Source organism: Amblyomma mixtum, chromosome 9 (genome assembly GCF_055824585.1).
Source record: "Amblyomma mixtum isolate Tamu chromosome 9, ASM5582458v1, whole genome shotgun sequence".
Taxonomy (NCBI): Eukaryota; Metazoa; Arthropoda; class Arachnida; order Ixodida; family Ixodidae; genus Amblyomma; species Amblyomma mixtum.
The window spans coordinates 51409278-51481366 of record NC_143020.1 but is presented as its reverse complement, the minus strand read 5'-3'; the positions used below and the strand labels follow the sequence as shown (position 1 = coordinate 51481366).

Here is a 72089-nt window from a genome sequence, read left to right as displayed (position 1 = left end):
AAATCAGAACTACTAAATATTCCGACTGGCCTCAGAAATTTCAGCCTCTTTCAATATCACTAAAATTTATGTTTCTGCAAGCGGAAATGACCAAGGTACTGTTTTAACAGCTTGTACAGAAGAGCGATTTTATATTTCAGATTAAAATGCTATTCACATCGAAGGCGTGCAAGGAAGTGCCACTCATGCTTTTCAAAACATGTTTGCTTTTACCATACACAATGTTTCGGAAGGCACTGCACGCATACCTCACCTGGGAATGTCCAAAAATTAAGAAGCGGAAAGCAGCATGACCCATTCTTCATCAGAACTCGCTTGTCTATTTTAGCTCGCGCTGAGGAATTTTGGTTCAGGCAGTGGGCGAGAACAAATGCGTTGTGTGACGGACGAGTTTTACTCAGTGGCATTGCATAAAACAAGATCTTAATTTACTCATTGTTTTGCATTGTTGGGTACCGACAGTTAATCGTTTGCAACATCGTTTGGTCAGGCATGGCGTATGTAATATCTCTCATGTACGCACCTCGGGTTGCACTCAAATGAAAAAGTAAATGAACGACGGTGGCCTTCCTACATAAAGCTAATACGCCTGTTCTCTTTTTCCCCATACTGTGCCTACAAAACACGCTTAAGTGGCGACGCAAGGTTCTTCTCGGCATTGTTTACGAGCTCCATGAGCGCTATGCGGCCAAAGAGCGCCAAAGCGCAAGGTGTTCTCGCCTTCTCAAGGTGTGGTGAACGACCCATTTCCTTAGCATTTCACCCTAAAGACGCCGAACACCTGGCACGGGAAAGCTTGTACCCATTGTATCCCTGGTTGGTAGCCGGCGGAACTGGGCATCCAACCCCGAACTTCTCACATGTGAGGCGGATGCCTAATACACTAGGCCACCGGTGTGGTGACCACCTTAGTTGTAAAACACTTCGCCTTACTTGCACTTCTAGTTACTTCCGCTAGAGTGTAAAATATAGCTTCAAGGTTTCTATAAAAAGTATAATAGTACTTGTCTTGTCTGATGATCAGTGCCGGACATGCCATACAGCGTAGGTCAGCAGTCACTGCTCTCCTAACGGAGAGCAAATTTTCACGTGGTGTCAAGATGGATTTCTTTTTTTAGAGATTTCATGAGCTTCTTTTCGGGGCCTCTCTGTTCGAACAGCCCTCAATCTTATAATGTGAATCAGTTGTGCCGAAAACAGTCAAACGATGGGTCACGATCTTTTTTTGTTAATTTAGAAGCCGCAGAAAAAAAGTCAATACTCTTGGCATTGAGTAGAATAGACTAAACTTTTTGAATTACGTTTCTTGACAATGTTATCATCTGCTCTTTTGTTAGCAATGTATATAGAGCAGAAGCGAAAAAAGCAAATTTCCTGCATAGAGTTCGTTCTCGGCGTAGAATGCTTCTGCAACAATTGAAACATGGTAAAGAGCAGTCTGAAAATTTGTGACAAAATATTGTATTCAGTAAAATTGCTAGGAACGTGTTTCATATTTTAATCATCATAACGTTGCCTGAATTTAAAAGTGAGAATACCAATCAACTTTTTAGCACATTTATTCACGGTTGTGCGAACTCGGCTTTCTGCGCACAGCATATGATAGAGGTAAGCAAAATGGCAAAATCTTTATTATATTGCTCAGCAAGAACAAGCCACATGATAAAACGAGCCTATAGCTCATAGCAGAAAAGCTCACTGCTTGTAGATATGTCAGGAGTAGAATGCTGAGAATGAGCTTGTGCGCAATTGGCAACTGTTTACACGAAGAACTTCGAGTTCTGCTCAGTAAGTGTCTACAATGGTGCAAGTTTGCGTTTTGTCTGAAGTTGGTCAAAAAATTCTTTTGGTTCAAAGAGGTGCTTGCGAAAAAAGTTTAGAAATCGGAGCAGAGAGAAGCCTTCCGAGGCATAGCGACGGCAGTGATGGGGGATGTAGAACCGAAAATGAATTGTTAGCTTTGAAGTTGACAAGAAAACAATTTGTTTAAATTTTAACCGTTACAGCTGGACACGTGATCACCTCAGACGATGTCTAGGTGATCTTTCGAATAGCCCTATAAGAGCTTACCAATGAAAAGTCACAAAAATTTAAATTCTGGTGTTGGTCCAAATAGAAGCTGCGCAGGCATAGACACCGTGCGAAACCACACTAAGAAGGAATCACCACCACTTGGGAGCGTATTTTTTCATCAACTGTGCTAGAGGTTTGGAGCAGATAACTACTGTCTCGGTGCGTCAGGGGAGGTGAAACAACCGGCACGTGTCTGTTAGGGGATCGTTGTCCCTGCAAAACACTATATTGGTTCTGTTTGCAGCCCGTTAAATGCCACGTGGAGCTCATAGGGAAGAAAAGCAAATTTTAAAGGGAAAATATTATTGTAACGCTGGTCTGATAGAGGACATGTATGGTTCGTATAAAAATAATTTTGCTCTCTTTACGCAAAAAATATTCGCCTCGTTCCAGTAAGCTGCTCTATTTTACTAGTACAAAAGCGGGATGGAAAATTACTGCCTAGACGTGTCTGGTACTCCCGCTAAAAAAACACTACGAAATTCCAACAAAGAAGTAATGGTTGATTTGCGGACTTTGGCCAATTGCAAATTGCGTTTTCCAGCACTGTTTGGCGAAGCTGCCGAAGAGTGCAAAATCTGTGCTAAATTTGCCATTTCCTCTTCTTTGAAGCTGCGCTTGCCACAAGAACGTCGTCACGGCGATGTGAACCGTGAATAAAGCGTTTTTGGATCCTTCGTCCACCTGTGACATTAGGCGTTCGGGCAAATAAAGCGTGAACCGTCACAAATATTAAGTACAACAAGGGAGTTCTAAAGGTATTAGGTCATATTTAGGAGGAGGTAATAATTATTTAAGTGGTAATTGAATCAGATTACGAAGCCTGTGGAGTTATGATGACAGGTGCTAGTATTTGTCCTGCAGTGGACGAAGTTGCAATAAAGAGAGTCTTAAGATTATGATGACGAAAGCTGTATTGGCAATGAGTGCTTGATTGAAGTTGAATTTATAGTTCTAGGAAGGGCCGTTTGCATCAGAACCTCTAAAGTTATCCTGGAGATAGCCTCGGGCATGCGCCTGAAGAGTGGCAGATAATTATGTCCTTTCAGCGGTGTTCGTACGTCACAGCTAGAAAGAATACGGCCTGGAAAAAAAGTTCCCATTGTAACCACCTTTAGGTTGCACATTCATCCGCTCTGGGTATACTCGCTTTTATCGGGGACCCTTCTCCTTCTGGCGGGGTCATTACACTCCGGGTGGTTACAATAGGGTGGTTACCGCACAGTGGTGCCCATGGCCACCACTGTGCGGTTCCACAAATCACAACCTCTCGCCATGTCATCCAGCTTGCACGGTAACTCTCCTCTGCATTTGTTCAAGGTTGAAATTTCCCGGTTGTGCGTTCCTCAGCTGTCGCTATGCGCTCTTCTTTCCATAATAATCCTCGTCATCCTATTCGAACGGTACCACCCTCTCGGTGGTTACCGAAGCAGCCCTAAGGCTGCGGATTTCTCCGCTCTCTTCATAAAAGCGCGGCTTTAGAAAGATGTTTTTTTAATGTGTTTGTATGAATATTGCCGCTTTCAGAAGTTTTTGAAGCAACAGTGCTTTCCCGTGCCATATAGCGCGAAACAGACACGAACACAGGGAGACAAACAGGACCGCCGCTATTTTCAGATATTAACAAACAAAACCAGTTATCTCTTAAAGAGGAGACAGTGCGGCTAGGAGCAATATTACATTTGGTCTGCTCAAGCCGCTTCACAGCGTCCGTGACCTTGGAAATGCATCGGTCTTTTTCCGAGTCATGAGCAAAACGAGAGGTATGGTGAACCATTGCGACCAGTTCTGGGGCTGTTTTCTTGAGTGGAACGGCGAACTTTGGTCCTAGTTCAAGCACTTCACGAGGAAGGAAAATTCTGTCTATGCAGTAGACGTTGCTCACCGGTGTGCATGTCTTCTTAGGAAGCAGAGACATCAGAGCTGGCAGGACTTGTTGCCAGATGAATTCCGTGGACCTTCCGGCGATGACGAGGTGTTCCCGAAAGGCCTGCTGTAGGCCTGTAGCGCCCGTCATGTTTGTCTCCCTGTGTCCGTGTCCGTGTAAGCGCTCTGTAGCAAGTGAACCGTCATCAACTCGCCCAAGCGTCCATACTGCTTTAAAATCATGAAAATGCGATCATCATCTAGAACATTCCAAAGCGCACTAAAAAGAATTGCAATGTATTCAATTCTTGTAACTTTTGTCGGGTTAACTTGCACTCCACTGAAGAATTATGCACGCACTCTTGTGAATGAGCGTCGAAAGCGACTAGAAAGCAAGGCCATCATTAGCGTCATATTTCTTCCTAATCACTTTTGCCTTATGATTGCTTACCCGCAGACATATAACACGAAACTGAAAAGAATAGGAAAGGGCGTCGGTTCTGGCAGTCTTTATGCCATAGACAGCATAAGAAGGTTCTCTCATCGCTTCCGTCCTTCTGTTCGATCGTTTCACGTCACGCTCACGATAATACAGGACTTACTACGTCCACAGCTATGGACAAGGGTGGCGCTGGCGACCACTCTCCAGGTTAGCGTACACACACCATGAACACCCCTAAAGTAGAACACTGGACAGTCGCTACCGTAGGTCAGTTGATAGAGCACTCAACGCGTTATTTGGTGGTCGTGGGTTCGGATCCCATCGGCAGCCTGTGGTTGCTTTAGTGCGCCTGATTGCCTGCCTGCCTGCCCACCTGCCTGCCCACCTGCCTGCCCACCTGCCTGCCCACCTGCCTGCCCGCCTGCCTGCCTTGTGGGCAACGGTGGTGGGCAACGGGTTGCGGGCGACCTACTCAGGTGTGTGTGTGTGTACATTTCTACACCTGGTAGGGTGCCCACTTGTCACTGCCGACCCTGTTGTGAGAAAAATGCCCACCGCTGCAGGTGGCAGTGAAATTAATGAAGGGTCGTGAGATCTTAGTAGGGAAGTGCAACTTGGGCATCACTAGCCCCATAAATAGCAATCTTTGCCATTGCAGGGGAGTAGAGTACCGCTTAACCATTGCGCCACTGCGACCAGATTGGCAATTAGACTACCAGACATTTATGAATGTTATGTAGAGATTGACCAAGTATGTATATGTGACCATTAACTGTTAATCGCTATCTGAACAACTTTCATCTGCGGAAAATGGATCCAAACACCGGAACCGAAGTCATACCGAAATTCTAGCGCACCTTATTCGCATTTGGCTGAACTATGCAAATTGAACGTCATTATACGTTCTGCTTTCTAATTGTTATCTTCCAGTGATACAATATTATTACACAATTATTCTATTACCGATCAACAAGACAAATTAGAAAGAAGAGAAACATTCCCTTGTGTTCCTTGGTTTCACGAGCTTTTGGCTTCCTTTATATATAGTGTTCGGGATGTTATTCACTCTTGCTTCATAATTAAAAATTATAAAAAGTTCAACGGATAGCGTAAATCTTTGTATCAGCGACAAAGTGAAATCAGCAAATTTAGCGATAACCTTAAGAAACAGGGGGCTTGAACGCTTGCAACAAGGTAAGCCAGTAGAGGTCATTGATCCAGCGAATTGAGGTATTAACTATTAAACTTTTCACGTGAAATTTAATGCACGAAATTTTATGTGTTAAACTCTGCCCATGTAACAATAAGGAACTGAAACTTGTCGCCTGGTCAGTGGTAGCAATATGTACCACACCAAAAATCCGTGTCCGGCACTGCGCGGTGAAAATTTGTGGCCTGCGTAGTTCGCTACTTTAGAACGCCTTAGCCGCATTGTTTGCGTGACCCCGAAAGCAAGAGGCGTCAGTCGGCTGTGCGTGTTTATCTGTAAAGACGGGAGGCGGGGTGGCGCGGGGAGTAGTCGATACCCCGTCCACGAAAGTAGCGTAGCATTCTTACGGCTTCAAAGTAAATGTTTTGCAGAAAAATATTCAATATTATTTCTACTGAGTTAATGTTCCCAACGTGGCTAATATCGAAGCTAAAATGCCTTTAACAAAAACATGGTTCTTTTATATAGCTATCCATATTACCCTACCTGTTCTAGAGCCAGGTCTTTCGCATGAAAACAATCCGCCCACTTCTCTCCCAAGCTCGACAGCCACGTGCCGGTTAGCCGTTGTATTTTAGCAATTTAGATGGGGAATGAAGAATATACTGGCGATACGTGTCATAATTCAAGGTTAAAGAAAGTCATGACAGAAAGTGTAAAAAGTAAAATGGTATCCACACGTGCGAAAGCGCGAGCTTTGGAATGTCACATGGGGAAAAAAGTACCTCATTTCTTCCTAGCATCTACTGTTTTTTGTTCATGATGATAACCGTTGAGCGCATACTAGGGAAAAATTTCGTTGTGTTATGAATGCTTTCAAAGGAAGCCACGTGAGCTGGATTCACGTTAGTAATCGTCGGAGGTCAGGAAGGCTGTAGTAAGGCAACAGTACCGTAGCTTGTACTGTGGCAGCTTTTAAAAGAAAATGTAAATATTGGCCAAGAAAAGGCTTGAAATTAAGACCATAGTGAAAGTTTATGTGAAACCACACTAGTGCTCTAACGAGAAAAAATTTGTATTTCATCGTGAAACGACGACAGATGAGGCATCTCTAAAGAAATATTTTTCTCTTTTGCGAGTTTGCATCGTGATCAGAATCCGGGTTAAGTTGAATATCTGAGTTTTAAGAGAAAAAATTGAGGGGGGCACTTTGTTGACCTAAAGTGCGGTGAGGCGGAAGCCTTAAGCGCAGTGTTGCTGCTTGTGTCACTAATGTGTGGTTAAGATGTTAAGCTTCGCCTCTTAGAGTGGAACGCGACAGCCTCTTGCAACGCTACCAGGGAGTCCACAGAACGCCATCGCCCGTTCGGCTCTACGCCTTGCTCGTCGGTAAATTCTTTATTGAGGAAATGAAATATACCTGTCTCGCATACCTCGGTGAACACCTGAACCTCGCCGTAAGGGAATGGATGAAGATGGGAGGGAACGAAGACATTGTACTCACTAGACGCGCCTTTGTTCATTCGAAACCATCGAAGACAAAAAAAGCTGTCATGGCGGAGTGGTTAGCGTGCTAGTCTCACACTCGGGAGACCAGGGTTCGATTCCCCAACTCGGCAAATTTCCTACTCGGTTGTATTTGTTTCTATGGTAGGACTAGAAACGGTAATTAGGCTGAATGGTTAATTGATGGATTAACTAAACTCAGTCTCACTTACTTGGAGCATCACTATACTACCCCTTTTATTGGTTGCATGATTGCAAGCCAAAGCAAAATTGGCCACGTTTGAAATTCCCTCACTGTGACGTCATGGCCATTTCTACCAATTGGAAAGCTTGACATTTCTGTCGACAACTCCTGCTCACAACTATGAGGCATTAAAGTCTTCCGCCTTAATATACCTAGCGATAACTAAGAAATGACGTAATGATAAGAACGGAAAATCTTTACGTCAATCATATTTTCTCCTCTAAACGAAAGTGACCAACACGTGATGCAAATTATGCATTAAACAACGAGCATTAAGCAAACATCCGAGCAAAAATTTTTAGGAGTTTGTTTCTAGGAAACCCTGTCATAGACATGCACGTAGACCACTTGGCCGCCGATATAGCCCGATCGATCGGATGCATTAGAAAAATTTCCACAATGATACTTTTATGGTTGAAAAAATCTCTTTATTACACTTTAATTTATTCAAAGCTTTCCTACTGTTCGTTAGTTTGGGACATCACTAGTAAGCATAACTACAGTCAATTGGTGGTATTACAAACACGAGTGTTAGGTATTTTGAAAATTGTGCAGGAGATATCCATGAATAACGCACTAGGGAACTATTTGTGAAGCATGACATGATGATGGCCAACCAAATATACTTGTATAAAATAATTCAAGATATACACGCCACGCACATATACAAAGATAACGGCGTAGCAGTTGATCACCGGTGCGGTTTCAGGCATCACACAAGAAGGCTTTCGAAAGCTAGAACGAAATACGGTAAACAGTCATTGACGTACCAAGCAATCAATATTCTCAATAAACATGAAGGCATAATAAATTGGTCAGATAGCCCTGCTAAATTAAAAACAATGTACAGAACTTTCCTTGTGGCAGCCCTTGTTGCAACGGCATGCGTTATGTAGATTGCTTCATACTGTTTTTATTGTATTATGACCTTTTCCTCTCTGATTTATTGTTTTTCTATTTTTGTACAAAGTGCGTACTGCTGCAACAGTGCTCACTGAATACCTGTAATGCGATAAAAATTCTTACGAAGTTTGTCTGGGCATATAATTTCTTTCGTTAACTGTGTATATGTGCAGTATTGCTTGTTTTTTTCTATGTGAAGTGAACCTTTTTGCTACGCTGTACGAACGAAACGGGGGCAGAAACCTTGTTAGGCTATAATAGCCTTTTGTCTCTGTCTTCGGAGGAAATGCTCTGAAATAACATGTTTTTGATTGATTGATTGATTGATTGATTGATTGTAAAAAAAATTATCGGTGAATGATCCCAGATGCTCTATGTTAACTTTAAAAGAGGAAACACATCTGACTTTTGCTCGGTGTTTGCTTCCTTTAAGGTATACGTTATCGGTTGGTACAGTATTCATGCATCACCCCATGGTATTTCCCTACTATCACTCAAAATTATTATGTTCTTTCTCTTTCGGGCTGTTTCGCTTTTGCTTTGAGCTTGAACTCTGCTTGTCACGTGAAAGAATTGTTAGGTCGGTCAGAAAATAAACTGCAGTCTAATAGCTGATACGTAGTTTAAATTCAGAGCTAAATTTAAGCCTACCTGCTTGAAGAGGTATAATGGCAACAAAAGACCAATCAGAAGTCATATTGCAGGTTTTTACCTATTACGTCAACTACCTACCTCTTGCATGTAAAACCTATAGTTCTTTTGATTAAATACAAAACTAAATTGCATGAGAAAAGAAAATTTCATGAAAAAACGTTTAGCGGTTGTATCCGAGCACCAGGTGTAACCTGCGTATCATAATATCTTACGCATCGTTAAAGACAAAACAAAAACATGAGTCTGATGTATGGTCTTCCATGCTGTAAACAAAAATTTTCGCTGAGACAGCAAATTACTTTTCTAAGAGATTTCTCAGTCGCACAGTAGAAATTTCCTACAGTTCGCCGGTGGGTGTTATCTTCCGAATAGCTTTCATTAGGCCTTGGTAGCTCGTAAAGTTCTCAACAAAATTCGACTACATAAGAGTGCAACTTTTATTCACTGACCGTCTGAATAGCGGCATATGCATTTAGTAGTGTCACGGCAGTTAGACCTGAACCACATGCTTCACTCGTGCATGGAACGCGAAGAGAACGAAGTGTGTTCGTGGTTCTGGGACCCGGTTGTTCGCCTGCGCCGAGCTGTGTGGTTTTCCTCCGTAAATGTATTGACTCCTTGCGTTAGACGTTTTCACATTACATTATATAGAAAATACGACTCTTGAACTCGCTGCACCACCACAATCTCTCGCCCACCCGGTCGGCGAAACTGAATCCCTGTAGCCGCATTGCCAGCGGAACTCCACCGGTAAAAGTATCACCTGGGTTCGTGCGTTTCGCTGGAAATGGGTTGAGGATGAGGAGGATGCGAGGCACCCAGCAGGGGTAAAATTACAGTAACCTTCATGTGACACTCGCTGTAATGTTTTGCTGTGAAACAGTCTATATTCGTTCTGCCCACGTTTCGTGTACCCACACGTGGATCTCGTACTGACTAAAATGGCTTAGGCGCAAAAATACTTGGAGGCTATTGAAATGTCGCTATTATCCCACCAGTTCAACATCTGGAGCTCTGGCACAAAAACACTCCGCTGGCTATACTCCAACGCTTAAGAGGCACGTGCCCATGAGTAGCTGGGTTATACTAATTTAGCTGCGAAATAAAAAAATACTTGCTAGATATGAGTGTATGACTAAAACTAGAGCGCAAAAAAAGGACGCTGCACAAAGAAAAACGGTCCCCACGTGCGAAAGCGCGAGAGCGGTGTATATCACACGCGGAGAAAATTTCGACTTTATACCGAAAAGAAGCTTTATCTTTTTGTGAGGACAGAGGTTTAGCGTACAAAAAAGAAGCCTTGCATTGCGGGGTTGAACAATTTCTTTAGAAGCCATGAATGCAGCATTCGCTTTAGTCGCCGTAGCGACTTTCTTCGCCACTGTCTCAAGCGACGAAGGCTGTGGTAAGGATTTATTGCCGTAGCTTGTACACTGACAAAAATTGAATTTTCAGCAATGCGAAAATTTCATCTCAGGCTAGGAATGAAATCACATTTTTTTTTTGTGGAGACGAAACTGTGTTTTCTGTTGGAGAGATTGCAGGTAGAACATTGTTCGAAATACGTCTTATTTTCCTTCTCGATATCGGCCCTCAGGCATCGCTCTAAACTGAGATAGGCACAACAATAATTAAGGACAGGTAAAGAGTACCGTGAAAAAAAAAACGGAAAAAATCTGCTGAAAATAGTACACAGAAAGCATTGCACTTTATCTTTGAATGATTACTAAATGGTTTCAGCCCCCATTTCCGGTATCTTCAATATAACGACATGCTAATATGGTGATCAGAAGTTTCGACCCACGTAATGTTTCTGGGATAATCCTATATAAATTCGCATTTATATTGCCGCATTTTAATTGTTTGTTGTTTGTTTGCCTTGTGAGAATACCGTTCAATTTATTTGTGTACTTGATTTTAGGTATTGAAACAACCGTGGTGCCTCCTTGATTAAGCCTTTTAAAATTTAAGCTTCTTTCATAAGTTAAGAACAAAACATTTTTTAATGAATGAACATTGTGCCAAGATATACAAGTTATTGCCTCTGTACGGATTTTATTACACCACCGTTGTTCGTAGAACTTCCAGTATCCGGAAAGGATTATTATTAAAGTGAGGTCATGTACTCTCGCAACTTTAGATCGATATTTTGTCCACGCAATTGTTATTCTCAGGGCATGTAAAGAGGTTTGGCAGAATTTTTCACTGCCTAGCCCAGGGCTATTTGTGGTACCTTAGTTTGAGAACTTCCATGTCTCTGCTGAAAAGTTGTACAGCGCTCATCCCACCTGCTTACTCGCCTCAGGTTTTGCGCTGGTGCTATAAATATAACAATCACACTAGCTCAAATTTCCATTTTTCGGCACGCTACAGCATAATACATGGCTGTGTTGCCATGTATTGTAAGGGAAGTAACTTTTCTAATGCATTTCTTCTTCCAGTGGATCCAAAGTGCGTCTATCCGGACGGTATGTCTTCAAGTTTTGAAATCTTTGTTCAATATGCACTTCAGCAATTTTAGTAATCATGCAAATGCAATGAATACTGTCTTCTGCATATCCGAATCTCCAGCGATCCATGATTTGTGCCCAGCCAATAAGTCATACACTGACACTTTGGACTATACTGTGTCCAGAAGATTTTCACGTAGCGAAGCGACTCTGGCTCTGAGAGACGCCGTAGTCAAGTGCTGCAGAAATTTTGAGCATCTGGGGTCCTTTAACGTGCACTCACAGGGCACAGTAAGAATTTCACTCTAATCGAAAATCGACCGCCGCGACCGGGATCGAACCCGCGTCTTTCGGGTCAGCAGCCCAGCGCTATAACCACGGAGCCACCTCTGCGGCTGAAGAGAAGAACTGTGACGGAAATCTATATCACCCCTAAATATAAGGAATGATGAGTGTGTTTCACAATCCCAGGAATACAACTTGGAACGCAAACCTAGCAGCCATGCCTTGAAAAATAAACAATACCTCTTCGGGCAAATTCACAAGTCTTTGGTTTCCTAGAGGTGTGAGTCAAAACAAATATAAAAGTAATGCATGTGCGACTATGAGTCCTGAAATTTATTCGTGTAGCATTTTGAAAATTCCGACTTTTTCAACAGTAAGCAGCGATTGTTGAATAGGAGACCATATCAGCTTGAAATAACGTTGTTGCGTTGCTTTTATTTGTGTGCGGAAACTTTAGCAAACACCGAAAATCCGTCTTACATCTGCCAACGCATAAAAAGCATATCATATATCGTTTATTCCTGCACCCCGCAGAATGAAAACGCAATATGTACTGAGAAGCATAAACCTCGAAATGCAGGAGGATGATAAAACGCTGTTGTTGATGAGGCTTGACAGTTCTAAATGCAGCCTAAACACGCACGTGCTAATCTAACAAAAAACAGGAACGAGGGCTCGTATGAACTATTTCGCGCTGTACAGAACTGATTGAAAAGCAGGACTGTGTCTTAGAGATGCAGGGTATCATTACTTCGCATAATGATGAAAATGTACGCTCAAAACAGCTACTCAATAACCAATTTGAATAAACCTAAACCTTTTTCTTTAATTCCTTGCAGAAGAAAGGTATACAGTGCGCAATAAGCCGAGTTAATTCAGAAAAGTCAAATCAGTATGGATTATGAACAATTGTGCTTGTGTTAGAAACTATAATTCATTAATGAATGATATTCATCAATGATTTTCATTCAGAGGGTTTTCATATTGTAGACATACAACGCATCGAAATACTTTTGCCGGCATTATTGGCGTCGTTAAAGTGCACGCTCTCAGTATAAACATTTTGTTAGGCAGAATGAGGCAACGTGTGTTAAATGCTGCTTGAAAGTTTATCATTAATGCAAACCTTGGCAAGGGTCGTGGAAAGTCTGAGATAAGTGCGCCTCTTCCAGGTTCACATGTGATATCTTTTCTCTAGTCTCCACGTGCAGCAGAGGTTATGGTGGATCTTTCGCGCAGGTTGCAAGGAACCACTACAGGTTGGACCATGCAGCAGTTATGTTCTGAGGTACTATTACAACCCCGCGACCAAGAAGTGCGAGCTGTTCAGATGGGGAGGATGCTGCCCAACTGCAACAATTTCCTATCGCTGCCTGACTGCGAGAAAAAGTGCCTGTAGTGCCCATATATGCAGTTTGCGGCTGCCTCTCTGTGATACGCGCTTGCGAATGACATAGTGATGATGATGAAATAAATGGCACAAAGATATACGTTGAATCCCTGGCTTTTTTGCCACTTCAAGGTGCCGTCCTTGCCACCTTTCTAGAGTAACAAGGTACACCTCAGAAACATTCTACATTTCAGGTGGCATGGCGACCTTTCTAGAGCAACAAGGAACACCTCAGCAACATTCTACACTTCAAGTGGCATGGCGACGTTTCTAGAGTAAGAATGAACGTCTCAGAAACATTCTACATTTCAGTTGGGATGGCGACCTTTCTACAGCAACAAAGAACACCTTAGAAACGTTCTACATTTCAGGTGGCATGGCGGCCTTTCTAGAGCACCAAGCAACAGCTCAGAAACGTTCTACATTTCAGGTGGCATGGCGACCTTTCTAGAGCAACAAATAACACCTTAGAAAAATTCAACATTTAGGGTGACATGGCTACCTGTCTAGAGCAACAAGGAACACCTCAGAAACCTTCTACATTTCAGGTGGCATAGAAAGCTTCCAGCCATCGATAACATGAAAATTGATGAATTGTTGAACTGTGAATTGTTGAATTGAAAATTGTATGAAAGGGGCCTTAACGTAAACATGCATATAACAATTTTTGAGCGATATACTAAGAAACACTTTCGGCAGTATCCCCAGTCCACTTTGGTTCGCAGTAGATAGGCTGATGAAATACACACTCGATGCGATAGTTGCGCTAGTACACAGCACAATAGCCGGAAAACTTAGTGCAAAGATTGTCTCTGTATTAAAGGCACTTAAGTTACCAAAGCGTACCAAGGAATAAAAAGATTCCAATTACATGAAACACAACTTTCTTGCCCACTGCTCAGGAGCTAAAATTTGCATTGAAATCGTATGAAATCACCTTCGGAAAACAAATAGTTTCTGGCTTAGTATGACACTGAATCTAGAAAATAAATCGATTCCCATATGAGATTAGCGCATTTATCCGGCGTAGAAAGGCTCCAGAAGGCCAGGGGCAATCAGGAGTGCGCTTCTTTATAGCATTCCTGCAGCGGATCTACTATTATTTGTGAACCCACAATACTAGATTCTAAGATGAAGTCTCTAGGTTTAAAAAATTCGCGCCGGTGTGTTGTCTGTACCGGCAAACATTGACGCTCATGGCAATAAATGCTTCCGGAAAAGTACTTTCTTTTCAAAGTAGTTTTTTAGCAGGTTTTACTTTGTTTAACCCGGGGAAGGAAACTGCGTTCTGTAAAATGTTGAATGTCAAGCCAATTGGATATAGATATGTATCCGAGTGATCTTTTACGGCAAAGGTTCCCGGCAAACGCGTCGCAACTTTTGTCCCTAAAAAGACACCGCCATCCTGGAATTCTGCATTGATATATCCGTTGTTCCGCGAAAAGTGTTTGCTTTTGTCTACTGCGGCTCCAACTCCGAAGAAGACGTTTTCAAAATTTTAACTGCAGGGAAGAATACTCCGTGAAAATTTTTTTTGGAAAACTTTAGTTTCTTTTTAAGGCTATGACACGCTGGCGTTAATGGTTCGTCAGTGGACTCTCTTCAGAAAGTGTCGCTGCTCGTTATTAGTGTCCAGGCAATCTAAGACAAGACGAACTGCCCACTTCTTGTCTTTCACACTCTTCCACAAAGCAGTTTTCAGGCATATTGCTCCTTCCATATAAACATACACTGCACACAACACTCCATCAAAGCACTGCCACAACGAGCCAGCACTGTTACCTGGCACACTATCCGTGCCAAATTCTAGCGCAAAATTGGAAAATTCTAGTGCAGCTCATCAGCTGTTTCAGCCTTTCAACAAATTTGGGCAAAGAATTCGAGCCAGTCATGTATGTACAGTTGCATACCCTTATTTTTTTCCACATATTCCTTCTTCAAGAAACACTCCGCTAACAGTTTTTGATTGTCATGATGCGTTTCCGCCGGGGCGGTGCACGTATCGAGATCCGCAGCCACCGATCCGGCGCTCTCATTGCCGCCGCACAGGGGTGGCATCGAAGGAGTAGTGGGAGGCAGCGCGCGGGCGCACAGGAACGTTGCGCGGCGAAGAGAGAGCAGCGACTGACTGATGCCGCTGACGCTGCTAACGAGTCAAGTGAACGTGGCTCTGCATTTCGGCTTGGGGTGCACACACCGTGATCCGCTGATCCCGAGCCGGCGCTTCGGCAACCGGAGAACACCGCGCGATTTCGCGCGGTCGCCACCACGAAGGGAACGGTTTGGGGGGTACTCACAGTGGCGAACGGCGGCGGCTATGCGTTCCGGCTTGGGCGTGAGAGAAATGGCGCCAGGAGCGCTCGCAGCTACTGCAGCGCGCTGCCCCGGCTGCGGAGCTGATTACGAAGGACAACGGCGACGCCGCGCAACGCAGGAACGGGCGACAAAAAGCTGCGCTCTAAAAATTATTCTTGCCCTCGCACCCGCTCATCGCCGCCATCGTTCGTGAGCGCCATGTCTCGCTCGCTTGCAACACGCAAGCTTGCAACACGTGAAGCGACCTCGCGCTCTCATTAGCTCGTTCTCTGCGGGGTGGGGCTCCGTCGCCCGGCCCGACGCAGACGTAGAGCAGTGGCCAGCGGGTTCGGCCGACCGATTTCGGCGAGTAATCGGTTCAAAAATTGGTAGTGGTTTAGCTCTGGTTAAACCTGGAGTATTGCGAAAGCAACGAGGAGAGAGAGAGTGGCGATGGAGAGCGCGCGGCAGTGGCGGCGGCCCCGGCACGAGAGATATGTGCCTCTACTGCGCATATCGCAACTGGCGAGCGCGGCGGCGGCACCTCTGAGTCACCCGCGCTGCGACGGTGGCGGCGCGCCAGCTGTGCGCCGTCCTCGCGCATGAGCAGATAGCCTTGCGTCAGCTCCGTGAAATGGCTCGGCGATTCGCGTAGTGTTGCTTTGGCAACAAAACACCCCCGTCTCTGAGCTGCTGGCGCGACGCAGGCGTCTGATCAAAGGAAACGCTGGCTGCGATAAAGTGGCCTCAGAGAGCTCCCGTCGGCAGCCCTAAATAACGTCGTCCTGACCTTTGAGCACAAAAGTTTAAATTTCTGGTGGATCTTCACGTGCAGAGCCTCTGAAAACGTGCACAGAACATAACACTGTGGCAAAGAGAAACGGCCGAGAAGGTCCATGCCGATCTGGTCGAACGGAGCGCGAGGGGCTGTAACGGTCTTGAGAAAACCCGCCGGCTTAAGTGGTGGCGTTTTCCGGCGCTGGCATTCTTGGCAGCTTTTAACGAAGCGTTTGACATCAGCAGAAAGTCCTGGCCAGTAGTACGTGTTCCGCACTCTGGCGAGCGTACGTGAAAAGCCCAAGTGGCCAGATGTGGGCTCATCGTGGCAGGCGAAAAGAACGTCAGCTCGGAGATCGGCTGGAATAACCAGAAGGTAAGGTCTATCGTTGCCTCTCGAGTTCTTCTTGTACAAGAGGCCTTGCCGCAAACAAAAGCAGCCAATACGTCGAGAGAAGTGGCGAGGTATAGCCGTATCGCTACCTTCAAGCGCGTCAATGAGAGGGCGATGTTCAGAGTCCGTCCTCTGATGGATCTGTAGGTCGGAGGCGGTGAGCGTACCAAGGAAGCCGTTGTCGTCATCGGGCGCTGCGTCGCCAGGATCATCTGGTGCACACGACAGTGTGTTGGCGTCTTCGTGTCTGCGGCCGGACTTGTAGACAATAGTAATGTCAAATTCCTGGAGCCGTAAGCTCCAGCGTGCCAGGCGTCCAGATGGGTCTCGCAAATTTGCCAGCCAGCATAGGCAGTGGTGATCGGTTGCGACTTTGAATGGGCGGCCGTATAGATAAGGGCGAAACTTCATGGTGGCCCACACGACCGCAAGACATTCCTTTTCAGACGTGGAGTAATTGCTCTCGGCTCGGGAGAGAGTACGGCTAGCATAGGCGATAACCCTCTCAAGGCCCTCTTGGTGTTGAACAAGGACAGCGCCAAGTCCGATGTTACTGGCGTCGGTGTGGACCTCGGTATCGGCATCTTCGTCGAAGTGCGCAAGAACGGGAGGTGTTTGAAGGCGCTGCCGGAGCGTAGAGAAAGCGGTCTGTTGCTCAGTGGTCCAGACAAAGGAGGTGGTATTCCTGGTGAGACGCGTCAACGGCTCGGCAATCGTGGAAAAGTCCGCAATAAAGCACCGATAGTACGCACAGAGACCCAGGAAGCGCTGGACAGCTTTCTTGTCGGTTGGAACGGGAAAGCGCGCGACGGCGGCAGTCTTTTCGGGGTCCGGCCACACTCCCTCAGCGCTCACAACGTGACCCAGAAATTTGAGCTCTTCGTAACCGAAATGACACTTCTGGGGCTTCAGGGTAAGGTCAGCCGAGCGGAGAGCGTCGAGGACAGCACGCAGGTGCTGGAGATGTTTATCAGACGTTTCCGAAAAAACGACGACGTCGTCCAAGTAAACAAGGCAGCTTTGCCACTTGAGGCCTGTGAGGACGGTGTCCATCATCCTTTGAAACGTAGCCGGGGCGGAGCACAAACCGAAAGGAAGCACTTTGAATTCACAGAGTCCATCTGGACTCACAAAAGCGGTTTTTTCGCGGTCCCGTTCGTCTACTTCAATTTGCCAATAGCCGCTCTTGAAGTCAATAGACGAGAAGTACTTAGCGCGCCGTAATCTATACAGCGAATCGTCAATGCGCGGCAACGGGTAGACGTCCTTCTTGGTCACGCTGTTCAGTTTGCGATAGTCGACACAAAACCGGAGAGTTCCGTCCTTCTTCCTAACGAGAACGACAGGCGAAGACCACGGGCTTTGGGAAGATTGGACAACGCCATCATCAAGCATTTCCTGAACCTGAGTTTGAATAACTGCCCGTTCTTTAGCAGAAACACGGTAAGGCTTCTGTCGTTTAAAGGGAGCGTCATCATAGGTGATGATGCGGTGCTGTGTGATTGGGGTTTGACGAACCTTCGAAGAAGAAGCGAAGCACGGCTTGTATTCCTTCAGCAGCTGTTCCAGAGCCAGTCGTTGTTCCGGAGGCAGGTGGCAGTTTCTGTCGACGTTTTCAAGGGAGGGCTCGTCAGTGCCGGCTGCCGCGGACGCAAAACAAACAGGAGTATCGATAACAGGTTCGGCAGAAGCAATAGCAGTTCCTGCAAAAAGTTGCCGGTATTCATTAGAAATATTTGTGACCAGGACTGCAGACCAGCCACCACGAAGCGTCAGTAGACTGCGAGGGGCACAAATGCCCTGAGTATCAGCAGGAGTGAACAGTTACCCTTGGCGACTGCTTCTGCGTCATGCAAGTCGTTGCAGGCGACTTCAACCAAAACACTGCTCCGTGGCGGCAACGTGACACTGTCAGCAGAAACACGAAGGGCGGCACTGCGGTGGGAAGAGTCGACGAGGTGGGTGGCTTGACTGGTCGAAAAGGTGATGATTCGTTGGCGGAGGTCGATAACAGCACCATACTTCCGCAGAAAGTCAATGCCGATAATGAGGTCGCGGGAGCAATTGCGCAGAACTACACAACTGATGACGAACGTAGATCCGTGAATCTGAACGCGAGCCGTGCAAATGCCCTTTCGGGTAACGAGATGACCACCGGCTGTACGAAGATGCACCACAGAACAAGGAGTAAGCAGTTTCTTCAGAAGAGTCGCCAATTTATCACTCATAATCGAATAGTCGGCCCCGGTGTCCACTAATGCACTGACTCTGTGACCGTCGAGAAGAACAGGTATGTCCAAAGAAACGGGGCTGTCTAGGTCGGATGACGGTGCCACCTGTTCACGATCGGAGCGTAGCGGCGGCGACGGGAGGTCTTCAGCGCAGCGACTCCCAGCGACCTCGCTCCCGAAGGTCGCTGGTCCCAGTTTTCCCGGCGAGGGCTGGGCGAGCGAACCTGTGCTGTTCGCGAGGAGCTGTGGGGGTTCGGGGAAGTGCGCCTCGGAGACGATGAGCGCGGCTGATGCGGCGCGCGGGCTGAAATTCGCTGTTCCACTAGGAAGTCTTCAATGGCCGGGGGCCGATGGCCAAACCGTGGTCTGGGCGAATCGGCTCGAAAGCGCTGCAGACCGAGGCGCCGAAAAGAGCAATGACGCTAGAGATGTCCAGGTTCTCCGCAGTGAAAGCAGAGTGGCCGGTTATCAAGTGTACGCCAGACATTGGCCTTCCGCAAGGGCGCTCGGCGATCGTCGAAATACTGCACTGGTGGCACTGAGAACCGCGGCTCAGGAAGCGTTACCGGGAACGGTGGAGGCGAAACCGCAGCCGGGCGCCTCGCAATTTCAGCATAGGTGGGGCGGTGGCAGTCTCCTGGTAGAGGAGGTGTTTCGACAGGAGGAGCCCTGAACGCCTGTTGCACCTCCTCGCGAACAAGAGCAGAAATCGAACCTAGTGCTGGCTGCGAAGGGCTGCAAAATTTCAGGACCTCTTCACGCACGATGGTGCGAATCAGTTCGCGCAGATCGTCAGGGTGGCTCCCGGAGGTAGCAAACGATGCGGTGACAGCAGCAGCATGCACGGGCCGGTCGTAGGTCGCAGAACGCTGTTGCAGCACCTTTTCCATCGTTGTGGCCTTTGTAAGAAATGCAGCAACGGTCGATGGTGGGCTACGCACGAGGCCTGCGAAGAGCTGCTCTTTGACGCCACGCATCAGATGCCGGAGTTTCTTTTCTTCGGGCATGGCCGGGTCAGCTCTTCTGAAGAGGCGCGTCATGTCCTCGACGTAGATCTGAACACTTTCGTTCGGCAGCTGGATGCGAGATTGTAGCGCACGCTCAGCTCGTTCGCGACGATCCACGCTTGTATAGGCCTCCAGCACCCGACGACGGAACTAATGCCACGAGATTAAAACGTCCTCCCGGTTTTCAAACCAGGTGCGAGCACCATCCTCGAGGCTGAAGTAAACGTTCCGGAGTTTGGCTGCGTCGTCCCATTGGTTAAACGCAGCTACGCGTTCAAAGTGAAGAAGCCAGTCCTCCACATCCTCAAAAAGTTCCCCACGGAACGCCTTGGGAATCCGCAGAGTCTGCAAGGTGTAGTGGAATGGCGCGGCAGCGGCGGTTTGCAAAGGAGGAGGAGCTGCTGTCGCCATGGCGCCGCTCTCTAATGGTCCAACCTCCGAAGGCAGTCACTGGATCCTCCGACTGAAGCGATGTACCGGGGTGTCAAGCGGTACAGGGCTGGCGCGACGGCTACCTGCAGGGGTCTCTTGCATGGGATCACAGGTAACCCGCACCTCCACCAGAATGTAACGTACGTACTTGTTGACGAAGGGGCTTTAATGCCAGACAGACAAGGCCACGCAAGCTGGGGCAGCAAAGGCGACAGATTCCACACTGCCCGAGCCCTGCTTCGTCGTCGTCAGCTACTATGCGCCCCCTGGCAATGCTAGGTAGCAATATTCATCTGCCGCAGTGTACGATACATCGACAGAATCGTCCTCACTTCTTAATTCCATCACGTGACGGAGAAAAATCGGGGAGGGGGCGTCTACATAAGTTCGGCGCTGTGTCGCTGTGCAAAAGGGAACTATCAGGACACTGCGTTCTTGGCAAGAGCTGCCCTCCATCTAATGGCTATAAGAAATGACAGCCATCTAAAAATTGCAACGAGTGCAGCGGAGGGAGAATCTTTCGTTTGCTGTTAGGGTTCTATAGAATGTACCTGAACCTAGTCTTCCAATTTATCTTATCACCGAACTTGAACATTCGACGGCACTCCTGTCCCGGTGAAACGGGTGTCGGCATGTCCGAAAATTCGTCAATCGGAGCCAGAACCCCACCTCTAACCCTCGCCTGCAGCTGTAGTCCGTCGTGTTCGACATTTACAGCGGAAATTGCATATGGACAAGTGGTCAGGGAGGGAGTTGTGTTTCACACAGTGACAACACTGTTATTCCTCTGTTCTCCACTGGAATGCAAGGCTATAAAAATAAAAGCGCGCCCTTTGGTGCCAGTTTCCTCGTCAGTGCGTGCTTAACCAGTGAAGCTGGCAAAATATATGTGTGTTTCATCAGGGGCGCTCTTCAGAACTAAAGTGTATTAGATGCAATGATAGTTGTGGTTCTCATTATACTCCAGATGATGGGCCGTAGATGCCTTTTGTTTACGACAGTTTATACCGCCGACATGTGAGGTGCAAAATTCCCAATGAAGGCCATTCATTGCTTTCCGCTTTCCACACCGCCTCGAATATAGAATGACAGTCAGAAGTTTGGTATAGCTCCTAAAAAGTCACAAGCGTGGCACACTGAAATCGTGCAGCAAATAGGCATTCAATGTAAACATTTTTTTTAACTTTTATTTATTCATGCTGTTTGTGTTTTTGGCCTACGCGTAGCACAGAGAGCAGACTGCGAGCTTCATGTCATTATTTTGATAGGCAGCTTCTTTCGCATTCCTCTTGCTCTTGGAAATTGTTGCAGTTTGGGCAGCATCCTCCCCATTTGAAGGGCTCGCATTTCCTGGTCGTAGAGTTGAAATAGTACTTGGGCACAAGCGCAAGGCATGGTCCAACTTTTTGAGGTTCTTTGCAACCTGCATGGAAGAGGCAACATGATCTCGGCATAACTCCACCACTCTGGGCATGAACGTTCACACACATATTTCTTTTCTGATCTCGCTCTACATATTCCATGGTAAGGCCCTTAAGCAGCAGAGTTCATTTTTATCACAGCGGCGTGCCAGTCCTTTTGTGTAGGGATGACATGTTATTTCATAAAAATTTAAATTTGCCTTTTGATTTCTCGTTTTTAATTGTCTATGTTACTTTCCACTAATGCTACAGAGTTTGAATACTTTAGCAGAACTAATTAGGCTCTGTAGCACAATTAAAGGCAGCTCGGAATGCTCAAAATAAACGCTGCGCACAAATATTTTGTACATTTTGTGAAGCTAAGGAGACCGCCAAATTTCTAAACATTATTTTGGCTTGATGAATGTCAACTAACGACAGTGGGATGGAATCTTAAAGTGCGCAAAATGTTTTTCCGCTTTTCGGTGGCTACCTTGGTCTCCGAATAAAAAGCATTGCGTATGAAGAACATTATTTTGCGCTTATGAAATCGTCGATTGCAAACATTCTGGAATACGTAATGAGAAACATGGAGGAATGTTTATTGGCGCATAAAATGTATATTATAAAGTAATTTACGTAGTATATATAGTGTGTATATTTGTATATAGTGTATAATAAATACATCCAATGTTTTTTCGTGCTTTTAAACCCCCGATCATGTAACCAAACAACTAACCGAGGTTGCAATAAAATGATATTGTCCCTACATGCTTGTTTGTTGAAAACATTCCATGAAACCTGTGAGTCATGAATTCTGCACAGAATCTAATGCTTATGTACAAGGCGCTGCCGCCTTCAACCTTACGCGCTTATTATTTAGCATTCTAAGTACTATATTCGAGTTCGTGCTACGTCTTCATCTCCTGGAATGATTTGAAGTAAAGGTAAAATTTCTTCCTCATTCCTCTCAACACGCACGCTCCCAAAGTGCCAGTCTACTTCTTGTTTTGCAGAATGATATTCTGTATAATCTGAACAACATCGATTAGCTTGATAAATTAGAGAAATGTCATGAACAGAAACTATATTGCAGATATATATATAAAACTCGAACACATACCGTCTGGATAGGTGCATTTTGGAGGGTCCTCTGCAAGAAGAAATGCATCATTTTTTGGAAAACTAGATCGAGCTTTGCGCTCTACTGTTTTGTAAGCAAACGAAAACTCGCACAATCAGCGAAATAGAACAAACTTTGTCTGTAGAGCGAGCAATTTTTTAAAGACGTGAGCATCATTCACACACTTCACAAAACTGGCGTTCTGGATTCTGGCGCTCCTCGGGTACGGCTGTGCAAGAGACTTGTGGCGGCCCGGGGATGCCTTGTAGGTGTCAGCTGTTTATAGTATAGTTATATAATATACACTATTTATAATATAGTTTGGTTTAGTTTGGTTTGGTTTATGGGGTTTAACGTCCCAAAGCGACTAAGGCTATGAGAGACGCCGTAGTGGAGGGCTCCGGAAATTTCGACCACCTGGGGTTGTTTAACGTGCACTGACAACGCACAGCACAGGGGCCTCCAGAATTTCTCCTCCAAACAAATTCTAGCCGCCGATTTATAATTTAGTGTGTATATATAATAGGCAGACATTTATTACCGTAGATTTGTACTAGGGTTAGGCGCTACAGTGTTCCAGAATTACTGTTTTAACTGCTCCAAAGTAAACATAATTTAAAACGGAAACTTGCAATGAGCAGAAAATGCAGAAAAAAAGCACAGGGTAGGAATGGGCTACGCAGATGACGAAAAAAAAGGAACATAAAGGAATGAGCAGGAATGGGGATCGAGGATTAGCCGTGGCATCATGTAGACGAAACTGTACAGAAAAATCAGGCAAACGAAAGTAAAGAAGGATTCCTTCCTCGCCGCAGTGCAAAAACGACGGCGCTGAACATACGGCGCGGGCAGTGGCCTATGTAAAAAAGTGTTACCGATGAGAAGATTGGCTGAAGGGTTAACAAAGTGAGGAAATACGATCCTTTACAGCGTGTGGAGGGGGTGAGTAAGGTAATAGTGCCGAAATAAGGTTAGAATTTCAGTGCTTGGTTGTCAGCTTTGGTACACGGATAAAGAGCTCGGAAGACGTTTTGGAAAAAAACATGACGGTGCTCTTTATGATATGGTTACGCATTTAGCTGAAGACGCATGTCGCAATCCCAAGACTGGGACACATGTTTAAGGTAAGACGTTTCCTCCATACTGCGTGTTCTGTTTCAGCCTTGATGCTGACTCCCTCTCAGAGGCTGCTCGAATAGTGCAGTAGGGGAGCGCGTATTTGTGGTGCAAGCCACTATCAGCAGCCTCTGTTCGAAGTTCCACGGACGGCGAACTTGCTAGAATCTCCATTCGAATAGCAAGTGTTAATTATTACTGCATTTTGCAGTGCGTGTATTCTTTCCGGTGTTTTGTGGAGTGCCCAGAGTGCGGCTACCGGACATCCTTGTCGGTTATGACTCATTCCGCACTGAACAAGCGCGCGTGCAATTTTATACCATATTTTGCTTTAGGTTTTCCTTGGACATCCTACATCGGGTGCATTTCAGCAGCCTCTTCCTAATCTCTACAGATAGTTGTATGAAACAAAAATGATCCGTTCTTCCCAGTCGAAACGTCAGTAAACTCCTGTTATATTTTATCATTATGTATACAGACATATATATGTGAGGTTGAGAAATGCTTGGTTTAGGCAGATATTTATTTCGGTTTGACGTTTTTAGCAAAGCTTGTCCTTTTTTAAGACTCTGGATAATGAAGGCCGTGGAGCCGAGACTCGAAGCGTTGAAATGGTTGAACCGGTTTTTGTTTGTGAGTCCTCAATGGGGCCTATGTTGACGAAAGAAGGGTAAACTTCCTCTCATAAGATATTTATGAGTACTGCTAGCAGCCATAGAAGAGACGCAGCAAACGAAAATTAGGCTTCCTGTTTGCTGTAGCTGAAATCCAAGGTTAAGAAATGCTTCATTTATTAATTTTTTTCCAGTAGACGTTTCGGACTGAGCCTAAATGTGTCTATAAACAAAAGAAGCCAAAAGAAGGCCAGCGTGCAGCTGGAGCCTCGACGATCAAAACTATCAGTATTGGGCTGTTATCTTTTCCGTGCGGCGGTCCACTTACTAAGCCCATACTTATATGTATCTGTGTGTATGTGCGCATTGCGAGAGCGTAAGCATATCTGTGGCATTCGGTTTGCAGCCTTCGGGCTGCGGCCGTGTATCTGTATTTTTCAGCCAGCGTCCGTTCCGGCGGACGCGGTTGTTGGGACGCGAGGAACGCTGCGTTCGCCGAAGAGTGCGGACGTGCCTCACATGCGCTCCGTGATTTTGGGGTCCTTTGACCCGGTTAATCCCATCGGACTACCGAAATTTTGGTCGGAATCGACGTCGGAAGTGAAGAGGACCACGAGGATACCAATGTCAAGCCGGTGGGTCTATTTTTTCGGATTTTATCGGCATTTGAAGTTCCCACGTGGTCGGCAAGGCGTTAAGTACGGGGCTCCGCGGCCTTCCCGGCTTCGGCCCGCGGTGAAGACGCATCGGAGCGATGTCCCGAACGAGAAATCCGAGCTACGACCAACCCGTGACCTTAGGACCGACAAGATTTTCGGCTGAATCCCAGGAAAACATGGAAGAAGACTTCCACGACACCATCGAAGTGGCCCACATGCAGCAAGACCGAGACGGCCTCGCTGCAGCAGGGATCCAAGCCCCGGGAAACAGCACCTAACCGATCCAACGCTCACAAGTAAGCGGAATCGACAGAGAAAAAGAAGACGACTGGATAGTCGCCATGTCGAAGAAACAAAGGAAACGCCAAGATGGCGGCGGCAAGCAGCAAGTTTTGGAGGGAAACGGCCTAGATTGCGCGCCTTCTTCAGGGGCGACGAAGAACGCAGCTGGCGCGCCAGCTGCGGCGGAGAAGAAGGAGAGGGAGGGAGCGCCGAGGCGACGCCTGCCTCCGCTCCCCAGAGACGACTTTAAAATCGTCCTCCGGCCGAGAGGACTCGCAGTCAGAGACTTGCACCAACACCACGTGGCGCGGGCGGTAGTCGCGGCTACCGAGCGGGGATTTAAGGAAGAAGACCTGATCGTCCGGCTGCGCAATGGATCAAACATCATAATTGTGAGCGCCAGCAACGAAGAAGCGGCCAAGAAGATTATGCGCATCAAGCAGCTGAGCTTCGGAGGCAAGAACTACGCCGTAAACGCACACGTGGCGGCGCCGGAAGGCACGCTACGTGGGGTGATCCACGGAGTGGATCCGGAGACTTCGCCCGAGGAACTCAAGGCAAGCCTCAGAGTTCGCACGCAAGGCGTGAAGATCCTAACAGCCAGAATGCTCGGGAGATCCAGCACGGCCATCATCACCTTCGACGGCCCCACCCTCCCGAAGCAAGTTCTCTACCACAGCGGAGAATTTTGGTGCTACCCGTACCGGCCCACGAGGCAGGTATGCTACACCTGCGGCCAACAGGGGCACCGAATGGACGTCTGCCCGAATCCGGAGACTAGGGCCTGCAGACAGTGCGGACTCCAGAACCCGGCGGCAGACCACCAATGCACACCCAAATGCCTGCTGTGTGGCGGCGACCACGTGGCGGGCACGAGAGACTGCAAACAGCGACTCAAGTCGGCGAGCGAGCTGCGGTGGGGCCCCCTGCAGCAGCAACGCCGTAGCCGGGGCCGCAGCCGGGGAATAAAACCAAGATGGTTCCGTGACGAGAGTCAGGAGTCGGGCCGGAGCAGCCGCGGGGGCAGCCGGAACCGGAGCCAGAGCCGGGGATCCGAAAGGGACGAGTCCTTCCCACCCTTGGGCGGCAACGGCAAGCAACAGCAGAAGCAGACGCAAGGGCAGCAACAGCAAAAGAAGAAGAGCGGCGGCGTTAAGGTGAGCTGGGGAGACGGCCCTCCCAAATCACTCTTTGCTCCGCACTCGAACACAAACAACACACAAACCGCACGCGAGAAACAGCTAGCGGAGGAAAATAAGACACTTAAACGTGAACTTGAGCAGCTTAGGAAGCAGCTAAGCGAGGTAATCAGAGAACTACGTGAATCGAGGACAGGCTATGCACCGCCTAGGACTCAGACCCCACCGCCTAGGGCGATGGAGACGGGGCAACAACACCACGAGGGAGGGACCTCCAACGATGAGCTTAAAACCTTCATGATGAACATGCAGAGGCAGATGCAAGAGCAGATGCAGCAGTTAAAAAGCGAAATGCAGCAGGGACAACAAAAGTTTGCCGTGTTAGAACAGAATGTCAGGACGCACATCAAGAGCCAAAACACACAGAGAATAACCAATGATGCTAGAGACAGACTACTTAACGAACGCAGGTTCGGCACAGAAACCCCCAACGCAAATAATGGTAACCCATCATGGCAGAACGCCTCCAACAATTAGAGCTGTGGCAGTGGAACTGCAGGGGGTACAGGTAAAAACAAGGCCTCCTGCAGCAATTCATATATGCCAGAGGAACCCCACCAGACGTAATTATGCTACAGGAAACAAACTGCACCCCTACGCTTAGGGGCTACACGTGTCAGGAAAATGGCCGTACGGCAACTCTCATTAGCAAACAAGTAGTAGCCATAGCACATAACGAAATAGAGGACACCCGGATCAAACACGTGATCACGGAGATAATCCCCAAAAAGAAAGCACGATCTAAAAGCACTTATATTATGAACCTATACAGCCCGCCCAGACAGAAAGATGGGGACTTTATTAGGCTCTTTACGGAGGCGAAAAAGTTAGCGGGGAACAACACCCTAGTAATAGCAGGTGATTTCAACGCCAAGAGCCCTAGGTGGGGCTACAATAAAGACGACAAGAAGGGACGTGGCATTTGCGCTGCAGCAGAACAGGCAGAGTGCGAATTGCTAACCGACGAACATCACCCAACTAGACAGGGGAACAGCGTCAGTCCAGACACGTGCCCTGAGTTAACCTTCGTAAGGGGCGCCAGACAAGCAGAATGGGAGAACCTGCTCGAGAACCTTGGAAGCGACCACCACATAATAAGGATCAGCACAACCGCAAACAATATCAAGCGGAAAATAGGCAAGGTCCGCCTAACGGACTGGGACGCCTTCAGAGCACACTGCAAGCAGATCAAGGGCGACATTGTATCTGCGGAGGAGTGGAGCCAGCAACTCAGACAGATCCAAGAACTCTATACTAAAGAGGTGGATAGAACCGAACAAACTCCGGAGGTGGACAAGCGGCTCCTCAAGCTATGGGAGGCGAGACGCGGGCTCACCAAGCATTGGAAAAGACAGAAGTTCAATAGGAAGCTAAAGATTAAAATAGCCGAAATAACTAAACAAGCGGAGGAGTATGCAACGCAGCTGGCTAGGCAAGGATGGCAGCAATTCAGCAACGCGCTGAACGGCACCCTCAGCACGGCCAGGACGTGGCAGATCCTCAGGACCCTCATGGACCCGAGCAAGAACAAATCAGAAAGCGGCAAATCGATTCAGAGGCTGGTGCACCAGTACACGGGCACGGACGAACAGCTACTCGAGGAAGTCCGGGTCAAATGCTACGGCAGAGACCAGGTCGAAAGCTACCAAGAAGAGTACCAGGGCGAAGAGAATAATAATAATAATAATAATAATAAATACTTTATTCACACCAAAGAAACAATACAAGACGCGGACGCGCCAAAGCCTCAATTGGGCTTGTAGGGCGCCGTCCGGCAGCAGCAACAACCTGTGTTACCAAATCAATTCATTGTTTTGTGTACTACATTAAAACATATGCACTAGAGCTGTTCAAGCTCGGCAATAGCATCACGTAACTGTCTGCGAGTGTTCAAGTTGAAAACATTATCAGGCATCTCATTGAATATACATGGGATATAATATGACCTCATAGACATACCAAAATGAGTTCGCACTGCAGGGACAATATATCGAGAAACTTTTCTTAATGGGATTGGTTTAACGTTGTGGAACCGAAATTCAGAGTTCCAGAAATATCTGAGTACCATGGATCTCCCATACCATGGAAATCTAACCATGGATCGGCCCATAACGAGAGAGGAAGTCGTCGAGGCGATCAGGTCGGCAACAAAAAACACAGCAGCGGGGGCGGACAGAATCAAGAACTCGCTCATAAGAAACCTCAGCGATGGAGCCATAGATCAGCTCACAGCCTACTTCAACAAGCTCTGGCAAGAAGGAACAGTGCCGGCCGAGTGGAAACACGCGGTAGTGGTAATGATCCCGAAGCCAGGCAAGAAACTCCAGGTCGAGAACCTCAGGCCGATCTCCCTCACGTCGTGCCTGGGCAAGATGTACGAGAAAATAATCACAAAAAGGATCCAGTCGCACCTAGAGAAGAACCAACTGTACCCAGACAGCATGTACGGGTAGAGCCCACCTGTCTACGCAGGACGTACTACTCCAACTCAAGGAGGAAGTACTCGAGAAAATGCCGAGAAGTGGCGAAAACGTTGTCATGGCCCTCGACATAAAGGGAGCCTTCGACAACGTGAGCCACGCCGCCATCATGGAAGGCATCAACAACACCAACTGCGGGGGAAGAACCCACGACTACATCAGGGCCTTCCTGAGCGACAGAACAGCGACCGTGGGACTAGGCGAGCTGAGAAGCGACGTCTTCACCACGCCTTGCAAAGGAACACCCCAAGGCTCCGTGATATCGCCCGTCCTGTTCAATATGGCGATGATCGGGCTAGCAAGACGACTCAAGGAAATCCCGGGCATCCAACACGCGATATATGCCGACGACATCACGGTGTGGGTCACCCAAGGATCGTTAGGGGAGAAGCAAGACAGACTACAAGAAGCTGCGACCTGCGTAGAGACCTACGTCTGGGAGAGAGGCCTCAGATGTTCGACGGAGAAGTCGGAAATCATCAGGATCGGAAGAAATCCTACCAAAGCCTCGCTGGAAGTAGTTCTAGAGGGGCAACTGATCCAAGAACAGAACATGGTACGAATCCTAGGCATGTGGCTGCAGAGCAGCCGAAAATGCAGCCATACCATCAGCCTGTTGAGAAGAGCCGCGGAGCAGGTTGGCAGAATGATCAGTAGAGTCTCTCAGAGAAGGTACGGGATGAAAGAAGAAGATACCCTCAAACTCGTCAACAGCCTAATCGTTAGCAGAGTTATGTACTCCTTGCCCTACCACGCAACAACAAAGGCGGAGCGAGAGCAAGCCGACTGTATTCTCAGGAAGGCATACAAGATTGCTCTACACCTGCCCAGAAACGCATCAAACGAGAAGCTACTCCAACTCGGAATCAGCAATACCTTCGATGAGCTTGCCGAGGCTCAATTGGGGGCACAACTCATCAGACTCAGAGGCTCCTCTACGGGAAGGGCGCTCCTGAGAAGGTTGGGTCGGAACACGTGCGGACTCATAGACAGATACGCGGACGTACCGGACGACCTTAGAAAGACCTTTAATGTAGGACCCCTGCCTAAAAACATGGATCCTAACCTACACGAGGACAGACGAAAAGCAAGGGCCGAGCAGATAGAAAGGAGGCTAGGCCGATCAGAGAACACAGTCTATACGGACGCCTCCATGTACGTACATGCAGGGAAGCGCTTAGCCGCTACGGTGGTAGTTAGTAGCACAGGAGACATGGCCACATGCGCCTCAGTGGAGGTCGTGGGCATAACGGAGGCCGAGGAAATTGCCGTCGCGCTGGCGGTAGCAGAAGGCTATAGGAAAGGCCGATCCCTAAACATCTTAACAGACTCGAAAGACACGTGTAAAAACTATACGAAGGGCAGAATTAGCGGCATGGCCCTCAGGATAATCAGTGGGGCAGCAGCCTCTGCTGAGAAGACACCCATACAACACATAATCTGGGTCCCAGGCCACGCAGGCGTAGCGGGGAACGAAACAGCAGACAGCCTAGCTCGAGGGCTTACATACCGAGCAGGCATGTCAGATGTTCTGGAGCTTCAGCTACTAGCATGCGAGGGGGGATACACAGAGACATTACAACTATACAGAGGGACTAGATTCAAGTACCCACCACCACACAAAGCCCTCACGAGGGAGGAAGCAGTCGGCTGGCGTAGGCTACAAACAAACTCCTTCCCCAACTTGTACATCTATAACAAGATGTCACCAACACAATACAGAGCAAACTGCCCCTGGTGCGGCGACACACCCACACTATACCACATCACATGGGAGTGCGAACGAAATAAAGCATTCCACCAACACGAATTCCCGAGTGCGGAGCAATGGGAGAGCCGGCTCACCAGCAGCGAGCTCGCGGCCCAAAGGGCCTTAGTGCGGCACGCTACTGATGCAGCGCGACTCAGTGGAGCCCTGGACTAGGGGCCCAACCTTGCTGAAGAGAAGCCTCAAGTCGCCGGCGCCACGAAAGACGACGGAGGCTTCGAATCCGCGAATCTCTTAAAAGATCTAAATAAAAGTTTTCTACTACTACTACTGTTGGGACGCGCGTCTTTACTCTGTCTTTTACTCTGTCCTCTTTATCTTTCAACTCTCTTCTATCTGCACGTGGCAGCGGTGGTGGCTCGGCTTGAGCCAGTTGGCAGGTCCGTGCCCTTTCGTTTTCATTCTTCTCTCAGTCGCACCCAACCGTGAAGTGCTTGACTGCTTAAATGAGTATATAGCGGTGTATACGCTTTCAAGGTTTACGCAACCACAAAAAACAGCAGTTTATTTACAAGTTAAGAATACTAACGACATCATTTGTTAACAGCGTGAATTATTCTACACATCAAACTACACTGCAATCAATACAACGGCACGTCATCAGATTATGGTCAGAATTCTCCAACGGATAGCAAGTTTCTTCGTCAAAATGCCGTTTCTCTTCTCACACTGCAAATATCGACGGAACCGGTGAGCCTCATTTCAATCAAAAGCTGCCCAAGCTTTTAAGATTGCGGAGGTCTCTTTTTCCAAAGCCTGGATTGTGAGTGAGAAACTTCCTTCTTTCCTTGTTTTAGAACACGCGGTTTACCTACAAATTTTAATCTAAAGTGTACTTAACAGCGAAGAATTTCGCACCACACCATACAGTATTGAGCACACTTTTCGCTAAAATCTGACGTAGACTGCACCGTTTTGCTGAGTTTTTCGTACGTTCTGCAGTGCATTCGTGAGGCATTACCAATATATATTTCCCTCAGGACATGCGCTCCCAGTCATGGACGGCGGAAAATATTTTGAGGCGGTTTTTCTCTCCTTGTGGCAAAAACAAGTGAAGCCTGAATGTTTTTGCACACATTGTTCTGTAGTGCCACTAACATCTCATGTTCAACATAAAATTCAATCACTCAGGTCAGGTGGTGCAAGCATCAACTGGGTGCCAGAACATGTACAACTTTCCGAGAGGACACACCATCATGCAATCGCTTTGTGGTGCATAAATATCGAAAATTCTTTCTTCTCTCCAAAAATATACATTTCGTGCGTGAGCTCCTCTTGTCGTTATGTTTTCGCATTATGTTCTTTATTTTCTGTGCCTAATAGCATGTGGAAGATTTTTCAGAATATTTAGGATGGCTACCGTACTCATCAATGGAATGCACAAAAACAAGCAATACAGGAAACGGAAAACAAAGCACCATTATTACATCAACAACGCGGGATATATTGGTGGCTTATTACCGATTATGGTATATTTGTTATTTCTATCGGAATAAAACTATTTGAGATATTCAGGGCGGAATGAATTCTAGGATCATCTATTCCTCTAATTTGTTTTCTGTAACATTTATGGTGCATCTTCCTCATTTCCTCAGTCGCGTTACTTTTCATTGGTTATTGAATATTCTTGCACCATTCCTGACCGCTATTCATACCAAAAACACGAAACTGAGGAGAGATATCGAGCCTTCCGTTTTTTTAGAGGTGCAACTTCTGCGATTATTTAGCCAGAAAAAATTATTTTCGTGTCAAGAAAAAAACAATGTACGTGGAGGATGAGTTTTCTAAAATGTTCCTCGGTGGTGATAAGTTACAAGATTTTTCGCGTGCAATGTCCTTTTCTTCTTAAATGCGGACCAAATACAATCTAAAATACAAATACAAAATCTTACCACAGTCTTGGCAACACGCAAGACCAGCGAGGAAAACTGCCACGATGACTGATGAGAATGCTGCGTTCATGGCTTCTGCTGTAAGAATTCGAAACCCTGGTGAAAAGCTTCATCTTTTATACACTGAACGAGCGTCCTCGTAAAAAACAAGGAGCGCATATCACGAATAAAGTCAAAACGTATCTTTTTCTGTGGTATATCTGCGCTGTGTTTTCCAACGCTCGGGTGGGTGCAACCTTTATCGCTATGCGCTTTTTTTTTTGCCTTCTAGCACCAAACGTACAGATAGGTGTAGCCAGTAGTTTTTTCAACCCGGAGAAAATCGACTAAAATTCAACAGCAACATGGCACGTGGCTTTTTAACTTTTGAACAATGTCAGCACTGTTTTCATGTCAAAGCTGTAATTCTTTACCTGGCAGAAGTACAGGAGCGTTTCAGTAACATAGCCAGCATTTTTTGTGTTAAAGCCATTTCAGCCTAGATGATGTCCACGTGGGGGCACATGAACTGTAAATAGAACCAACATAGACTGTTGCCCAAGGGCTTTGAACTAAGTGCCACGTGAAGGTTGCGCTCCTGTCGTTGACAACGTGGCCGCTGCTCGGCCATGTTTCGCTGCTCCGGCCTTTTCTCTGTGGGATTCAAGCGAACCACGAAGCGCCCTGTGGCACTTCTTTTCTATTGCGCGAAGTTCATGCAGTGACTACAGCGTTTGGATATGGTGTGAAGACAATGCTTGGGCGAGGTGTCTGAGGTAGAGGCGCGAGGGGTAACGATACCTTTCATTGCTGTCAAAACATTATTCAACTATAAATGGCTAGCCGCGCGGTAGTGCAGCGTACACAAACGCACGGTAAGTTCACAGCATGGCGCCCAGACTCAAGGTGGCACACGGGCTTTGCAATGCACCACTCCTGCCACCCTTCGAGTAGCTCGCCATGTAATAATGAGGGACTTGTGATGAGCTGCCATCTGACATCCTGGTCCACTTTTTACGTTCATGTTGATAAGGATTCGCGCTCCACAAATAAGGTACTCAATACAAAGGCGTTAAAACACCAGGCAAGGGCAACAGGCAAGCAAGTAATTAACTGGATAATATCTAAATGACAATCAAAAGCAGGCAGGAACAATAAGCGAACTAGTCTTAACAATCTCAAAATCCAGACAACCACACAACTTTTATAAATCCGCTTCACTGTCTTGAAGATCAATAGGCACTATGCGCTCTCTGATCAGATGTTGATCATTTAGCGGCGATGCAGTTACACTATATAAGCACTGAGCGATTTTATGGCTGGCTGCCCAGTCTATGCGATTCGCCCTGCTGACGACAGAAAGCAGGTCTTGGTTGTGAAGTGGAGACAAAGCTGATGGTGCGTCTGGTATGTACCGGTAACATGTAAAATTTATGCTTTGAAACATGCACTGTACTTGGCTGAACAAAGTTTGGTTTGGTTTGGTTATTGGGGTTTAACATCCCAAAGCAACTCAGGCTGATGGACGCCGTAGTGAAGGGTTCCAGAAATTTCCACCACCTGGGATTCTTTAACGTGCTCTGACATCGCACAGCCCACGCGCCTCTAGAATTTCGCCTCCAACAAAATTCGGTCGCCGCGGCCGGGATGGAACCCGCGTCTTTCGGGTCAGCAGCCGAGTGCGTAACCAATGAGCCACCATGGCGGGGCGGCTGAGCAGAGTGTTTCGAGCATGAACTTCAAAACGTAGACGAACTAAATGTTGCAGGCGTAAGACATTCTACCAGGCGATAGAGCCCTTTTAATCCAGGGGACAAGAGCATCCTTCCCGCCCACTACGTATTAGCGCACCGTCGCCTCTAAGCTTCTAATCACGAAGCCGCTGTCAGCAAGCATTGCTTCTCATCCTTATCCGCGTCGCTGTTCTTCTACGTCACGAAGAGAAATATTCTTTTAGTGATGCGCCTTATGCCCCTGCCATTTCCACTCTGTGCCGCTTGTAAAAGCTTCACTTGCTCGTAGCGTTTTTTTAATCTTTCTCTACTCTTTCTTTCAACCCTTGAAAAATAGCGTCTCTCTCAGCAGTGCACTAGACATAGGAAAACAAGAAATGTAATATTCTACTAGTTGACACTGAACTAAACCGGAACTTCACTTATGGAAACTGCTCCAAACGATATAAAGTTGCTGCCACAATAGATGACCACTAGATGCGCGCCGTGGCCGTCGTAGTAGAAATTAGAGACTGCGACTGTTCCGCACGGTAGATTGATGCTTCACGTTGACGATGATGTTGAGTAAAGACCTGCCGCTCCTGTACTCTGTGGTTTCATGTAGGCATCCTTTACCTAGTCAGTGGTAGAAACGGTTATGTCAAAGAGTAAATTTACTTAATTTTTAATGCAAAGCAGTCTCATGACTAAAATGTCGAAGTTTTATGCATTTCCTTCGCACGGGTCTTGGGATCGTTTCTAGCTTTACGTGCTGAAATAACATCACCGCGGGGACATGGAGCGTTCTTTTGTGAACGACATGATACATGGTTTTGTGTTTCCAAAGAGCATGACTAATCGAAGCGACGTTTTTCAAAAGAAATCACCAAGGCACCTTTTTTCTTCAACGGCCAGATTTTGCTTGTCTTGACTTGTTATTAGCTCTAAAAGACCTTGACTACGTGACCTTAAATCAGTCTTGAATAGAACCGATGTTTCTATGGTTTACGTGACTAATGCGTCGCTGCTGTACGCATAGTGAGGAGGTGAGATACCGACACGAAGTGACACTACAGCTGCACCATTGCCATCGGACGTGCGGACAGTAGCAGGTAGTGTTCTATATCCCGCACGGTGCAAATGTAGTATCACACAGATTGCGTGAAGCATGTTTGTATTGCTCCAGCATGGATGGAGCTGAACCACACAAAACAGCTACTAAATCTCGCGCTCGCGACAGAGAGCGGAAACAACGCGCCAGTGAGGAGCCCACGTGTGGCGGAGGGGACAAGGGCTCCCTAGCAAAGGAAAATGCGCTGGTCGACTACTGGAAACACCGTGTCTTTGCCGAGCGAGCGGCAGACGCTAACGGATGAGGTCGACAGAAGCGCTTATAGTCAGACCCTGAGATTGCTGCAAGCACCGCTGAAAGGATATTTTGAGAGGGTGGCAAACACATACCTATAATTCGTAAAGCTTACGATTACTGTTTACGATTACGCTTACTCTTAGGATTACGTGGCTATAATCGAATTTGTGCAGCTCGCAACATGCGTAAGCAATGCCAATTTTTCGTTCAACTACTCAGGTTACGCTCTCAATCTACGAAGGATCAGCAATGTTCCGGATTAAATGCGTCAGGCATGTTGAAGTAACCAAAGCCTTAGTTATATGAAGCCAACCGCTACTGATATAACTTCAAATAATTTCAATTAAATCTTATTTGCTTTCTCAGTTATCGAGAGGAGGTTGAGGCTAAGCCTCGCAGGGAGCGCAGGGGAATGTTTCCATATTTTTTAGTTTATGGGGTGCGTCAATAGGAGATTACTAGTACAATAATTTTAACCCCTGAAGATAATTGTCTAGAAAGCAGGAGAAAACACAAACGCATTCGACTAAAGGAATTCGAACCCGTTGCTGTTCCCTCAACTGAGTTACGGTGACGGCTTTGCGACCAGTTTTAGAGGGTATCTATGCTGCGTGTAACGTAACCTTGAAAGTGTTCACCAGCTCCACGCCCCTCAGTAGCGGCGGACGTAGTGCGTCGTATATTATCGTGAGTGTGACGTAGAACATTATCGAACGGTGACAACACGAGCTTAGCGAGAGCCCTCTTATGCTGCTTATGGCATCAAGACTGCTAGAACTGAAGCCCTCGTTAAGCTACTTCATATCACGTACTATGTTCGCTGCTGTGGTCGAGGATTGCAAATGTTTGCACTCTGATAGTTCGGTTGCAGGCAATGCAAATAACCCCGAAAGGCGCTTAGGTCGAGCGCCAGACGGATAATTTTGAGATTGTGAGTTAGGCTACCACCATCGACATGTGCCTGCTTTTTCTTCCGCTTTCTAATCATTTCTCATTAAGCGTTAAAATAATTCCACCGTTAATCTGCTTTTGATTAACACCACAAATCATCATCATCATCAGCCTGACTACGCCCACTGCAGGGCCTTTGCCCTGCAGTGGGCGTCAGATGCCTTGTAGACTTGTTTCTAACATGTGGAACTTGAGACCACGTCAAGGAGGCGCGCCTAGCAATCAGCAGAGAGTTGCCGCCGTGGATTAAACATGCTGTAAATCACGGCACATAAATTAGATGGCTCTCCTGCTTGAAGTTTCGAAGAGCAGGCGCGCCGGCGCAAAGACCGCTCTTTGTATTCGAACACTGAAAGCGTTTTTTCTCGTATGGAGCCCGAATCACGTTCCACATCGAGTGCAGCTAACCCGCAACTCGTAAGGCTGGATTTAGGTAACATACAAAGGCCCTGAAAGCCGACGGTAGTTACGCAAGCGAAAAAATTTGCATCATGTTGCGAACGCCTCTGTTACGCCTCGGATAGCCGGCGGGAGCACGCGGATTGACAGGCGCAGCCTACGTGCCATTGCGTCCTCGCCGCCGCCTTCGCCGCCGCCTTCGCCGAGCTCGCTCGCGCGCAATTTTTTTCATGGCCTCCGAGATCATACGCGTGCTATTAATAATATTTCTTGAGTCACGCCGCAGCTTGCAGCTTGGTGTCGCTCCGCACGGTGGCGATGCAGGCTAGTTTGCCGAAGTCGTTTTAACCGTTTCAAGCAGAAATAAATCTTAATGCAAGCTGCAGGTGCTTTGTTTTACATGAAGGTATTAGCTTCAGTTTTTTTTTTCTTTGATGATTTCTTTATTTTTACGTTTAGAAATTTAGTACTTCATTTGGCCATTTGGCGTTGCAGACGCTAGCGATAGGTACACGCGCGAATTGGATGCTGCGTACGTTGTACGTTTCGCTGCGCTCTTTTTTCCGCACTGGATGGCATTTCACGCCGCTGCAGTTTGCAGTTTCCCCTTTTTTCTGCGGTATCGTTTACTACCAGTGTTGCACTGAGATATGAGCCTCGTTTTCCGCACAAGTAACCTTCCATTTGTCTTCTGTGGTGAAAGTGTCGGCTTTGCTTTAGCTAAGCCACTAACGCGCCTGACTGAACGGTCGGCCAGTGCGTCACTCCTTTGCTTTACAAATTACAAAACAGCGTCAGCCAGTGTTTTACATACCAAAGTGCAGCGTTGAATGTATTAAAACAGGGCATTTGCATGTTTTTGAGCTTTTGTTAAGTTCATACAGCTAGGCTGATATCGCATGCGAGTTCCTTTCTTTACATGGCGGTGACAAGGTGAACGTGACAAAGCTTCAAACCAACCACCTAGGTTGATAAGACGCGAATTTTTTCCTACACATTGATTAAAGTCTGTGCTCTATTGCATTCTGGCAGGGTTTTATTCTTGCCAAGGACGCTCATCTGGCCACCTGTGTGCACCAATTCTCCTTGCTGTGATTGCCGTCAGTGAAACTCGCGTTAAAAAGGCTTTGGTTATTTTAACTGCGGAAAGGAGTCTGCAGTATATTAATTATCATGAAGCAAACATGAAGCCCGTCGTGGTAGCTGTGTGGCATTGGCGTTCGGCTGCTGATCCCAAGGTCGTAGGTTTTTCGATGCCGGCCGCGGCGACCGTATGTCGATAGAGTCGAAATACAAAAACGTCCCCGTGCTGTGCGTAGTCAGCATATCTTAAAGAACCGCTGGTGATCCAAATTAACCCGGCGACTTCCACTACTGCGTTCCTCAATGTCAGTTTGTCGCTTCGGAACGGTAAACCGCACAATTTCCAAGTGATCATGAAGCGGAAGTTGTATTTTTTTCATGACTTTCAATGACTGCATGCGTAAACTAAGCGAACCACTGAAGCAATGTAGTTGCTGACTGTTTTTGTTGCAGGTCATGATGAAAATATGGGAGAATACTTTGTAGAAAAACTGTGATTGCCTCATTTTAGTTTATTTGTGCGGAACTGACCTGAGCAATTTCTTCTGATTTGTGGCCTTTTGTATGCCTAGCTGCTGCAAGCTTTGTGTCTTGCCTGAGGTCTGTGGTTCGTTATTCACCCATAGAGCCCGGGCACTAAGGTAGTTTACTCAGTAGTGCTGCTCTGTATATGTGAAGGCTGTTTGGCAGTGCATTGAAGTACTATGGCTCTTTGCTGGCATGGCTGCTTTTATTTTTTGGCAAACCATTTCACCGTGCACAGCTGGCGTTGTCCCTGCTTTATTGTCTACATTTCGTTTTGGGTACAGGCTGTTCAACAGTGGTTTTCAGAAGCCCTCCTTGCCTGCTCAACTTCTCAAGTTTTGGTAAGCACGCTTTGAAGTTGACACCTTTTCTTTCACTTCATGATTTCTTGTATAGGTTTGGTTTGGTTTGGTTTTGTGGGGTTTAACGTCCCAAAGCGACTAAGGCTATGAGAGACGCCGTAGTGAAGGGCTCCGGAAATTTCGACCACCTGGGGTTCTTTAACGTGCACTGACATCGCACAGTACACGGGCCTCTAGAATTTCTCCTCCAAAGAAATTCTAGCCGCTGCGGCCGGGATCGAACCCGCGTTTTTTGGGTCAGCAGCCGAGCACCATAGCCACTGAGCCACCGCGGCGGCATTTCTTGTATAGGTCTAGGCTGTTTGCTAATGTTCATTCCACAAGCCCCATTATTTTTTTGTCCTTTAGAACTCCAGCTGTTGGCTGGAGGAGCAAGGACACGGAAATTAATCGCAGCACCTTGTACTTGGTTGTTCAGACGACTTGGCCTGGAGATTGTTCCAGTTCTGAGGTGAGCGTCTGGACTAATGCTTCTTGTGCAGTGGTGTAAGTAATCTCTTGCCCGCAGCGCCATCATTTGAGCTTCATCGTACAGATTAAAAAGGATTTGTTTGGCATTGCAGTGTCAGGAACCTTATACACGCGCACTTGTATTTGTCTTATCTTTCAGATGTGGCCCTTTGCGGCTATCAAGGTAAGGTCCAAGATTTTTGACCCATCTCTGGGGTATACTAAAGTGAGGCAGGTATTTCCAAGACAGGAGCATCTCTGCTATGTTTTAGTGCGATGGTGCGAGATGTCAGTCATCAACCACTTTTGATTCAGCCACATCTTGCAGGTAAGAGAAAGCCTGTTTGTAGGATACAGCTGAGGAGGTTCTGTGACTACAGTGTGCATCACAGTAAGGCAGTGCACTTGCTATTGACTGCTTCGCTTTCTGTGTCCATGCACGCTGTTTGAATTTTGCTTCTGTTAAAGACCTCCACAGTGAATGACTTCTTGAGTTTATGGTGAGCTGTAGCACTCTGCTCAAATGCCGCTTACAATCATATCGTATGCATCTAGGTTTTTAGATAGCTTATTTTCTTGCCTGTGCTGCCACTCCTTCCCATTGCCTGGTCTTGTTTCTGACTCCTCGTTGGCCATTCTACGCGCACCTAACTGACCACTTTTGGTTCACCTAATAGTTTTCACTTCTGCAGGCTGCTGAACAGAGCTGGATTTGACTTCCTCATGTTGCCGTCTATTTGGCATCCTCGAGCTTCTTACAAGAAAAATGATTTTGGGAACACCTAGCGAGCTCTTCACTGACATCCACATCAGAGCAAGTTGCTCATCAACGCATCCATTGTGAAGAAGGCCCGGGGCCGAACCAATTTCTGATTTAACAATTGGTGGCTACTCGACACATTCCCGTCATCCAACTGTTTAACGCTTTAATGGCAGCCAAAGCAGTGAACCTACCTCATCCGTGACTTCTAACATTAATTTCCTGGTCGTTTTCTTTTTTTTGTATGGGTGTATGCACTGGATTCCATAAAGAGTTAACGCAGTAACTGAAAAGTGTGGGCCCTTTTCGTACTTATCACACGCATTTATGGCTCATTACTACAGCCATACATCCCTTGTTATGTGGGCTCATTGTTGTGGTGATTGCAGATCAGCTTAGAGTTTTAGGGCGGAAGCCTTTAATGCCTCATCGTTGTAAGCAGGAGCTGTCGACAGAAAGGTCACGCTTTTCAATTGGCCGAAACGGTCGTGACGTCACAGTGCGCGAATTTCAAACCGGGCCAATTGTACTTTGGCTACTAACCTTGCAACCAATTAAATGGATCGTATAGTGATGCTCCAAGTACGTTTCACTGAATTTAGTTAACTGCTTACTTAACCAATTAGTCAAATTAACCTTTCTAGTCAGACCAGATAAATAAACAAAACCGAGTAAGAAATTGGCTAACCTTGGGAATCGAGCCCCGGTCTCCGGAGTGCGAGTCAAGCACGCTACCACTCCGCCATGCCAGCTTTTCTTTTCTTCAACATGGTATTTATTACAGTGATGTAATGTTCTATGTACATGAACTATATACAAGCCATTATGAAAACAGTGTTAAACAATACATATTGAAAAGACCATGCACTAGAAAAGGGGCAATGCAGAGCACATCACTAATAGTGAGGATAGGCACCGCGTGTACCCAGCCCCTGCAAAGGGACTGGGGAAATCAAACGAACGCGTTCTACTTAGACTATTCACTAATACAATGCTGTGCCCGGCAGTCTTAAAACACTTCGATCCCGCGTTCACTGGCAGGTGCAAACACTGTGGCGAGGTGGCTGACACCTCCCGTACGGAAATGTCATATCTGGTTTGATATGAAAAAATCCAGATATGAACAAATAGGGAATTGGGCATATAAGGTCTTATATGAATATACGGGCATATATAGCCTGATATGCCCAATTCCCTATATACCATTATCTGAATGGAACTCATATAAGGAAATATATGTATATATGGTCGTATATGTCCTGATATGCCCAATTCCCTATATATCCATATCATGACTGAACTCATATATGACAATATATGAATATATCTGGCATATATGGCCTGATATGCCCAATTCCCTATATATTCATATCATGATTGAACTCATATAAGGATATATCTTGCATATATGGCCTGATATGCCCAATTCCCTATATATCCATATCATGATTGAACTCATATATGGATATATCTGGGATATATGGCCTGATATGCCCAATTCCCTATATATTCATATATGGATTGAACTTATATATGGAAATATATGTATATATGGTCCTTATATAGCCAGATATGTCCTATCCTTATATGACCATATCTGATGGAGCCCATATATGGGATTTCTATATATGGTCTTTATATACCCAGATACGCCCAAATCCGTATATAGCCATATCTGCGAACAGTCATATATGGATGAATATACTTATATGGGCCATATATGGCCAAATATAGATGAATCTGTATATGCCCATATTTGGTTGGAGCTTATATATGGAGCTGGTTCTATATACGAACATATACTGACAGATCTGCACATAACCTTATATACTTTTGGTTAAATGTTGAAGGAAAATTTCCCCTAAGGCGGAGCAGACTTCCATTAAGTTATTAATTACTTATTCGCATCCATCCAAGCACAGTCATACACCATGTCCCCAGACCAGGACGAATCTTTTTACGAAAGAGCAAAAGTTTCTGTGGAAGCTGTGTCGGGTCCCTTTGTAGCCATGTGACTGCTTGGCGGAATGAAAATGAGTGATTACTCCCTTATTAAAACCTTATAAGCTTTCATATGGAAATATATAATAAATGGCAGCCTATGTATATGTGCCCTCATACGGCGAGATCTACCGAAGGAGACGGTACAAGAAACAAATTGAAGAAATCCAACGATTTGCGGCGCGCTTCATCTGCAATCTCTGCAAGCACCTAGGCTCCCCTTCTCCAATGTTGCAGGCTGCTACTTTAGAACAACACCAGCATCACAGCCAGTAAAACTTTTCTCATTCGAGTTCTGTACTGCTCGCTCTCAGTGACTGCCTGCAACAGCGACGCGGCCTTCTATCACATTAGCCAATAAAGAGTGAGCCTGGGGCGTGGCGTCTCCAAACAGTGATGGAGGGCGGCCAAACAAAATATGTAATGAAATTAGCTACAACCATTGCAGAATGCTGTCATACATATGCCGTTATCGCCACATGCAGACGTAAGCGACTGTGCAATACGTCCTTACCGCTACTACTTCATATATGTACTACAGCTTAAATTTTTGATGGAGATTTTTATTTTAAAACTTTGAGAGATACGTTGGTGCTGTGTAGGGGGGTTATACAGGATGGTTAACATTATGTAAGCGATAAACCTGATTTAATAGACGATTAATTAACTAACATTAACTAATGAACCTTTCATTTTGATTCTAAGGGGCAATATTATGTTGCCAAATTAAAGGTCGTCATCGTAAAAGGTGAGCCCAGTTTCTAACTTTTTTTTTAATTGGTATAGGGGTTTGAAATATCGAGCGCCAGATTTTGCGCATTTCAAAGCTCGCTGAGTTGGTTTACCCGCATTGAAAATGCATAAAACTGTCGGTCAATTTTTTTATGCATCAAACACGGACACCGTTTGTGTATTTTGTGATGTAGAAAAAGTTTCTTTGAATTCGGCGACGATACGACGCGCAGCGACGCGTTTATGAATATCCGAAGCGGACAAGGCAATTCATTGAGCTTGCAAGTGTGTATGTTCAGTATTTCGAACCACATTAACGATTACGAAAATTTAAAAGCTAAGGTTATCTTTTTTTACTGACGGTCTTCATTTTCGCGATACAGACTTACGCCCCAAAATCAAAATTATGGAAACTGATTAGTTAAATATAATTAATCATTTTTCAGATTATTGAGCTCTATTACGCACATAATGCCCGTCTTGCTGTACGGTCCACCTTCACTGACCAAACCGACATCTCTCGCACTTTGTAAAATAAAAATCTGTAAACGTTAAAAAATGTCATCCAATACATATCTCTAAGTGCTGCTTTAAATTGAAAAACCACTCGGTTTTATGCTGCTCTAAAGCTCCTGATAATCATATAGCATAGGTAACACAAGTAACACAATTACCACATAGAAATTGCGCAGGAAATTTTATTGGGGTACATTTAATGCTCTTGTGGTTCTATAGTTCTGTATGCTTCTTATCGTCGATGCTTTTCTTTCTCGCTCCTTATTTCGCTGAGTTTAGTGCCCACGGCCAGCAACAGCAGCTTTCCGGAGAGCTCCCGCCCCTTCTTGGTCGGCAGGGCCGTTGTGTAGGCTGCGTGGGAGATAATTTAGAGCGATCATGATATAAATCTGCGCAGAACTTGTGCACATGGCCACAGTAGCATAAGTTGAAGAATTATGCACTGAATCCGAGACACCCTACCGTAAAATCCATTGTGGGATATTAAAGGTGCCCTGCGACGTACATAAAGCATGGGTTCTTTAATCTTTGTATGCAGAGTAAGGGACATTGTGAGTCCTGAACGCGCAATGAAATCACCGAAATCATAATGTTTGATATTTTAATCTTCGCTAGAAATGCTTGTTTCGAGCCGATGGTGTCGCAACGCGGCGGCCATTTGCGGCAGCGGAAATGAGGTGGCATCTAGATAGAGCGCTGCCTTATTGATTGGGCGTCCAGTTTGCATATTGTTCCTTCATACTTGTGAAATGAATCCAAAATATTATGTCTCTGAGTACTGAAAGCTTTTTCGCATGCCACAAAAACTGGAAAGAAGCAGGGAAAGCGAACGAAAACTAACAAGAATGCAGCTAGGGGCGACACTTTCCATTCCGCTTCAAACCTTCATGGCGGCCAGCGCTGTTCAAAAAACGTTGGCTCAGACCAGAAAGCGCGCGCGTCGAGACCGGCCGTGACCATACCAAGACGGCAGCGAAAAAAAAGCCAGTCGATACACCTTGCCCAAAATGTGAAGAGAAAGGCGGGACAGGAGACGGGAGTCGAGTTTGGGGGGGAGGGGGGCTACCGCTGACAGCCTTAGAGTCCGACTAAAAAAGAAACTTCGGGAAGCTTCCTTTGTCGTTAGTCCCCCCTGCCCTTACTACGGTGTCGCGTACACGGGGGGAAGACGCCGTCAAAATGCGCGGCTGTCTACAGCCCCGACAAAGCAACAACTGCATGCACGCTTCCGCTGCGTGGGCGCTAGGCGCGGTTCTGATTTGTAGCGCCCAATCTCGGTACTGGGTGAGTGAAATGGGAGAGGGAAAGGCGTTTTCGTCTGAGCTTTTCATTTCGAATTTTTAGAGTGGAATAACTTTCGCTTGCATGCTCCGATTTCAATAATTATTTTTGCTCTGGTCTCTGGAACGCATGATGAATCTATTTAATAATATTAACTGGTACAGAGCAAATCATCGCGATGCCCCTTTAAAAGCTTAGCCTCATGCTTTTTTTTTCGGCTTTACCATTAAAGTTTCCTGGCACAACCGCGAACGGAAACAGGTATACGCCAATTGTTTCTGAAACACGTTCGTTCGCACTAACCACCCGAAATATAACGCGTACCAGCTCTTCATTCCACTGCTCCTGCTTAGCTGTAGAGCGCAAGCCTTGTGGCAAATGTAATGGGGCCATTGTAGCCTAATTGGATACGCAGAACGCAGCAATGCTGATCCCGTGTTAAAATAGAATTAACACTATTACTTACGACAATGATACGTGCATATGACAGAATCCATGACAGGTTGTTGTCTACGTCTCGTTACTTAGAAAATACATCCCTAACTAGCCCCGCAATGTGCTTAGCGAGGTTAGTCTATGTTTTTTGCGTTACACAATTCATATCATGCACTTGAACTACCGCTGGCAGGAACGCAACTCGGTGGCGGTAAAAATTTAGCTACTGAAAAATGAGAGATTACTCTCCGACTGCACATAGAAATAAATCATGCATTATGATAGCATTTAGCTTAATTTATAGCCCTATCATCGAAAACTGCCGACGGCATTGACAAAGGTAACCAACAAAGCAATACGGGAAAAACAGTAAATGGTTGTTCACGCTTACCTGAAATATTGATGATTGCAGGTTCACAGAAACCTTGGTATTTCCCGCTTACTTGCACCGTGGATCCTTCCGATGGCTCATCATCCCATGCATGCTTGGCGCAGGTCATTTTCACGACGTAAAAAGTGTCTTCTTCCTCAAAACGCACAAGTGTGGCGCTGTACCATGATTTCAAAGGAAAAACAAGTGGATGCAACAACGGGTATAACCGGAAATTGCTCGCCCGGCACGAAAGTGCGTAGCACACTGCAGAGTCCGGCTTCTAGCTCTGTGCAACAGACGACAGTCAAGGGTGGCGCCACCAATGCCTTCCTTAGCAGATATCTGTGCATATCTGTGCATGTCAGATATCGGCACCTGCGCACGGGCGCTCGCGCGCGCGTCAGAAGCGGGGTCCGGTTTACAACAATGGGAGGACCGCGGGGGCTGTCGGGGACTCTTTTTCTTCATGGCTTGAAGCTCTCCTCCCCTAAATTTTCTTGGAATCCTTGCAGCTCCCCAACCATCTCTTGTTCACGGCTTGACATTTTTTTCACTCGGCTCCCGAGGGAGAGCGAGCCAGCACCAGGAGCATGGAGGTTCATGCCACTTTTCGACGCCCGTCGCGGTGCGTGCTGGGCGCGCAGGCGCTTCGCGTGTATGCCTTGGAAGTGTCCATCGAGATGGGGCTTTATATCGCGTGTATCTTCGTCAAAATAAATATAACTAACGATACCCCTGCTGCGTCGTGTTTTCGGATCACTCTGTAGGACGTATTATGTAAACTGAACCGAATAAATATTTCGTCCTATCTACATAAACCAAAGAGAGGCTTGATTGAAACCTGTTATATTCGAAGTGATTGTTAAAGCGAATTTCGAAAATCGCTAGCTCTCTGCTCCTTGTGCTGGACACTGCGCAATGAATTCGACCATACATCACGTCAGATACATCACAAAGGTCCCAATCGCCTTTCCTAGAGATTGATACGATGCGCAGCTTGACTTTTGCATTCGCTCGCAGATTTAGCATCTGCTTGTTCCGCAGATTCGGCACCCCATGCGTGAGCGGTCTTCTCTTCTTGAATGCCTATACTAGCTGCCCGTTGTGGCACATAATCACGTCATTTTACATGTTTGTTGCTTTAGGACAGGGTAGATTACGGGAAAGTTTCAGCTGGTTATCAAAGGTAACGGCGCGCCTTCTCTATCAAATATGTAGCTAGTCAAACGGCAATTTCCGTTTTGGACAAATAGGTTTCATGTGTTTTTTGCACACATAAATGATGTTGTGAAGGTGCGGTTTCACAATTTATATTAAGAAATGATTAGCGGTACACCACAGTGGTTTCTGTATGCAAGTTATTCGGCCAAGCGGCCGTATAGTGTGGTGAAATTATCACCGTTAATTTCCTAACAAACCTCTTAAAATTCTAATTACTTGCTGAGGCTTAAGTGCTTGTTTTTGTGAAAACACAGGCAGTCATTGTGTTAGTGCGTTATCTTTGCCTGAATTTTTCAAAAAACGACGGCGTTCTGAGGTATCTTCAATGTCCGGTTAAATCGACGTGATTACGACCTGACTAGAGTGACCAAGGGCGCCAAACTTTTCCCTGGTGTGATGACCAGGTGCATCTCGTGATGTTTCTTCGATTTCTCTTGCCTAGAATGAAACAAAACACTTTTCAGCTTCTTCTAGTGCTCGTCGTCATGAACACACAAAAATCAGCAACAAATGCCTTCTACCAGGGAACAGCAGTTAGCATACTTCATTGGAAAAATTAGATCGCTGGTATATACTGTTTTGCATGCATTATTGCACGGATTGGGTCGGATTTTTTTTTTTTTTTGAGGTGGGGGGGATTTGTGTGCGCTGTACTCCATTGCAGCACACAACAACATGTTGTAGTTCTTTAAGGAGAAGCAGAAGGCTGCAACGGCTATAAGAACCGAATTGCCTGATCTGAGGGTCGCTTTTCACTCCAAAGTTGAGGACGGGGATCGCCATCATCGTCATCCGTGATCAATTTTACAAGACAAAGAACCCTCCCATCGACCACCGATTAGCTGCTGTTGAATTCAGTCGGGCAGGGTGAGGCTACCCTTGTTTTTTGTCACATCTGCTCATCAGACATTCCATAAGCCTTGACTGTGATTCGCTGCCCTTGGAGTCCACTCTGCCACTCTAAACGCCGACCTTTGTTCGGCTCGTTACTTGGCCACCCTAAGCTCATTTTTCCGCATTTTGTTAGTGCTAAGATATGGATGACACCAGTTTGTTCAGTAATACTCTAATCGCTCCCCTTGACGTTATCGCTAGTATTTTCCTTGCCATGCCCAATGCGTGCTACACGGCTGCTTGAAATCCCGTCGAACCGATCGCCACTCGAGTCGACAGAGCTTTGCGGAAAATGGGAAAAAGATATCTTAGCGGAAAGTTGAGCACTCAGAGGCTCTTCGGCGTCCGGCCGACATTCGACGGTTTCAAATGCTTACGAAATGCGAACAGAGACCGCCCCTGTCATTGGCGGTGGCCGTTATCTTGCCTCAGAGCCGCGTCCCGCAACTGCTTCGGCCCTCTTGATTTCGACATCTGCTGCTGACTTGTTTCTTCTCCTCTTTGTTTAGCACACTGCTTGCGTTGTCGCTAATTTAGTGCTTCAAGTTAATGACTCGTCATTCAGCATTTACAGCGTGTGCGTGAAATTTCAGCGGGAATACACAAATGTCGACTGCACTGCAGTACCACCGTTGCCTGTGATCGTTTGTATGGCATAAAACGCAAGCTATGTAAAATATTCTCTTTCTGATGCGCGGATTGTAACTATACTTGTTTACACAGCATGATCACTGCAAGAAGACCGGATGATTGCGACGAAACACTTGATAGCCGGAGAACTGGCGCTTCTCGGTCGTGGCAGATCCGCTTTCTTCCATACCACAAATACTCGGTGCTGAACTGCTTTATCCAGAAGCATGTTCGACGATTGATCGCATCAACGAAAAGGATCTCATTTGTTATCCACGAGCGGCGCCAGTGGTCGACTGTTGACGGCTCCCTAAAGCAATGCTCGGCATGCCGGGTGACACCGGCGCCTCCCGCTCGTTCTATTCGTCCTGCGATATCAGCAGTCCTCCGCTAAGGGTTACAGTTTCCAAAACTTCACTTGTGACAATTTGCATTCGCCAAAACTTGTGTATTCACACTCCACAAAAGCCGAGACCACATACGCGAACAATGCGGACTAGCGCTTATTCGTCGAAAGCAAGGGTCTCATCGAAGCAGCTCATGACGGCGCTGGAGAGCTCGGAAAGCGCCGTGATATGTTCTGGTTGCGTGCACAATGGACTTCAATTCAAGAGACAAAAGCTATCTTTCTCTGATTTAGTATTTTTTGCGGTAATATGGGGAGTCATCATACTAAGAAGCAAACATAATGAGCGTGAGCGTCAGGTTCATTATAAGTAGGATCGGATGTACAATCCAGCCGGAATGAAACGCGAACACGCATATCGCCTTCTTTTTCTACATTGCAGAGAGGTATTCACTTGCAGCCAGTTTAAAAATATATACTTCGGTAGACCCTTCACCCAGACACAGGAATCAGGCTAGTTCTGCACGACAGCTGAAAGTAGACAGGCAAAATATTTTGTTTTGTTCCCATGCGCTGTTCGCTTGCCTTGCTGTAGACGGAACAAAGTGGGCTTAACTGTTAACATGTGACCAGTAAATAATTTACATTGCATTTTTTTTTCACATGGTGTTTCGAATAGGGTTTTAATAGCCGAACGACAGCTGTGGTGTCGAAGTTAGGTATAGGCTCCATGCGCTGCAGTTTGGCGAGCACGAGTGGCGTCATCTGGGTAACAGGGAAGAGGGAGGGGGAGGGGGGGGGGGGTGAACGTCGCTATCTCGTTCAGTTTGCAGTCAGCTAGGAGAGCGCCAAGATATTCCCTCCGAAAGCGAAAACAAACTTCGCTAATTATGGGTGGCTCGACCTGCTGCTGTGTTTATATATCGAAGATAAAATTTCATCTCTTTCTATGGAGACAGAGTCTATTTTGGAACTAAATTCATGAGAGCAAAATGGGAACGGATTTACATAGTCTGGGGTGTTTTCAATGAGCCATCACTGGTAGGAGTCCTAGGAGTTGCTTTGTTTCTTTGTGTAAAGAGAAGGTTTTTTGGGGCGTTCTTGGAGCGGGCATCTGTAGTTTCAGACTACGGTTTTTTATACATCTGTGTGGTTCAGCGGGTTAGGGCAGTTTTTTTTACATGCGTGCGTGCGCGTTGTGGGTACGATGTCGTTTTTCTGTGTGTGCTTACGTAGTTTTTCACGATGTTTCGCTTATAAGTTTTTCTGTATTGATTTTTATCACGTTGCATAGAGCGGTTTAAAATTCTTATATTGATATTGGTGAATTCCCGCCATGTAAAACCTTTTTCTGGATCAATAGAAAGAAAACTAGAAAGTGCATGACATTTTGTAAAGTAATTTATTGCATGTCACATCGCTAAACCCTTCCTGAAGTTTACCGTCACAATGCGATACACCACGGCAAAATTCCTTTGCTGTCCCTAATTGCTGTCCCCTAAGACCTGAGTAAATACCTAACACAAAAGTCCTGTAACATACTCAGCAAGAAATGCTTAGACTTTTTGTTTCCTTACACCCATGCTTCTCTGAGCGGGATACATCTACATAAAGCAAAGCAGTGTTCATCCTGAAGACATCCAGTATATAGCACTACCATTGTCTGTGTATAGTAACGATGCTTTTTTCGCAATTCCAGCCGACCATGTTAGGTATGCGGCTGATTTCATTATGTGAGTCAATTAGACACCTGTTCTTCAAACTGTAAGGGCACTTAAAGGAGTATGGACACCTAACTTTTGGATGCGTGTTTTCTTCTTTGCATGCATGAGGCATTATTATACATGGAGTACCACGTGGTGTTCCTACAACTGCTAAATAATTTGTTATCGATTTTTTCTCTTTCTGTTTAAATTTCAATAACTTAACTATGAGTGGAACGTCAATGAGTGAGGCACGAAAAACTGCAATATAATCCCTCCGTCCTCGTTTTAATTCACTACTATGCTAAAGCCAGTCAACCAGCTTCGCTATCCGGACTTGTAATGTATCCGGAATGTAAAACAGCGATTATATTGCACTTTTTTTATGCCTGCTGGTCATTTCCGAAATTCTGTGTGGGCACGTCGCCGGCGGAGCGCATGGAGTCAGCAACGCCTCGACTGGTACCCGCGTGCTGCTCGCGCTGCTGACACTCTTTCTTTCATTGTGAACACGTGCCTTCCTGCTCGTGGGTGCACAAAAGAGGGGTTGCCGCTCGTTGTGAGTCATGACTGGAATGCCGCGACTTTGAGAGAGTGGAGAAACGTATTGTTGTCTCGGGTGCTGCCAAAATAGTTTTCACAACATCAACGGCCAAGAGCAGCCCGTGCAACTCTATAGATTTCCTGGACATATGTCCCACATTCCTGGAAAAAAAATTCAATATTCAAAATTTGTCACCACCTGCCAAGGAAATTTTGGAGGTAATGGTGAATCTTATCGATGTGTAGCAAAATCTTGCAGAACTTTTCCATCGCTCGCATCGAGCGATAACAAAAACATTAATAGCAAGACAAAAAAAAAACAATGCAATTATGTCGACGGGAAGTTGGTGTAGTGAAATCTTCCATTCTATTTTCCATTCTAGTGCATTCTATTTGCTTCCTTTAAATATGTGCTTTGCATTTTGAATAAAATCAGTAACCTGTCTTGTGTGTGTGTGTTTCGCGCAACTGCGATGTCTGATGAAATCTTCGAGTGTACAAAAAAAAAATACGTTCATGCACTTTTTCCCATTCAAGAATAGCTTTTCCCCGGAATTGCTGTCTGTGAAATGATTGAGAACGAGAGACGGCAAGCCTGGATAACTTCTTTGCGCAAGCTGAAGTAGGCGGTTTTCTCTTGCTAAATTGGTTTGGTATGTTGCGCGTGTATATTATTTCTGACGAACTTTCATTGTAATTCACTAAGCATGCAGTGTTTAGTCGTAAAGCTCGCGCTAACGAAACTATTTTTTTTTTTGCCATTAAAGCCCTCCGCCGGTAAGGTAATGCAAACAAATATTTTGGAGGCTGACATCAACAGCTGCGTTAGGCAGACGCGTGTGAGGCAAGGTCAGTGATCGCCTCATTGTTCCTTTGTGTGACGCCCGGCTCAATTTCCGAAGTTATTTTGCTAGATGTAAAAAATGTCTCAAAGTAAAAGTAGTAAAGATATTAGCCTGCACATGAGTGAGCATTTGAATATAAGAGATGGCTTTGCAAATAAATTGTTTTGGGAATACACGTGCGCTGCAATCGGCATTAAATTTAATGTACCTACCACTGCGTAGTGATCGACCAAACTATAGCATTTTTTCTGTTAGCCGTAAGCGAGCAGCTGGTAAGCACATTTCGCGCGTATTTTCGTTTTTCTTTTCAGCCTCGAATATTTTCATTTTACGTACAAATAAACACATACTCGTTATTATTCAGCGAAAAACGTAAAAAAATTCCAACTATTTGGCAAAAAAAGTTGCGTACATCGAACTGCTCAGCTACCCAAAAAAATTAAGTATTTTGCGAAAATGTCCCGGCCACAAAAAAAAGGTATTAGGCTCGAATTACACGTCTTAAATGAACTTGCCAATTACTTGCGACACACATTTCGCCGCAACGGTAACGGCGGTTTGATCAACAATCTGCTCCACGAAGTGGACCTGATGCACTGTCAGTTCTCTCTTTTTTTTTTTCAGGTTCGGCGCAGAAAAAAAAATCGCTGACCACTCTTTCTTGGAACCTGCACCTAAAAGGGTACTGTCGCGATAGAAAGAAATGCGAACAGCGCGGCGCCTAATTCGAACGCAAGTACGCTACAGGCATGAATTCCAATTTCGCAGTGCGTAGGCAACATGCTGTTCACATTATTTTCTATCGCCCTTGTACATTTTCCTAATCCTCTTAATCTCGTCAGCGTTCTAGCACGAAGGAAAAAGCAAGCGTCAGCGCAAACAGATTTCCAGCTAGTCCAACACGTGCAAAGTATGTGCGGAACTGGTTTTTTTCAAGAGAAAGGGCGTTACGCGCAACTTCACAATGGGAGGGGTGACAGGTCTGTCCGGTCAATTGTGGGGAGTCGCGGGAGACGGTGCTATGGTGCTTTTCACTCGCGCTTGCAACGCCCCTCTGCAAAGCTCTGGTTCCCTCGGTACCCTCGGCGTGCCTTTCGGAGCGAAAGAAAGGGGGAAAGTGACACGGACCTGGACTACCCACCCTCCAGCTACCTTCTGAGCACCGCCGAAGGCGGCAATGTGTCGCTTTTCTGCTATTCTGGGTGGGTCTCGAAGGTATGCTTTTTCACCGCCTCAGCAACGCCATCTCTCGCTCAGTAGGGTAAGGAACATTTTGCCGTGAGTGGTGGCTGACCGTGGACACAGCGGCGACTCATTTATTACGCAAATAAGGGATGTCTTGCGTTCCCGTGACGGTCGGTCTCGGAACTGGCATCTGAATATCGGCCGGCAGGGGAGGTTGGATTATCAAGGGAAGAAAAAGTTGAGGCGAAAAGAAACAGACAAACGCGCATAGTATCAAGAACTATTTGCAGAAGATTTTTTACAAACTGTTCAGCTTGGCACAACAGTCGGAGTAGAATGGCGAGCTTGGTCAGTACACCACGGAGACTCGGTGGCGCGGAAAAGGCGATAGGTAAAAGATTTGAGTGTAGCTGTGGAGTTTTTCTCGTCTGCATTGTAAACGTTTTGCTGGCAACTCTAGATAGATGAATTTACAAACATTTTGTATTTTTTCTCTGATAATTATACTAGAGCGTTTTAATCTTCATCCCTGTGCCGCAAGGAGCGATGTGTTATTTACGCTCCTGGACAAGAAATGGCTTTATGCTGCAGCGGTTTTGCAAACGTTTGTTGTACGGCGTACCGCAAACAATTAATGCAGATTTCCCAGTCCTTCAGAACGACATAGTTTTGGGGAACAGCGCCCAAAGAAGGAACGTACACCGCACCACCGGCTTGATGGTTTGAGTATTCATCACGTTTGCGAAGGGGCTGAGTTCGATCCCCAAGCGGTTGTTGTACGTTCGGGACTCTATAATCTATCTATGTTCCTAAAAACTATGATTTCGATCGCAACCAACTCGCTGGACTTGTAATCCACTTATTTAGACCCAGTCAGGAAGGTTCAGTTCGTCAGGAAGGTTCGAAGTCCACCCAAGATAGAAAGCGCGTATATGCATGTATAAGTGCATTTAAATCATAGAAAAGTTGAAGGTGATTTATAGCACTGTACTTTAATTCACCTTAATTGAACACCGCTATGTAATAGCAGTCTAACTTGATTGAAGCCTCAATCATACAAAGCTTAGTACCTTGTTGTGCGGTGTGTTTCACCATCTTAATTGACCAACAATATCATGTTTGACACAAAGTTAATTATTTAAGTTCGGAAGTATATGGCACAAGCATCCCATATATGAGGTAGGATATGTTCCATATCTGCGAGATTGTTTCCATATAAGGATTTGAAGGTCCCCATATAAAGAAAGAGCATCTATATAAGGACGCAAATACGACTATATATATCAGTATATGGCACTATATAAGGTACCTTATGGCCGTATCTGCCCGTATTTGTGGTCTTATACGCCCATATATAGCAGTATATAGCGGCATATCAGGTTTCCCATGGTCATATCTGGCCGTATATACGAGCATATATGGACCTATTTAACTTTATATGATCCCATATATGAGTATATACAGCCATATATAAAATATATCTGGCCCATATCTGCCATTTTCGTAAGGGCTACCACATGGTTTGGGCTTGCCAGCGCAACTCAGCTCTCTCCCCCCACCCCAACCCTACCAGAGAGGAATGGGAGGCGGCCCTGCTTGGCTGCTCGGACCTTCAGGCCCAAAAGGCTTTGGTCAAGAGGGCTAAGCTGGCGGCTTCGACCAATGGGGTCCCGGAATAGGGACTCCACCCATTGCGGGGCTCTTTAAGAAAGCCTCACCTCTTTTATTAAATAAAGGCTTTTCATCATCATCATCCGGTTGGTACTCAGTCTGGGCATACACGTCTCTTAGATGAACAACCATTCGACTGAAGTGATCCTTGAAGTGATGGTTTGGAATGAACAAAGGTGCGTTTAACGAATACGGTGTCTTCGTTCATTCCCATCTTCCTCCCTTCCCGTAACGGCGAGGTTTAGGTGTCCACTGAGATATGAGAGACAGCTACATTTTCTTTCCTCAAAAACTAATTTACCGACGAGCAAGGCGTATTTGTCCGCGTTTCAGATTGGTCCAAATTGTCGTGACGTCACCACGCGCGAATTTTGAGGGATTTTGGATTGTAAAACGTTTATTGCCAACAGTCTGAAGGGCATATAGGCCCCCCGCCTAAACGACGGCCAGAAGGTCTTGGCTCCTGGCGGCGTCTTCGGCCAGTTGGACGACTTTTGTTTGAGTCTCCGGATCGGAGCTGAGTAGGAGAGCCTCCCATTGTTCAAGTGACTTTATTTTTTGTCCCTCCAGGGGGGCAAAAGGGCATTTCCAGAGAATATGGTTGAGATCCGCTTTGGCCTTACATTGCTTACACTCGTTTGAATATTGTCCCGGATAATAACGACTACACATAACCGGGTTCGGAAACGTATAAGTTTGGAGACGGCGCCAAGAGGTGGCCTGACTCTTTATCAATGATTTATCAGCAGCGGGGTACTTTGTTCGATTGAGCCTATAATGTTGTGTGATTTCTCTGTAACCTACAAGACGATCCCTGTCTGCGAAGCCCTCGGTATGGCCACTGGCTCGGAAAGCAAGACCTCGAGCCAGTTCGTGAGCTGCTTCATTTCCAGCCAGGGATGCGTGTGCAGGTGTCCAGACTATGCGAATTTTGCGGTCGTCCCTTGCAGTCCACAGGATTCCGTTCGTCAGAGGGGAGACCCTCCCCTTGGCAAAGTTCATCACTGCTACCTTTGAGTCACTGACTATCATTGACGCATCCGTGCCCACTATTGCAAGTGCGATGGCGGCTTCTTCTGCAATTTCGGGACTGTCCGTCGTGATCGAAGCGCCGGCTCGGAGATATGTCTCGGCGCTAGCTACCGCTATCACCATTCTCCCCCTCCCGCAATTAGCTGCGTCCACGTAGGCCACGTCTTCTATCGGATAGTTTTTGAAGCATTTGCCGAGGGCTTCAGCCCGTTTCTCTCTGCGATCCTTGTGGTGGACGGGATGCATGTTTTTCGGTAGTGGTGGGATCATCAGCCTATCGCGCACGCTCTTAAGCATGTCCACTTTCGGACCTCGCTGACTCTCGTAATTTATTCCTAGTTTCGCGAGGATTTGCCTGCCTGTAACGCTTCCCGACAGCCTTTCGTACTGCGAGACTTTCACGCCTTCCACAATTTCATCCAATGTGTTGTGAAGACCTAGTTCTAAAAGTTTTGCGGTGCGGGTCCGAATTGGTAAACCCAGCGCCTGCTTGACACTTCTGCGAATGATCCCTTCCAGCTTGGACTTCTCCGCTGCCTTGAGATTAAGGAAAGGAGCTACGTAAGCAATCTTACTTATTACAAAGGCTCGAACTAATCTGATTAGATTCGTTTCTTTCATGCCATAGCGCCTATTTGCGATTCTGCGGATGAGCCGCATAGTCTGTTGCGCGCATATCTCCAACTTCTTTATTGCTTCTCCATTGAAACCGTTGTTTTGAATGTACAGCCCTAAGACCCTAATCCTGTCCCCCGTCGGGATATCGAGTCCCTGAGCCTTAAGAGATATCCGCGGGGGATCCGACCGTGATTTCCTCTTTGGTTGGTAAAAAAGCATTTCCGATTTTTGCGGGGAGCACCTAAGCCCCCTATCATTTACATACTTTTCAACTTCTCCTATGGCCATTTGGAGAGTCTCCTCTATTTGACCGTCAGTTCCTTTGCCAATCCACATAGTAATGTCATCCGCATACATGCAATGACTGAGACCTTCAATCGCTGCTAGTTTGCTAGGAAGCCCGATCATGGCCACGTTGAAAAGAAGCGGGGACAGTACAGATCCCTGCGGGGTCCCCTTGCTACCTAGCTCTATGTAGTCTGATTTACTTTCCCCGAAGTTAATTTGGGCCACTCTGTCGGAAAGGAAATTTTTAACATAGTTGTAGGTTTTCGGGCCTACTCCCAGGAGGCTGAGATTATCCAGGATCGCCTTGTGCGTGACGTTATCGAAAGCCTTCGCCAGGTCAAGACTCAGAATGACCTTCGCGTCCCGCGTTTGTGAGTCCAGAATTTCATGTTTTAGTTGCAGCATCACGTCCTGCATCACGTAACCTTCGCAGAAGGATAGCAAGGCACAACAAAGAGATAGAGGAATATGCGCTCAAACTTTCTAGGCAAAACTGGGAATCGCTATGCGACAAAATGGACGGGAATATAAGTCTGGCTCGCACATGGAGTTTACTCAGATACCTCCTAGACCCTGACGGATGTAAAACGGCCCAGAGGCAAAACCTCCAAGAGATCCAGCATAAACATGAGGGTACAGAGCAAGAGCTGCTCGATGAGATTCGATCTAAGTACATAGGTGACACCGAGAAGGTACCTCTGCATGGTTACTGTGGGATACCCAACGATCGCTTGGACGAACCCATTACTGAATCCGAATTTTGAGGGGTGTCCACCGAAATATGTGAGACAGTTACTGCGCAACTTCCTTTCCTCAAATACAATTTTCGACTAGCGTCTACTGAGATATGTGAGATAATTAATGAGTAATTTCCTTTCCTCAAATACAATTTTCATTTTCTTCACTACGGCCCCTCTTTCTTCTTTCACTCACACTTCCTCCATTCCCGTACAGTGCGGCTCAGGTGTCCACCGAGATAACAGAGATTTACTGCCGCATTTCCTTTCCTTAAAAAGCGTTGCGTTCAAAGGGCTACGCATCGCGCCGAACGGGTGGTGGCGTTCCTTGAACTCCGTGGCAGCGCTACAACACGCTGTCGCGTTTCACTCCTCAAGGCGAAGCTTAAGCGTCATTAATTGGCAGTTAATTAATGCACCAACAAAATGTGAAATGAACAATCGCGTAGGAGAATGCAGCACTCAGGCTTTCGCCTTTCACCACTTTAGCCGCTAAAGTTCCACGTAATTTTATTTTGCCGCCGCGGTGGCTCAGTGGTTATGGTGCTCGGCTGCTGATCCGGAAGACGCGGGTTCGAACCCGGCCGCGGCGGTTGAATTTCTTCGGAGGATAAATTCTAGAGGCCCGTGTACTGTGCGATGTCAGTGCATGTTAAAGAACCCCAGGTGGTCGAAATTTCCGGAGCCCTCCACTACGGCGTCTCTCATAGCCTGAGTCGCTTTGGGACGTTAAACCCCATAAAACAAACCAAACCAAACCAAACCGTCATTTTATTTTGGTGGGCTATATCACAAACATGAACTCTAACATTTCTAAAGCTTTAGAAGGTTTAAAAGTAGCATTGAAATCATTCTTCAAATGCGTAAAATAATCGAGGCACCCATTTTGTAATAAAAAAAGGAACGCCTAAAAATATTCAAGAAAAGGTCTACCTAAGAAGTTTTCTAGCCATATACAAGCGTAGCGTTACCAATGCTAAAAGAGGGCTAGTAAACGTCTAAGTCACAAGCGTGGCACGTTGACGTCGAGCGGCAAAAAAATATTCAATGTAAACTTTTTTTAAAAGTTTTATTTCTTCATGCTTTCTGCGTTTTTGGCCCACGCGCATCACAGAGAGCAGACTGCGAGCTGCGTGTTATTATATTGATAGGCAGTTTCTTTCGCATTCCGCCTGCTCTTGGAAATTGTTGCAGTTTGGGCAGCATCCTCCCCATTTGAAGGGCTCGCATTTCCTGGTCGTAGAGTTGAAATAGTACTTCGGCACAAGCGCAAGGCATGGTCCAACTTTCTGAGGTTCTTTGCAACCTGCACGGAAGAGGCACAATAATCTCGGCATAACTCCACGACTCTGAGCATTAACCTTCACAAACATATTTCTTTCCTGATCCCGCTCTACATCTTCCTCGGTAAGGCTCGTAAGAAACAGAGTTCATGCATATTTCAGTGGCGTGCCACTGCGTCTGTGTAGCGGTTTCATGTTATTGCTTAAAATTTAAAATTGCTTTTTGATTTGTCGTTTTTAATTCACTCTGTTACTTTCCACTAAAGCTACAAAGTTTCAATACTTCAACAGGAATAATTATGCTCTTCTGCACAATTAAATGCAGTTCTAAATTATCAAAGTAAGCGCTGCGCTGTACATTTTGTGCAGCTAAGGAGACCCTCATTTCATAAACATTATTTTGGCCTGATTGTTTAGAGTAGAACCTACTTTTTATTGCGCGACAAGTATCAACGAACGACATTGGCATGCAAACTTGGGATTGGGATGCAAGTGCGCAAAATATTTTTCCGCTTTTCGGTGGTTATCTAGGTCTCCGAACAGAAAGCACTGCATATGAACAATCCTATTTTATGCTTATGAAATCGCCTATTGCAAACTTGCGTGAGTGCATAATGAAAAACGCGCAAGAATTTTAAATGGTGCATAAACTGTATAGTATAAAATAATCTACGTAGTATATATAGTATATAATATATAGATCCTTGCTTGTTCGTGCTCTTAAACCCCCTAGCATGTCAACCAACCAACTACCCGAGGTTTCCATACTAGGACATTGTGTCCTTGTGCTTGTTTGCTGAAAATATTCCATGAAACCTGTGAATGATGAATTGGGCACAGGATGTAATCTTTGTGTACAAGACGCACCGCCTTCAACCTTCCACGCTTCTTATTTAGCCTTCTAGGTTCTATAATCGAGTTCTTGCTACGTCTTCAACCCCTGGAATGATTTGAAGTAATGGTAAAATTTCTTCCCCACTTCTCTGAACACACATGCTTCCAAAGTGCCAGTGTACTTCCCGTTTTGCACAGAGATATTCTGTATAACCTGAACAACATTGAGTAGCTCGAGAAATTAAAGGGATTTCTGAAACAGAAACCTAAGTGTAGATAGTTATAAAACTCGAAACATACCGTCTGGATAGGTGCATTTTGCAGGGTCCTCTGGAAGAAGAAATGCATAATTTTTGGGGGGAATTAGATCAAGTTTTGCGCTCTACTCATTTGGAAACAAATAAAAAGTCAACAATCAGCGAAGTAGAACAAACTTTGTCTGTAGATGGGGTATTTTTTTTTTAATTTTCAAATGCAAAAAGACTACTGAGTTGGCGAAGCGCATATCTGCCTAATATGCGAGCACCACTCACATACTTCACAGAACTGGTCTTCTGGATTCTGGTGCTGCTCGAGTATGTCGGCGATAGTAGTACTATCAGTTCTCGGACACCATGACATTCCTGTTACCCCCTCCGCCCCCACCTTTGGGCTTTCTCTGAACTCGAGCCTTCTCCCCCCCCCCCCCCCCCCCCCCTGCCTTGTCCTTCCTTGGAACGGCCCCCCCTTTCTTTCTCCTTCCAGTGCTAGCCTATTTTGTTTGCCTTGTTCTCATTTCCCTGTGCCACGCTGACTAATCCTCTTATCTGAGTTTTACAGGTCCACCCAGCGCCTCCCCCCCCCCCGTCGCAGCCCCTTCAAAGCCTTTGTTCATTACACAACCCCCGGATATAAGTGTTTCAACTATTGCAGCTTAACGAATCAAGATTCACCTCCCTCCCCTTCCTGACACGCATCCCCTCTCACACCACTTTCCTTCCCCCACCCGGGGCCTTCCTCCTCGGAGCGAAGGCCCTATTTAATCCCTGCCAATGATGAACGCTTTGCCCAGGCGAAGACAAGTCCCCTTGTCGAAACGATGCCTCAAGCAACCTGAGGTTTTCCCCTTGGATCGTAAAGGGGCATTTGACAATGTAACACATGAGATCATACTCACCAACCTAAGTCACACCGACTTTGGCCTCTACACATTCCAATACATAAGACAATTTTTAATGGATCGTCAATCCTACATTCGAATTCAAGATAGAGACCATGGTCCTTACCTACTCGGCACGCGGGGAACCCCTTAAGGCGGGGTACTTTCCCCGCTGGTCTTCAATCTGGCCATTATGCACCTGCCGGCCCAGCTGAGTGGTGTCGCCGGCGTGCAGCACGCCCTGTACGCCGATGACATCACTCTGTGGGCCACGCAGGGCAGCAAAGGAGACATTGAAACCAGCCTGCAAACAGCGGCGACGATAGCAGACCGCTACGCCCGCCGCTGCGGTCTTCAATGTTCCCCTCAAAAATCGGAATTTGTGCACCTCCGCCCCTCACAGAAGTGCACAACTAAAATATCTCTCTCTCTTGAGAGTGGTCTCATACGCGAAAGTGATGAGATACGGGTACTCGGACTCTACATCCACAAACACAGGCGGCCAGACACTACATTGGCCAAACTCCGTAAGGTGGGGGACCAGGTGGGCCGCATGGTCCGCCGGGTTTCCAACAAACGCGGAGGTCATCCTTCGCAAAATTGTCAAACGTGCCCTTGACCTCCCCATCACTACTTCAAACAGCCGGCTTATGGCTCTTGGGGTGGTGAATACTTTCCGGGAGCTCCGGGAGGCGCACTTTACAAACCAGTACACGCGCTTGTCGCTAACGGAGACAGATCGCCGCCTTCTTGCTCGACTCCATATCCAACACACCCCTCCAATGGAAGACAGGTTTCGCATCCCGGAACTGTGGAAACGTGCCCTCCACGTGCGGCCTCTTCCAGCAAACATGTCACATGAAGACCATAATGGTCGGCGCCTGGCACGAGCGGAAGCGCTAGCCCGATATTATGGCAACAAAACAGGTGTATACTACGTGGACGCCTCCGGCCCTCACCACGGGGGATGGTACACGGCCGCGGTAGTTCACAACAGCAACACAGTTAACGGCCTAACTTTCAGAGCCCGCAGTGCAACACAAGCAGAAGAGGTCGCGATTGCTCTTGCGGCCTCACATTCCAATTCAAAATACATAATCACCGACTCGCGAGGGGCCTGTCGGAACGTCGAACAAGGCTGCACTCCCTTCCTAGCCTATCGAATATACCAAAATTGCATACGGGATACGGACCCCGCACACCGTTACCTCATATGGGCCCCTGCTCATCAGGGGTTGGCAGGAAACGAGGCAGCAGACGCAGCCGCCCGCGCGCTCTCTCACCGGGCTGTTTTCTCCTCCCCATCCGATCAGGAACCCGATTTTAATCCGATCTATACATTCAAAGATATTACAACATATTATCAAAATTGTCATCGCCTTTACCCTAGCCCATGTAAAGGCCTGAAGAAGGCGGATGAGTGGCTCCTTCTCCGCCTTCTCACCAATACATTGCTGTGCCCGGCAGCGCTAAAACATTTTGACCCCTCCTTTAGCGGCAGCTACCCACACTGTAGTGCGGTGTCTTCTGACACATATCACATGGTGTGGGCCTGCCCTTCCAACCCCGCTATTCCCTCCATCATCCCCAACTCAACCCGGGAGGACTGGGAGGCGACCCTGCTCGGCTGCCACGACTTACAGGCCCAACAAGCCTTAGTCGGGCGCGCCCGGGCGGCGGCAACCGCCACTGGGGTCCCATACTAGGGACCTCCACCTAGTGTTTGTAAGGATCGGTTCCTTACGGGCTGATCCAAACATACCTCCTGTTCATTCGTAATAAATGTTTTCACCACCACCACCCCCCTCCCTTATTCATTTTGTGATCGCGAAGGACCATCTACCACACCCTCTCTCTACCAAGGACTATAGTTATATGAGATATTCAGGGCGCAATGAATTCTAGGATCAATCATTGCTCAAATTCGTTTTCTGTAACATTTATGGTGCGTCTTTCTGATCTCAGTGATGTTACTTTTGATTGGTCCTTGAATATTGTTCCACCATTTCTGACTGCTATTCATACCAAAAACACGCAATTGAGGAGTGATGTAGGGCGTCGCGCTTCTCAAGCGGTCCATGTTCTGGGGATTATTCAGCCAGAGAATAAAACCCTGGTCTCGAGAGAACAACATTGTACTTAAATGATGAGTTTTCGAAAAAGTTTCGGAGTGCTGATAATTTACAAGATTTTTTGCGTGTGTCCTTTTCTTCTTAAATGCGGACAAAATACGATCTATGGAAATAAAATCTTACCACAGTCTTGGCAACATACAAGGACCGCGAGGAAAACTGCCACGATGACTGAAGAGAATACTGCGTTCATGGCTTCTGCTGAAAGAATTCAAAACCTTGGCGTAAAGCTCCTTCTTTTATACACTGAACGAGCGTCCTCGTAAAAAGCAAGGAGCACATATCACGAATAAAGTCAAAACGTTTTTTTATGTGTGGTATACCTCCGCTCTGTTTTCCCACGTGCGGCCGGGTGGAGCATCTATCGCTGTGCCTTTTTTTTTGGCCTCTAGTACCAGGCATACAGACATATGTGGCAAGTAGTTCTTTCAACCCGGAGCAAAATCTCAAATTCAACAGCAACATGGCACGTGGCAGTATAACTTTTGAGGAAAGTGAGCGCCGCTTTCATGGCAAAGCTATAACTCTTTACCTGATAGAAGTACAGGAATATTTCAGTAACATAGCCGATATTATTGTGCTTAGGCCATTCCAGCCTCGATGAGGTCAACGTGGGGGCACATGAACAGCAAATAGAACAAACATAGACTGTTTTGTCAAGGGCTTTGAACTAAGAGCCAAGTGAAGGTTGCGCTACTGTCGTTGGCAACGTGGCCGCTCCTCGGCCATGATTCGCTGCTCCAGCGCTTCCTCTGTGGGGTTCAAGCGAACCACGAAGCGCCTTATGGCGCTGCTTTAACGGTGCGCTAGATGGTGTGAACACAATGCTTGGGTGAGGTGTCTGAGGTAGAGGCGCGAGAGCAATGATGGCGTTTATTGTTGTCAAAAACCAACTCAACTACAACTCGCTGGCGCGCGTGGTATTGCGGCTCACATAAGCAGACGCCAAGTTCACAGCATGGCGTCCAGGCTCAAGGTGGGACACGGGGTTTGCAATGGACAGCTCCTGCCATCTGTCAAGTAGCTCGCCAAGTAATAATGGGAAGGCGATGTGCTCCCACCTGCCATCCAGGTTCACTTTTCTGATCAAAGTTGACGTTGATTGGACATTCCAGAAAGAAGGAAGTCAAGGCTAACAGTAAGCATGGACAAGAGGCAAGCAAGAAAGTAACAGAAACACTAGGCATGAGAAAAGGCAGGCAAGAAAGTAACAGGAACATTATGCAAAAAGTGTCGAAGGAAGCATGGAACAGTAGAAGTAGTACCAACAATCGAAAAAAGCACAGAAACGCAAAACTTTTCCTAATCAAATTCATCGTTCTGGAGGTGGATAAGCACTCTCTGCTGCCTGATCGGACGCGTACCGTTTAGCGGCGAAGAAGTTACATTACCTAAACCATTAGGCGTGTTTGTTTGTTGGGGTTTAACGTCCCAAAGCAACTCAGGCTATGAGGGACGCCGTAGTGAAGGGCTCCGGAAATTTCGACCACCTGGGGTTCTTTAACGTACACTGACATCGCACAGCACACGGGCCTCTGGAATTCGCCTTCATCGAAATTCGGCCGCCGTGGCCGGGATCGAACCCGCGTCTTTCGGGTCAGCAGCCGAGCGCCGCAACCACTGAGCCACCGCGGCAGGGTGAAACATTTAGGCGAACTTCTGGCCGACTACCCTAGTCTGTACCCCAGGGGTTCGGAAGGCTGAGCACATGAAAGCAGGTCTTGTTTATGAAGTAAGGACAAACCTGAAGATGCGTCCTCTATGCACTTCACGGTCAGCGTTGGCAGGGAAAATTTATACGTCTAAACATGCGCTGTACTTGGCTGAACAGCGTGCTTCGTGGACGAACTTCAAACGTAGATGTTCTAAATATGCCAAGCGTAAGACATACTACGAAGCGATAGAGCCCTTTTAATCCAACGGAAAAGAGTGGGTCCTTCCCACCCACTACGTATTAGAGAGCATACCGTAGTTTCTAAGCTTGCAATTAAGAAGCAGCAGTGAGCAAACATTGCTTCTCATCCCTATTCTCGGCCCTGTTATCCTTCCTCGAGAAGAGCAACATTCTTCGACTGACGCATCTTGCCATTTCCACTCTACCCCGTGTCTAAATGGTTGACGGCCTCCTCGTGCCTTTTGTCTTTGTGTACTCTTTCTTTGAATCCTTAAGAAGCCTTGCCCTCTATTGTCTCTCTCAGCACTGCACTGGACGTCTGAAAACAAGAAATGCAGTATTCGATTACGCTGCCGCGGCCGCCGAAACGCCGAAGGCGCTTGTGTGCTTCGAGGTGTCAGTGCACGTTGAAGATCCCCCCGTGGTCGAAATTATTCCGGTGGCCTCCACTACAGCACCTCTTCTTTTTAAGAGGTAGTTTCACTGATATAGGTCTCGGGCTGAGAACGCCGTGCGTTGCCGATGGCCTTCAAGGCTCAGCCGTGGTCAAACCTTCAATATTGTATTGTGTAAACGTGTTTTTCTTTTTTTCTCTTCCCTAAGCAACGATTGTTTCACTGTATACTTTTTTTCACTGTTTTTTTTCTTCACTCTTTTACTGTATTTTTTTGGTATATGTATTTTTTTACCTAATAATGTCATTACTTGATTCGATGTTCGCCCCCCCCCCCTTGTGTAATACCCCGCCAGGGGTCTTTAAGGGCCAATAAATGATGATGATGAATTTATAAGTTTTGAGAACCGCTGGATGGTCAATTGTCAGAGGAATGGTCCATCAATTGGACAGATCAAGGGTCAAGGTCATTTCAAGGTCAAGTCATGGTCAAGGTAAAGGTGTGACATCAAGAACACGTAATCGTGAGCCACAATTTGGTAACGTGGTCTGATTTGGGCTCACAGAGGAGCCTAAACGCGGCGTTTACGTGATAGGGCGTGACGTCACGCCATCTTTAGCCAACTATATAATGGAAGGAGCGCCACCGCGCATAAGAATAAGTCTACATGCGGTGCTCACGTGCTCAGGCGTGACATCGCGGCCTCCTAAACCAGCACTAACCACCATCGACGCATATGTACGGGATCGTGGCCTGACCTGCTCCCCTTCAAAATCGGAGCTTTTCCTCTACCGGCCCAAGCAACACGATTCAGTCAATGCACCCATCTCCCTCGCTATAGGTACCCATCCCATCCCACTAGTACACAAAATCCGCGTGCTAGGACTGGTTCTCCACTCCCACGGTGCGCACGGAGAAGTCATAAAGACACTTCAAACACACGCTCAACACACCACTCGACTGATTCGCCGCATAGCGAACCGCAGGGCTGGCCTACGCGAGCGAAACACGACTCGCCTCACCCAGGCTTACATCATAAGCCGCACAACATATGCCCTTCCATACTTACCCCTCAAACAGAAGGAGAGAGACCGGGTTGATGCGCTCCTACGTAGTCACGAGAACGGCTCTACGTCTTCCCCCCAGCACATCCAACGACCGACTCCTCAAACTCGGTGTACACAACACCTTTGAGGAGCTGAAAGAAGCTACCTTTATGGAACAACTATCCCGTCTATCCAGCTCAGAGGCTGGTCGTACTTTGTTGTCTCAGTTGAGCCTGACCCCAATTACAGAGCCTACCGGGAGCGTCCCCCTTTCTGCTACCCTCCGCTCTAACCTCAACGTAACCCGCATCCCCAAGAACATGCACCCTGAGCGAGACAGGGAACGCAGAGTAGCAAGGGCTCGGGTCCTTCACAAACAGTATAGCGAGGACTATGAGGTGGTCTACGTGGACGCAGCGGAATATACGACAGGCTCCCGTATGGCCCTGGTGGTAGCCGACAATAATGCAAAGCTTCTAACCCCCAGCTCAATCATTACCAATTCGACCACAGAGGCAGAAGAGGCAGCCATCGCGCTTGCTCTCATTTCTACATCTGCCACAAAAATTATCTCCAATTCCAAATCTGCAATTTTAAATTAAGCGAAAGGCTACATATCCAGCACCGCTGCTCGTTTACTACGTTTCTGGCAGCCCCGGCGCCTCATCACCCTCATCTGGACGCCAGCACATGCTGGCCTCCCTGGCAACGAGGAGGCTCATTCCCTAGCCCGAGGTCTCACATTCCGGGCAGGAGTCGAGCCCCCTCTACGATCCTCGGAGCGCCTGCTCTCCTTCCGTGATATTCTCTCGTACTACCGAGACAAACGAAGGGAATACGCACCCCCAGCTCCATCCCTCACCATACCGCAGGCTGCACATTGGCGACAACTACAAACCCGAACTGCTCCATACCCAATACTGCTGCATGCGCGATACCCAGACCAATTCCCGTCATCATGCAAACTTTGCGGCAAACCAGGAGACTTCTTACACACCCTCCTCACATGCCCCACCTTCGCTCATCCCCCATCAACAACCGCGCCGGAGTCTTACTGGGAGTCTCTTCTGACCAGCTCGTCCGCTCAAGACCAGCGCCGGATCATCTCCAGCGCTCACAGAAGGATTGCGCTCCAGGGGCTATCCTTCGCGTTGTAAGGGTGCCTCCTCCTCACATTGAGGAGGTATCCAAGTGCCATGTAGGGGGCTTCGCCCCCACGGTTTACATCATTGGCAATAAAAGTTTCCACCACCACCACCTCCTAAACCAGTACATAACGCAAGTAGCACCGGCGTGCCTGGCACGAAGTGCTGATGTAGTGTGCACGTGCTAGGCCGTGACGTCCGGGTCTGCAGCAGCGGCACTCCTTAGCACGAATTCCACAGGTGATGTTCACGTGCTAGGCACCTCAGCGGCGGCGCGCCTGCGCACAAAGTCCTAGGGTGCCTCGATGCCAGCGCCGAGGCACCGGAGGCACCCTACGAAGTCCACAGGTGCTGTTCACGTGCTAGGCCGTGATGCCACGCGTTAAGGCGAGAGTAAATAGCAGCTGCGGAGTCGCCTTGCAGTCAGAGCCATAGAGGTCAGAGCTGAGCAAGTGTTTCTCTGCTCTACGTACAACCGGCGCTTCGCCTCGTCTCGCCTCGTCTGAGCTAAAGAAGCGTTTCACCGTAGAACTAATTCAGTTTTAACCCAAGCATACAACTCAGTGGGGTACTTGCACTAATCTCGTCTTACAGAGAGAACCAATCCAAGCCTCGCTGAGTGTTTCGAAGATTTCCACCAGGAGAAACTTCTTTACCGACAACCAAAGTTTAATCATAGCCGTCACCAAGAATCGGCAACAATAAAAGAGATTGCTTCACATTACAAGTGTGTTCATGAGTTAAACATATAGACTGTTTAATAAAGTTAAAGGTGCTTTATCTTTAGGTAAACCGAGTAAGAAGCGGTAGCTTTACGATGGTTAACCTGGAAAATGCCAAATATAAGTTTAATGAACAGCATAACAAGGCTTTGCCTGGCTAAACTATCGTGATGCTACCGTTATCTCGTTTTAACGAAAGCTAAAGCACTATTAATTTTATTCTTTCACTTTCTTCTTTATCGCTTCCCTCACGGCGCAGTTCGGGCGTCCACTGTGATATGTGAGACAGTTACTGCTTCATTTCCTTTCCTCGAAACCAATTTTCAGTTGCAGTATTCTATTAGTTTACACTTAATCGAATCAGGAATGTTACTTGAGGAATTGCTGTAAACAGTATGAAGTGGTCTGTCCCAATAGATGACCTCTAGATTGTGGGGATGCACTCGTCCTCTGTGGTTCGCTTTCCCGCATTGCACCCCCTACTGTGGTAAGCTTCCCGCAACGCACTCCCTTTAGTTGGGTTACTTAAACTAACTGGGGAGGGCGCTCACGTCGCAGCGACACCAGCGCCACGGATGCCGTGTTTTGCCGCTCGCGCGCGGGGGAAGACGGGTTCTCTTTTGCTCGGGACCGGGGAAGCACGTCGACGTTCACGCGTAACGCTCCGCTCTTCGCCGGCGGGCGACCTCGTTTGGAAACATGTTCCCCTAGCTCGTCCCGTCCGGCCTCGGAGTTTTTCCCCTGCCCTACCGTGGGCGAACGTTCGCTCGCAACCGTGCTGGTGAGACGGACATCCTCGATTCCTCAGTGCATTTTGTTGCTAGCTGGCGTTATTGTTGTTATAGCAATAAATGCCTTGTTTGTGTCAGCCAGTGGGTCGTTCCTTTGTTCCCGCAGAGCAAGGTCTGCTATGGTCGGCGCGCGCTCGGTAGCGCTCGCGACCACGGGGTGGGGTCCGCGCGGTTTTTAACTGTGTCAGCCGGGGTTAAATGGGGAGAGCGGATTTATCTCCCCAATTTAAACCCCATAAGATGAAGCCATTAACGGCCCTAGTGGTACAAAAACGACCGTACAACTGTTCTGCACGTTGGATGTGAGCTGGAGGGTGACGGTTATGTTGCGGAAAATAAAGACCTGCGTTGCCATGTGCTCTATGGTTTCATGTACGCATCCCTAAGCTAGGCACTGGTGGAAGCGGTTATTTCAAATTGTAAATTTACCTACTTTTTCATTCAAAGCAGCCTGATGACTAAAATATCAGTGTTATGTATTTCTTTTGCACTTGTCTCAGGATCATTTTCAACTCTGCGTAACAACATCGCCCCGGGTGCTTACAGTGTTCTTTTGCGCAGAACATGATTCGTGGTTTAGTGCTGTCAAAGAACAAGATAAATTAAAGTGACGTTTCTAAAAGCAAATCGTGAAGCGTCTGTTTCGTTTTTAATTTTCAATTGCAAGTTTTTGTTATCTTCATTTGTTATTAGCTCTAAAACACCTTGACTTCCTGACCTTAGGTTAGGCTTCAATAGCCATAGCTGTTTCTGCAGTTTTCTTGACTAATGTGTAGCTGATGTGCACATAGTGAGGAGCTGAGACAGCGGCACGAAGTGACCAGTAGAGCTGCGCCATTGTACTCGGATGTGCGGACATTAGTTAGTCTTGTCGATCCCACAGGGTCCCACAGCAGTACCACAGGATTGTGCAAGCATGCCTCTAGTGGTCCGGCATGAATGGAGCCGAAACACACAACACTGCTACTACACGCCGCGATCGCGATAGAGAGCGGAAATGACGTGCCAATGAGGAGTCCACGTGTAGCTGAGGGTTCGAGGGCTCCCTAGGAAGGTGAATGCACTGGTGGACTCGATGAGTGGCAGATGCTCGCGGATGAGGTCGGCAGAAGCACTCCTGCAAACACCGCTGATGCGGTATTTTAGAAGGGTTGCTTAATGCAAATTGTTACATACATGCCTACAATTCGTAACATTCACGATTACTGCATAATGCTACCATCGAAATCGTGAAGCTTGTAGTATGCGTAAACAATATAAATTTTATTCAACTACTAAGGTTACGCTGCCAACCTATGAAGTGTAAGCAATTTTTTGTATTAAATACGCCAGTCACGTATAAGAAACCAAAGCCTTACTTCTGTGAAAGAAGCCAGCCGCCACTGACATCTAGCAGCACAGAGGAATGTTTCCATAAAATTGTAAATTGGTTTTTGAGGAAAGGAAATGGCGCAGTAACTGTCTCACATATCTCGGCGGACACCTGAACCGCGCCGTAAGGGAAGGGAGGAAGGTGGGAGTGAAAGGAGAAAGAGGTGCCGTAGTGGAGGTCTCCGAAATAATTTCGACCACCTGGGGATCTTTAACGTGCACTGACCGTACTTTTTTAAATTTGTGATGTGCATGAGAGATTGTAATAATTGAATCATTCAAGATAATTGACTAGAAAGCAGAAGAAAATACAAACACATTCCACATTCCACAGAGCGCTAAACAGACACCGACCCAGGGAGACACACAGGACGGGCGCTACAGGCCTACAAGAGGCCTTTCGGGTACACCTCGTCATCGCCGGAAGGTACACGGAATTTATCTCACAACTCCGGCCAGCTCTACGGTCACTGCTCCCTAAGACAAGCACAGCTGTGAACAACGTCTACTGTACAGGCGGAATTTCCCTTCCTCGTGAAGTGTCATGTGTGCTTGAACTAGGACCAAAGTTCGCCGTTCCGCCCACGAAAACAGCCCCAGAACCGGTCGCAATAGTTCACCATGCCTCCCGTTTTGCTCCGGACTCGGAAAAAGACCGATGCATTTCCAAGGCCACGGACGCCGTGAAGCGGCATGAGCAGACCAAATGTAGTACTCCTCTTAGCCGCACTGTCTCCTATTTAAGAGATAACTCGTTTTGTTTGTTAATATCTGACAATAGCGCCGGTCCGGTTTTGGCTCCCTGTGTCCGTGTCTGTTTAGCGCTATGTGGCATTTGAAAGCAGTGTTCAGAAGCTTAAAAAACTACTGAAAGAGGCAACATTCATAAGAACGCACTAAGAAAAGCATCTTTCTAAAGTCGAGCCTTACGAAGAGAGCGGAGAAATGCGCAGCCGTAGGTCTGGTTCGGTAACCACCAAGATTGTGTTACCGGGAGATTAGGATGATTAATGTTATTATGGAAGTAAGAGCGCATAGCGATCGCTGAAGAATACGCAACAGGGAAACTTCAACATTGAACAAATGCAGAGAAGAGTTACCGTGAAACCTGGAGAACATGGCGAGAGTTTGTGATCTGCGGAACGGCATAGTGGTGGCCATGGGCATCACCCGGAGTGACCTCGCCAGCATAATGACCCCGCCATCACCATAATGACCCCGCCAGAAGGAGAAGGGTCTCCGATAAAAGCGAGTATACCCAGAGCGGAAGAATGTGTAACCTGAAGGTGGTTTCAATGAAAACTATGGTCCTGGGCGTATTCGTATTCTTTCTAGCTGTGACGAACGAATACCGCTTAAAGGACCTAATTGTCTGCCGCTATTGAAACACACACCCGAGGCTACCCCTAGGATAACTTTGGAGGTTCTGACGCAAAGTACCCTTCCTAAAACTATAAATGCAGCTTCAATCAAGCACTTATAGCCCATGCAGCTTTCGTCACCATCATCATAAGAGTCTTTTTATCACAATTTCGTCCACTGCAGGACAAATACTAGCAGCTGTCATCATAACTTCACAGGCTTCGTAATCTCATTGAACAACCACTTAAATATTTATTACCTCCTCCTAAATATGACCTATTACCTTTTAGAACTGCCGTGTTGTACTTAATATTTGCGAAGATTCACGCTTTGTTTGCCCCAACCCGTTAAGGTCACAGGTGGACGACGGATCCAGAAACGCTTTATTCACTGCTCACATCGCCGTGCCGATGTTCTAGTGGCGATTGCAGCTTCAGGGAAGAGGTAATGGCAAATTTCGCACAGATTTTGCACTGCTTGGCAGCTATCGCCAAACAGTGCTGGAAAACGCAATTCGCAATTGGCCAAAGTGCGCAAATCAACCGGCTTTTTCAACTTTTTTTGGCGTTTCGTAGTGATTTTGTGGCACGAGTGCCGGACACGTCTAGGCAGTATTTTTCCACCCCGCTTCTGTACTAGTAGAATAGAGCAGCTTACGGACACGAGGCGATTAGTTTTTGCGTAAAAAAGCAAAATTATTTTT

At 46.7% G+C, this 72089-nt stretch overlaps 1 protein-coding gene, 1 long non-coding RNA gene and 1 pseudogene across 2 annotated transcripts; all 3 read right to left on the bottom strand.

Annotated features, from left to right (window-relative positions):
- Window positions 1–21355: 21355 nt before the first annotated feature.
- LOC149328978 (kunitz-like toxin PcKuz1) lies at window positions 21356–32702 on the bottom strand. The gene is made up of 3 exons (XM_089560253.1): window positions 32633–32702; window positions 22623–22652; window positions 21356–21522 (listed from the first exon to the last, which is right to left on the bottom strand). The coding sequence occupies exons 1-3, from the start codon at window positions 32700–32702 to the stop codon at window positions 21356–21358; spliced, it is 267 nt and encodes an 88-aa protein (XP_089416379.1).
- A 10933-nt stretch (window positions 32703–43635) lies between these two features.
- On the bottom strand, window positions 43636–45626 carry LOC149328977 (uncharacterized). The gene is made up of 2 exons (XR_016285817.1): window positions 45579–45626; window positions 43636–43822 (listed from the first exon to the last, which is right to left on the bottom strand). It is a non-coding gene; the product is annotated as an uncharacterized LOC149328977 (long non-coding RNA).
- Window positions 45627–58412: 12786 nt separating this feature from the next.
- Window positions 58413–62853, bottom strand: LOC149328976 (kunitz-like toxin PcKuz1 pseudogene; annotated as a pseudogene).
- Between the last annotated feature and the right edge of the window lie 9236 nt (window positions 62854–72089).

Coding starts and splice junctions, on each gene's coding strand:
- LOC149328978 (XM_089560253.1), bottom strand. CDS start 32,702: ATGAACGCAGCATTCTCATCAGTCATCGTGGCAGTTTTCCTCGCTGGT. Junction 22,653..32,632: donor TGCGTGTTGCCAAGACTGTG/GTAAGATTTTGT, acceptor TTCTTCTTGCAG/AGGACCCTCCAAAATGCACC. Junction 21,523..22,622: donor AAAATGCACCTATCCAGACG/GTATGTGTTCGA, acceptor TCTTCCATGCAG/GTTGCAAAGAACCTCAAAAA.